General features: G+C 40.7%; 3 long non-coding RNA genes across 3 annotated transcripts in view; 1 reads left to right on the forward strand and 2 right to left on the reverse strand.

The window, feature by feature from the left end:
- Positions 1-12,213: 12,213 nt before the first annotated feature.
- On the reverse strand, positions 12,214-42,474 carry LOC309699967. The gene is made up of 3 exons (XR_014274543.1): positions 41,903-42,474; positions 23,050-23,126; positions 12,214-12,300 (listed from the first exon to the last, which is right to left on the reverse strand). It is a non-coding gene; the product is annotated as an uncharacterized lncRNA (long non-coding RNA).
- A 9,616-nt stretch (positions 42,475-52,090) lies between these two features.
- On the forward strand, positions 52,091-52,560 carry LOC309701368. Its single transcript, XR_014274958.1, has 2 exons — positions 52,091-52,160; positions 52,409-52,560. It is a non-coding gene; the product is annotated as an uncharacterized lncRNA (long non-coding RNA).
- A 2,835-nt stretch (positions 52,561-55,395) lies between these two features.
- The window catches only part of LOC309699966, a 22,202-nt gene continuing 5,508 nt past the window's right edge, over positions 55,396-72,089 (reverse strand). Inside the window, exons 3-4 of the long non-coding RNA XR_014274541.1 lie at positions 55,673-55,742; positions 55,396-55,567 (exon numbers count right to left, since the gene is read on the reverse strand). This is a non-coding gene — a long non-coding RNA (uncharacterized lncRNA). The remainder of the gene's footprint in view (positions 55,568-55,672; positions 55,743-72,089) is intronic.

The following is a 72,089-nucleotide window of genomic DNA, read 5'->3' on the forward strand; positions in this document are numbered from 1 at the left end:
GAAACGACGAAATGCAATATCCCAGAATCCAATTTGTCCAAAACTCAAACGAGGCAGTGGCGGAGGAACACAGAGTGGCGGAGTTTGAAATATTACTCTTTCTGGGTCACAAAATAACCTTTTAACATATTTTCATGCGAGAATGGTGCTGTGTAAACTTCAAATACCTGCTCGATTTATCAAGACATCACATATTTGCATAAGTGCTCTAACGTTTTTGGAGATGCCTGTTACCCACCAGCTGACTGGGTTTTCACTCGGGTTAAACATAATATACAAGGCTGAACTGACAAAAAAAACACCACTACCCCACCAGGTATTATAGGAAAAACCATGAAGCCTTTGAACTAAAACAAACGCTGTTGTGACAGTAATGTACACTGTCTTGTTTGTACAGTGGGGCAAAAAAGTATTTAGTCAGCCACCGATTGTGCAAGTTCCCCCACCTAAAATGATGACAGAGGTCAGTAATTTGCACCAGAGGTACACTTCAACTGTGAGAGACAGAATGTGAAGAGAAAATCCATGAATCCACATGGTAGGATTTGTAAAGAATTTATTCGTAAATCAGGGTGGAAAATAAGTATTTGGTCAATAACAAAAATACAACTCAATACTTTGTAACATAACCTTTGTTGGCAATAACAGAGGTCAAACGTTTACTATAGGTCTTTACCAGGTTTGCACACACAGTAGCTGGTATTTCGGCCCATTCCTCCATGCAGATCTTCTCGAGAGCAGTGATGTTTTGGGGCTGTCGCCGAGCAACACGGACTTTCAACTCCCGCCACAGATTTTCTATGGGGTTGAGGTCTGGAGACTGGCTAGGCCACTCCAGGACTTTCAAATGCTTCTTACGGAGCCACTCCTTTGTTGCCCGGGCGGTGTGTTTTGGATCATTGTCATGTTGGAAGACCCAGCCTCGTTTCATCTTCAAAGTTCTCACTGATGGAAGGAGGTTTTGGCTCAAAATCTCACGATACATGGCCCCATTCATTCTGTCCTTAACACGGATCAGTCGTCCTGTCCCCTTGGCAGAAAAACAGCCCCATAGCATGATGTTTCCACCCCCATGCTTCACAGTAGGTATGGTGTTCTTGGGATGCAACTCAGTATTCTTCTTCCTCCAAACACGACGAGTTGACTTTATACCAAAAAGTTCTACTTTGGTTTCATCTGACCACATGACATTCTCCCAATCCTCTGCTGTATCATCCATGTGCTCTCTGGCAAACTTCAGACGGGCCTGGACATGCACTGGCTTCAGCAGCGGAACACGTCTGGCACTGCGGGATTTGATTCCCTGCCGTTGTAGTGTGTTACTGATGGTGACCTTTGTTACTTTGGTCCCAGCTCTCTGCAGGTCATTCACCAGGTCCCCCCGTGTGGTTCTGGGATCTTTGCTCACCGTTCTCATGATCATTTTGACCCTACGGGATGAGATCTTGCGTGGAGCCCCAGATCGAGGGAGATTATCAGTGGTCTTGTATGTCTTCCATTTTCTGATGATTGCTCCCACAGTTGATTTTTTCACACCAAGCTGCTTGCCTATTGTAGATTCACTCTTCCCAGTCTGGTGCAGGTCTACAATACTTTTCCTGGTGTCCTTCGAAAGCTCTTTGGTCTTGGCCATGGCGGAGTTTGGAGTCTGACTGTTTGAGGCTGTGGACAGGTGTCTTTTATACAGATGATGAGTTCAAACAGGTGCCATTCATACAGGTAACGAGTGGGGGACAGAAAAGCTTCTTACAGAAGACGTTACAGGTCTGTGAGAGCCAGAGATTTTCCTTGTTTGAGGTGACCAAATACTTATTTTCCACCCTGATTTACGAATAAATTCTTTACAAATCCTACCATGTGAATTCATGGATTTTTTTTTCACATTCTGTCTCTCACAGTTGAAGTGTACCTCTGGTGCAAATTACTGACCTCTGTCATCATTTTAAGTGGGGGAACTTGCACAATCGGTGGCTGACTAAATACTTTTTTGCCCCACTGTATATATGTATGATTTGTTTCCAAACCGATATCATGAGCAGCATTTTTTTACAGCTGTGGCTCCAGCAAACATCAGCTGATACTAGAAATTAATTTTAAATAAATTATTACAACAGCTGATCAAGCTTAAACCTGCTGCTGTTGTTTAGCGCAACATCCGCTGGTTTCCTGTTTCTGGCGCAAAGTGGAAGATAAACAAACAAGAGAGACAATCAGCTGATCATTGATCAGTTTCATGATTGAAGTAGCAACAGGAGAGGGAGGGAGAGAGAATGAGGGGAGAAGAGGCAGCTGTGCAACGTAAAGACAGAATAACTCCAGGTTTGTGTCTTTTTTTCATTCTAGCTGAAGTCCGGGACTAATCGCGTTCCTTTTCCTCTCAATATGGATGTATTGTAATTGGTCCAGCCCAGAGTTGATCATGACCAATTGGCTAATACACCACCTTTCATTGTTTATAACGTTACAAAAACAAACAAACATAAAAATGAAAAATCATCATCAGCCCACCGGGCAAATGTCTGGTATCCAGCTATGCGGTCAGCTGGTGGGTAACAGGCATCTCCGAAAACGTTAGAACACTTATGCAAATAAATCGTCTTGATAAATCGAGCAGATATTAGAAGTTTACACAGCAACATTCTCGCATGAAAATATCTTAAAAGTTTATTTTGTGACCCAGAAAGAGAAATATTTCAAACTCCGCCACTCTGTGTTCCTCCGCCACTGCCTCGTTTGAGTTTTGGACGAAATGGATTCTGGGATATTGCATTTCGTCATTTCGAGCTGATTGGAGACCAGAAGAGCCAATCAGATTTTTTTGCATCCAGTCTGGTTTTGTGGCACAAATATAACGGTGTGCAGAAAGAGTTGAGCGCGCACGGGCAGAAATGTGTGTGTGGATAATAGCAAACACCGAAATATATTTTCTGCACACAGAAATGAATTTTGTTCACTCAAATTTAGCTTTTCTTCGCTCAAAATAAATTTCTCTTCAAAATACAACACTTGCACCTGCAAACGTTTTTTTACGTGCGCTCAAATTGTTTTTACATGCGCTCAGAATAGTGGCACAAAAATAACGCCATACATAGGTCCTTTAGTCTGAGCGTGGCATTGGGCCAAGTTACTAAACGAAGTCCATGTAGTACTTTCTAGTGAGAACAAAGCCCTCCGTGAAGATCTACATATTCATACAAAAAGTTTTAGAGGCCTCAGACAGTAGTCCTCAGCAGCTTTAGATTTATGTCTTTTAACAGACTAACATTTGTTTAAGAGGCAAACATGTCCATTAAAGTACAGCCGTGACAGGTTTTACATTGGAGGGGAGGGTTTTACAGGTTCTCTGACTGTGGGAGTTTAGAACAGCCATAGATTTGGCGACTGAAACGAGTCCAGAAAAGAGATCCAGTTGAGCAGAAGCCTGTTTTTCTGTTTTTTCTCCTCCAAGCAGAAGTGATTTATCAGTTTCTCCCTGTTCAGGTCTCTCTCCTTCTGCTTCTTCTTCTCCTCCTCTCGTTTCCCACCACATAAAGGAGCAAGGGGGAGGTGGTGGGTGAGGGGAAAGTCGAATGAGGTAGTTATGATGAACCGTCACTCAGATACTGACAGCAGCTTTCTCAAACGCTCGTGCTCGGACGAGTCCAATTGATTACACAACTCCGTCAATGTCACGGCGTCACAGGGCCCCCGTTTAAATGCACTCCCGGCGCTGTCGGATAAATCACATCAAACATCACTAACAGATACCCCCCACACCACCTTCCCTCCTTTGTTGGTAATTGCGATATTCCTGTCCTCCTGTAGATGTTCAATCCCTCGATCCCTCAACCAATTGGCTCTGACAAGGGGGGAAGCAGTTCCTGTCAAAACTGTTAAAGGGGAGGATGATATTTAAGAGGTGCACTGGATAACAGATATCCATCACCTCTCCACAGGCCTACATCATTTCTGGAGGATTGCTTGATCAAGATGTCTTTGCCTGCTGCCTTTGTCCCTGCTACTTCTCTGGCTGAAAGTAAAGTTATTACGCCACCATGATGACTCCATGCTTCTTCGGTGAGAGGGAATGTGACAGGTAGAGAGCAGGAACGTGCGAGGCAGATATGCCTGAGGAACATGAATAAGTCAGGGTGGGGAGGGGGATATTAAATATTCATTCTCCCGATATCGCTCTTTGTCACATCCTCTTTAACAACAATGAGGACGGGCAGAGCAGGAGGAGGAGGAGGGTCCTTAAACTGGCGCTGGCTAGACGTGTCATGCAGCATCAAGTCACAACAGGATATTTAACCTGAGGCGAGGAGGATCTGCAGCTTACCGTTTGTTTTAACCTGTGTGCGATGGTAGAGGGGTGGAGCGGGAGCGAACGCATGAGTCTGGAGCTTTCCAGTCCAACGAAACACGACAGCGGCTGATTTCACTGATTAGCACACCTTCATCCAGAGGAAGAGCTAATCAGGGAAATCAGACGCTTTAAGCCTTTTGGGGCAGATGGAAATCTGAACTCAGTGGCTTGAGAAATGCTGGCATACATTTACAGGAAAGCACGAAGGTAGAGTTTAGAGACTGCATACCTTTTCTTAGATATTTCTTTCATTTTGAGCCAAAACCTTGTAATTGTTCTTGCAAATTGGATGGATGCCTCCATTTGAGTAGCTTCCTGATGAATTTTTCCTTTCATTTTTAATTTGTTATTACTTCCTGCCTTTGCTTTTTTCCCTCCTCTGTAATTATCTACCCTGCCTTTATTGGTTTCACATGACATAACCATCAACTGGTGGTCTCAGCCTTGGTTAAAATGCAAAATGAATGTTGTACCAAACTTGACTTTCCAGCAAAAGAAAGTTTGACTTTAAGAACTTTTTTCATATCCTTTTAGTGATGACAACAAAATTAAATGAGATATTCTCAATCAAGTTCTTGATCTGAAATCCCGGTCCTTCCGCATTGGGGTCCATTTTCCTTCCGACTGATCGCACAATAAACTGATCGCACCACTGGTTCAAAGTGATGATATCAGGGGCAGAGACGTGATGGTTGTAAGAGTCCAGGCATGAAACAGAAGCGAAATAGGCTCTGGTAATGGGGAAGACATTGTGTTGGCTCACAACTATTGAGTAACAAAATAAGCTGTTGATCAAGTTGTCACTGGATTACAAACAATTATTCAAATAAAATCTTTAATTCCTTCACTGCATTAATCTGACTGATAGTGCTTGCTTTCTCTGAGTTTTATCCCATGTCCATTTATGCTTCAGAGTTTGCTATCAGACTTGTTTCGACCTTGAAGTTAGCACCAGGGTTTCGACCATGTTTGCTGTGGCACCTAGCATAAATGTAGCCACTGTGACATAATGACTTGGGTTTGTAAAGGTCTGTTACACATTTTCTCCTAGCAGCTGGTGGTTTCAAAGGGGGCAACTGACTTCACAGCAATTGTCAGTAACCTTCAGCAACCACTCATCAACCATGAGGGAAAGCACATTTTTTCCTAGCAACCGGTGGTTGTCAGGCCTGTGTGACTGAGGCCTGTTTTAAAAATTTGTGTGTTCATAGATGTGCAACATTTTTCTGAGTGCTGTTTTCTTTCTTTCTTTCTTTTTTTCTTGATTTTGTATCATACAGTTTCTAGATCTGAGCACCTTACATACATCCCCAAATGAACCTGACATCACAGCTGGACAATTAACAAAGTTTTAAATAAAAGAAAGTCACATGTTTGTTCTTTGTATGTCTTTCTTGGTGCTACATTTATTTATGCTGTGATTCATTTGGAACCAACAACCCCTCCTATATTCCTGCTCAAGTTGCATGAGATATGAAAGTAGTAAAAGTTTAGTGTCAGGACTGGATCAAAGGGCGGCGACTAACTGAACAACTTTTTGGACATCACTGTGGGGTAGCATTACCACAGCAGATGTCCCAACACAGTGATTCCATGGAAACCTCACGCTCAGATCATTTCTGCTCTATATTTTGCCATTTGTTGTTGATGCTGGCAGAAGATACTGACCTGTCATGCTGTGCTTAATTTATCGCTAAGAGTCGCAGGAAGTTTGAAAACAAGTGTCGTACCTTCATGGCAGAAATGCTGAAATGAAAATAAGACAACACTTAAAAAAAAAAAAAAAAAAAAAAAAAAAAACCCAGACTGCTGCTTTACACTTTCTCACTTCAGGTCCGATAACTCAGGGGATGCTTTGGCCTGGACTGTTGCCCAGAAAGTTGCCTTTTGCATTGCTGGTCTATCCGCCCAAAAGAAAAGCAGGTGGCTTGTTTTCTGAGCAGAGTAGTCGGGTAAAAGTACTGAGCAGACATCAGAAAACTGGTCCAAAACTAGTGGCCACATTTTTGTTAAGATTTTCCATTGCTCTTTAGTGATTCTTAAAGGGTCTGAAAACATTAAGAAATGTTGGGTTTTTTTATGTAGACGAATGCAAAAAACCCCTGAATGCTATCATCAGAGTGAGTAATCTCAGCCACAGCAGATAACTGATATGAAGACGACTGCAGTCATGCCAAATGGGCACATAGTAGGTGCTGAATCATGGCTCTGCTTTGCAAATCCAAATGCACCTCTCTCAGTCTCAAGAAACAGCTCAGGGCTACGCTAACAAGCTGCGTTTGGCCATAAAATATGTGCAAATAAAGGAGAAGTACGCGGGATAAATCCAGAGGGCAGAAAAACTTATCCCGGTACAGTCGTCATCCACCCCAGGAGAGCCAAACGCCAGCATCAGAGCCAAACTTCATCATTTTACAATGTAAATCAAAAAGTAAACAGGAGAAAGAAGAGCAGGCGAGAGAAGCATAATGTGCACAGTAAATCCTAAAATCAAAACTCAGCATCCTTTGCTTTCTAAATGCACTGCTGTCATAAAAGCATTTCCATCGACAAATGAGTCTGCGGGAAAGGTCAATAGTTAATTGAATAATCTATCACCTTGGGATGGACAGAGTATACCATGCTATGCAATCAATGACAGGCGCATTAAAAGGTCAGCCACAGACTTCCATGATAAGTCACCTGGTTAATGTTTTCTTTGGTTATACACAGCTCAAGGGTCGGCGGAAAGCAGCTGAGAGGCCACTTTGGCTCTGAGCCAAGCTCAATCACCAAACACTGGTTAAGTACCAGGTACAAAAGAAAAGGGAATGTTTGATCTGGATGAGATGTGAATGTTGGACATGGTTTCAAGAGAGCAGTAAACACAAAAATCCCAAATATTTCCTGGTTAGTCGAAAGAATCTGATTCTTTTTGTCTGGTTTATATCATTTGAAATGCAGTCTTTAAGTTTTGGACTGTTGGTTCGACAAAGAGAGCCTCTTGAAAATATAATTTTCTGTGTTGGGAACTTATGATGAACTTTTATTACCCGTTAACTCCAAGGCTGAAAAGTGATGGCAATGCAAACGGGCCAGAAACTGCAGTTCCTGTAATGTCCACTTGAGGCTGACTCCATCTTCATAGACTCCCATGTTAAAATGCCCAACTTTAAAGGATAAATAAACATGTTTATAGCCTGCTACAAACATGGAGTAAATCCTACCCCCAGAAATATCTGGCCAGTAAGGAGACTGAGCATTCTCACATGGTTTCCATGTCCATCCTTTACATACAGTCTGTGGTTACAGGCCATCATTGACTGGTAGGACAGCCCATACTAGATCCTACATGTAGTAGGAAGACTAATTTGTATCCAGAGCTTATAAAAGAAGATAATTAAATTGCTGAAGACTGTCTGTTTATAACCTTGAAAATTTCCCATGTTGAAAAAGTAAAAATGCCCGACATACACAGGTGTGAAGGGCATCTTTCAGATCCAGTGCAGAAAAAAACGTAAGTATCCATCTGAAATTAAAAAGAGCAAACGTGCTCACGGATCAGTCACACACCTTGCCTTCATCATCATTAATTTTTCAAAGCAAGGAAAAGAATTAAAATCTTTTTTAGCTAAACAATAGAAAGCCTCATTTCTAGTGCTGCTGCGCATTACAGATGCAACAGGAACTCTCATTTAGAGCAATAGTGGTGCATTTGCAGCAATATTACAGTGTAAATGTGACCAACCTATTAATTATAAATGAACAGCATTTCCTTATAATGCCAATTTATTACTATTCATGTGTGTACTTTTGCAGGAAGGTATGCTTGCTGCTGTGCGAAACAAAGAATGGACTGCAATGTTAACAGATGCTTCCATGAAAGGAAAAAAAACAATAATTATGCAAATCTCAGACGGAATAATTATGGACGTATTCATTATTTATAGGTTTGCTTTTGCTTTGTGCTATCATAAACTAACTCTGAGCTGAATGCACGATTGTAGCTTTCTCCTTTAATTGTGTGTACATAGAATTATGTCATTTATTTCAACCACTGCTGGCGCAATTTCATTATGACCATGGGGTAGAAGGCTGGTGATTGCCAATTTGGTTCTGGGAGAAACTTCATATTTTCTGTACTTTCATATGCATACGTTTGTTTATTTTTTTCCTCCCCGCACATCTAAATGTTTACTTTGCTGGGAATATTACGTTATGAAATCCATATAAATGAGTAAAATTACTGTTTGAACCGATGTAATGATGGCCCCATGCCGAGGAGAATCTTATTGATGTAATCAGCGAATGGCACAAAGCAGCTATTTTTTCCAGTAATTGGACTTGGTGGTACAGTCGCTCATTTGTCCAGTAATTAGTCTTTGTTTAAAGTAATTGTAACTGAAAAAAAATGACAAAAAACCCTGCGTTTTTAAGACCCACAAACACATCCAACAGGTTCATGCAGATTGTGCGGGCCTCGGGGAGACTAGATGTTGAAAGGAAGGAAACGGATCAAAAGATGTTTTGAATTGATGCATTTTTATTTTTAGAACCATATGTAAAGTATGTGTTTAAGTATTAGGACTAAAGCACTGAAATCAGACAATTTGGCTGTGATTTGTCACACTGGCGATAGCAGTTAGTCTCTCATATTTCTGTAAAATATCTCAGCACTGTTCTTATTGCACGATGATTCATGTAATGTGGTGGAAGAAGAAGAGGCACACATGCTAAGTTTATATGGTTATTCAATGGAAGATAATACTGCACAAACACTGGGTCAGCTGTCCCAGGTCCTGGGTCACAGGGAGAGTTCAAAAGGACTTTGAACTTTTAAAAAATCCTATTTGTCAAAACTTTACCTCATATGTGAGATACTCTATTTTTATGCTCCCAATCTTTCATAATGTAATATAGTTGTTCTCGGCATAATGCATGTAGCAACGCTATCCTCTTATCCATCCATGCTCATGAGATCCAGTCACCTCAGTGTAGTGTCCAATCAGAGCATCTAAATAGACCTTATGTTAATGGTCACTACAACAACTTTTATTTCATTTACTTTTTTATTTATTATGTTTTTCATAGGGCTACTTAGACATAATGGGATATGTACCACAATCCCATCTTTTTATGGGTTCTTTTTTCTTTATATGATTTAGCTCAGGCTGTCCACCAACTTCTAGATTCATTTTCAATTCAAGCTTCACGCCGTTTCCAGTTCAGTATCCATTACTCATAAAATACCAAAAGAAAGTTTGATTCTAGGCCCCAAAGACTTTATCCTATTATCTAATAAAGCGCCATATCTTGTCAAAAGTTAGTCATGAGCACTTAAAAAAAATAGTTGGCTTCATTTTAGAGCAAAAACTCTTCACACTATCCCACGAAGTGCAAACAGTATCCCCCAAACACGCCAGCACCCTGCTGAATTCTCTGATAAGACACGGACACTTGTCATGGAAGATCAGTTTTGTCATTTTCCCGTCTCTCTTGTGTTTTGAAGATGGACCTCCTCACATTGATCCTCTGTGGCGTTTGTTTGTCATCCCGTGAACCATCACTGTCAAACCCAGAGCTGCTGTATTCCCGACGCGCCGCTCATCCCAAAGAGGGTTTAGACATACAATTAGCCACGGTTATAGCACCATCGCCGATGGCGGCGGTTAGTGAGCGCAGATTAGCATCTCTGTAATAATACTTCATCTCTAAATATGAAAGGGGATAAAGGAAACTTTTTCTCAAAATAAAATATTATTTTCAATCCCCTCATGTGTTGTGACTTTACTTAATAATTCATCTGCTACATCATGTCACGCTTGTCACAGAAATGCACTTACAATCCCAGCACTCCAATCATGACAGACGGTTAAATAACCTTACACTTTGCACCCTTGCCACACAGTGGACATATCTGATACTCTACATATGCTTTTCATCCATTCCTCACCAGCCTCAGAGGCATAAAAAAGGCATTTAACATAAAGGGGAGGTGGGTGGGAGGTGGGTTTGGATGAAGAAATACTAATGTCGACTATTCCATTTATATTGTCCACGCTAAGTGTGAGCTCAGTCACATTGAGCAGTGCCGCTCTTGAAGGCTGCTGAAAACATCCATAACTCAATAGAAACTTGGCTGTGTCTCAGGCTGCTTCCTCTCTCCCGCCATCCTTCACGGGTATACTTTATGTGCCATCACCTCCCTACGATAGAGACTGAAGGGAAAGTGATGTCTGTTTCCTGTCCAGGAGATTTCCCCCCTCAGCAGCCGAGAGTTTTCTGCAGCAGTGGATCTGTGTACTGATAAAAGCTCTGCTGCTGCTGCTGTTGATGATGGGCTCGGTTTGCTCTCTCTGGACGTTGTTTTTGTAACTTTGCCAGGCTGCATTATTGGCAGAACATTGAATCTAAACCGTTCGAGCTTGTGCTGATTTGCTTGACAGATGTAATGATGGATAGCGTGGTAGACCTTAATAGCTTTTATCAATTACGCTTGTCACAGAAAGCAGCCACAACCGGCTCTTCGGGCAATAATGGCTCCTTTCAAAAGAACTAACTATACTCGACTCAGTTTCCTGTCTCTGAGATTTGATGCTGACTTATGGCTGAAATGTTTTCTGCAAGTCATTTGTAATACTGAAATTTCTAGACCTGCTCATCGTCTTTTCTTATATTCATACCTGTCAAACTTTGTATTTTGCAACAGACACACGTCAAAACTGTTCATGCGGTATCCCAAAAAAGTCAGTTCTCTCCAAAACATACATCATAGTTAGAGTCAGCAACGGCGAAGAACAATGCACGAAAGTTATCACGCACATTATTACTGAGGTTGGTGGTGAGTGGGTCGCAAAGCAGCTTGCAGAAGCACAACAACTATAAGTAGACTAAAGATGCTTGAGTCCAGAAAATTTTGGGAGTCCATCAGTTGTTTTCCATTATAGATGCAGTATAGACAGGGGATGGTTGGCATATGTTCATTAGTACCACTTTGTCAGCGCTGCTGCTGTGGCTTATTTATGTACATGGTGTTCTATGGCAACTATGCCGTTAAGAACTTGGTTATGACAAAAGTACGAGTGAAAAGTGACTCCCAACTCATTTGTCTTCAAGCAGGGTTACTCTTGTGGAGGAATGACTTGAAACTGAACCACAATCTTTTCTGAAACCTAATAAAGTACTTTTTAGATCACAAATTGTTGGCAGTGTCTAAACCTGAAAGTGTCTTTTCAACCAAGTTATTTCAGTGCATAAATTTAAGCTTGGACTGGACGTGAAATTCAAAAGTGAGGCAAAAATAAAGAACTGCGAGCAAAACAAAGGTCCACATTGGAGAAGAAGCAGGATCTTCTTGCTGTTAACGCATGAAATGAGGGCACTAATCCACCAACCTCCTTAGAAGGCTGTGATCTGTAATCTTGCTCTGATGGTCTGACTATGAGCTGTGGTCTCTAAAACGGCCAACATCTGCGCTGCTTTTTGACTCTCCAGTGAAAGGAAATGCTAACATTTAGCTGCGGGAATAACACTTTACAGGCTAGAAGTTGTTTTATGGTATTTTACTCTTATGAATTAACAGTAATTAAATTATTAACTAACCCCCATTTTGATCTAATGTTGACAGTCATAACACAAACTTAAAAGCTGGTCCACGTCAGGCAAAGAAAACTAAAAACTTCAAATGGAGAAACATACAGTTTTGGGCAAGTGATAAACCAGAGACGCCTTCTTACACAACATCAAACTGCTAGTCTCTACCACCGTTGTCCATAACTCTCTGCGCCTATGACACACGAGACAAATCAAGTCAGTCTTGGTACAGTTTAGGTGTTTGGAAAAGACACGGCGGTCGTATCAGCTGGCCCTGATCACGACATTACTCAGGTCAACGCTGCATCTCCACCTCTGCTGCTAGATTTGCTCCGATCTCGGCCTCCCAATCCATCACATTCCCCATCCCATCGAACGTCCTCCTGTTACACAAAAAAGCAGAAAGAGCGCAAGGAAAAACAATCACTAAGAGAGATACAAAGGCTGATTTCATCCATCTTGCACCCTGAAGTAAATCTTTCTCAGGGAGCGGAGATCTATGCTCCTTTCCTCTCTCCATTTCAGAATTGCCTCGGAGCTCATCCATAACGGCTTTGCGGGCCCCCGGGTGCTCGGAGGGCCGGTCAGAGCAAACAGGGAATTGAATGAGGTGAAGGTAGACAGAAAGGAGACAGAAATGTCTCCTTGGAGGTCACACTGGCAAAATTGAAAGTCTCAGGTATAGTGGGGCCTGTCGGTTTAATAAAATGGATAGAATTTCCATTTACCCTCGGCACCCCCTCCTTAATGCATTGTTCTTGTAAGGGAGGGGCGCGAATGAGTCAGAGCCGAGGAATACACTTTATAGACACAAATAATCGTAAATTGGGAATGTCACCTTTAAGCCGAGGCATTTTTATTATTGTTAGTGGTGCTGCTGAGTGGGTTTGATGCTTTATTCTCTCAGGGATCCCTGTGTACCCGCACGGCCGCCCTCGCCGACATTTCTTCCCCACCTCCCCGCCATCTTTATCGGGCTCCTGGCGAAGGAGGAAGAGAAGAGCAACAAAGAGGGGACGTTAAGCTAACTTGTTTCTCCGCTGTCCAATACTTCTAGGTGACTGATGGCAGATGGCACGCTTTAAAATAAACCTATCCATTAATGCCACTCACTGTTCTTTACCCCGAGCGTTTTCTGCTGTCTGCAGGCCAGCCGGGTGCATCCTATCAGGGCCTGGCCTTTGCCATACAGGTGTAAGCTCTTTATTTACTGCTATTATTTGGATGTTACAAAGGCCCCTATCTGGTTTATGGTGGCGACTTTATAGATCCTCCCTTCCGCTGGAATATTAACTGTCTCTCCATGATTCAATATGAAAGCACAAAGGGCTCCTGGGAGCTGTAGAGCAGAGCGCCGGATACAGGTACTTGTCTAATTGAAGTCCCCTGAGCTTTGAGAGTATAGAACATATAAATTGGACAGATAGAGAATGCAGAAAGTATTGACAAATGTCTTAGTGTGCCTTTTATTTTTTTTTTTCCTTTTTTGTTTTTTTGCCCGCCCTCTGAAAGCTAGGCAGCAATACTAAGCAGCATCATTTCCCATTTGAGAGGACGCGGCACGGCCGAGTCAAGTCCGGGGAAATGGACAAAACAAAACATTCATATATTTAAATTAGATTTGCAACACTTGACTGACTCGTGCGCGTGAGTGTGCGCACGAGTCAGACAGAGACCTGTTTATTCCCCCTCTGTTTTGCATTATATGTGAGTGTCTGAGCAAATTAATGAAGGAGGCCCTCTGTATTTTTTCGGCTCCATGTTAATTGCAAGAAATAATATTAAGGATGTGTGATTCTTATGCCTGAGCATATTGTATTATAATAAGTTCAGTAACATTAGCAGGGAACACAGCTTATTAAGGAGAGGCAAGGTAGAGACTGGATAGAGACAGATTTAACTGTAATGTACCTAATCCTGAATATAGTATAAATTAGCATGCGAAACCCTATACAAGATTTGAATATTAATTGAAATATGCAGATGATGTATAGGGTTGTAATTATTGCTGATTTAGAAGTATAATTGGATGAAAACTTTTTTTTGTCTTGGTGGACTGTTCTAGCAATGTGCTGAGAGATTAATATGCATATTCATGGTTGAATCTGCTGAACTCTTATTACTGACAATTGGTTTAGAGAATCTGTTTGTGAGGCCGGGTTGAAAGGCTGAGCGAAGACAATAGAGAACTGGGGAGGATCGAGAGAAGCACGTGTTTCAGTGAGCGCCGAGGCAAAATGAAAAAATTTAAAACAATGGCTTTTTGAGCAAACAGGAGAAACGGGGCAATTGTGCATGCTTCACGTGTTTGGTGGCCATTTTCTTTTTTAATCGTTTGTGCCCGCATAGCCTTTGTACTGTTTCGATTTACTTGCTCTTGCATCCGTTTGATAAGGTAGAAAAACCGGAGAGAGTAGAGAATCCCACAGATGCCAAAAGTAATACAAGCGCAATTCCAAAAAAGCTGGGATCAAGTCAAAGTCAAGTCAAAGTCAAAAAGACTTTATTTATCCCCAAGGGGCAATTAAGATAGATGATACCTTGCCGACCATACATACAATACACAAACATCACATTGGGGAGACAGGTCAGGCTAGGTAGCACTGGCCGGTCGACCACATGAGCAGCGACCCGAACCGAAACAACGATGTTGCGTAAAATGACAATACAAACAGAATGCAATGATCTGCAAATCTCATAAATTCATATTTTATTAACAGTGGAATATGGAAAACATATCCAAAGTTTAAACTGAGACAATGTACCATTGTATTGAAAACAAAAATTCAAAGACAGCAACACAACTCAAACTGAGGAGATCAGCTGCTGGACTTTTTGTATAGTAATGCTGTCCCATCCAGTCCTCAGTTAATATGCCAAATGTCCCAGTGGTAGACAGGCCAGTTCAGCATCCAGAATGTGGACTCTAGCTCGTAGCAGTTCACAGTAATGTGAAGCTGTGGTAATAGCTGCTATCTGCAGCCTAGCATTGTGTTATATTAGGGTTTTGAGGTGTGATACCTTTGTGCATGTCCTTCCCTGAAAAAGACATTGTCTGGATGAAACTTGTTGCAAATCGTATAAACTTGCTTCCCAATAACCTCGCTTTGCTTCCCCTTTACATTTTACACTGTGTCTTAAAATTTTTTGGACCTGGAGCCGTAGATCTCTCCCAAGTTAAGTCATAATTCTGATTATAGCAGAGTTTTCTTGTGATGAGATTAAAGGTGAATTTTAGACTTTTATTCAACAGAAGTCAAAAATGGGTCTTTAAACTAGATCATACCTTCCAAATTACCTCTCTTTTGCGCATGAGGTCTTCTATCTCAAGATTTCCAGTTGGTCATGTGACACAGACACTATTGATGTATCATCACTTTCGAAGTTGAACATTATATTTTGCTGTTTTGAATCAAGATGAGACGAGTGGGGACACTGCATAATCTCTTACAGTGGAATTATACCTCTCTTTTAAATCTATGCTGTAGGCACGCCAAACCCCTCTGAAACCCTACGCCGTAACTTACTTAGGAGGCTCAGAAGGTAGAGCGGGTCACCTATTAATCAGCAGGTCAGTGGTTTGATCCCGAGCTTCTGCAATCTGCATGATACAGAAACCCAAGTTTCCCCCTATGCATTCACCATAGAATGAGGGTGTGTGTGAATTTCAGACAAGGCGCTTCGGCTTGTAATGGAAAATCCCTCTATGAATGTGTGTGTGCCAGTCGGTTTGCTCGATGTGCACCTTCTTGTGAGCCACAAAGACTGATTAGCCTCCTATGCCCAGTTGCTTACTTAAGTTTTCAAAACAACTGGAAGAAAATGGATCAACTGAAAGATAGAAACTCCACTGAAAACTACAGTTTTGGCCATGAGATTTCAGATTGACTCAAGTACATCATGCACAGTTATAATGTTGTCAACATCATTGGTCACTTGTGTAGGCTACGTTGTGTGCTCTACATTGATTCAGTGCAGGAGTCTACATCAAGCTTAAGATAACTATGACTTACTAAATAAGTCCCCATAAACTCATCACGAAAGCGTTTACATAGATGAGGGCTGAGGGCCATTTTTCCATAGACTTCTGCAGGCCTGAAAGACTTTTTGCGACCATAGGTGTCATCCCCTAGTGGCCATTAAAATGAATGCAGCTCTGAGACATTGGAGGGCATGTTTATGCTTCATATCATCTATGGTCTGCCACAGAGAGTGGAAATTCCACATATAGAGTGGTATGTGTGAATCTGGTGACCCCGAGATGAACTTGACAGATAGACAGTTTTCTCAGGGTACTCCGTCTTCCTTCCACAGTACAAAGACTTGGATCGAAAAGGTGAATTTGAATTGGCAGTAGGCATGAATGTAAAAGTATAAATCTGTTGACTCCAGTTTCGACACGAATCTGCATACGTTTTTAAGGAAATAGATAGATGCATCAGTCCTTTTAATATCAAGCTACCTTGGTTGCATCCAGTGTCACATTCAAGGTAGAGGAACACACTGTCTTCTACTAAATGGCTGATAAATTTGTCAAGATGGATGCAAACATCTTTCACATGGCAGCTCTGAACTGCACGCAATATTAACATTCATGTTGTTCAAAGGTTTAAGTACACGTTGGATCACATGTAGAGATGCTTCACCTCTCACCTGCTTGCACCCTGCGTAACTGTTTGAAATATGCTTTTCGTCTTCTTCTCTTGTCTTCTTCCCAGCAAACTTCATGAGTCATGACAGGCAGGTTGGTCTTAATGCGACCCACCGGAAACCGCTCCCGCGACCTCGGCTGTCTAGAGCTGCTCAGCAGCCCTCCCTGCCCGCCTCCCCTTGTCACACAAAAGAGAAACGCTGAAGGACCTCCGCTAACTCTTGTCAGAGCTGTCACGCACTCTCCCGCCGCCTCAGTCTTGACAAGCGGTTGGCTGAAATACCCGCCGAGACCTGCCGCCCCGCTCCCCCTCCCCTCCTCTGGCATCATTACCTCCTTATTTTATATGCTGATTTATTTCATATCACCGTCTTTTCCTGACTCCCTGTTCTCTTTCAAACTTTTCCCAGAGCTCGAGATGGGAGCCTTGTTACTCCGAAATGCCTAAAAATACAATTAAAAGGCTTTGACCCAAATAGCAGTGCTGACCACAACGTAACCCCGGCCGTCCCTGGTGGTGTCCATACGTGATCCCACCATCTCAACCTTCCCCCACCCCCAAATATCCACTCCTGTTTCTGCATGCAGATGATAAGAAAAAGGAAGAAGAAGTCCCTCATCAAGTCAGAGCTCTGAGACCTGCTCTCAGCCACTAAGGGGCCCTTGCAAGTCTGCTTTTGATATACTGGCAAAGGAAGATTCGTAAGAAGTTTGCATGAAGTTTGAATGGCATGCTTAATGATATAACCTGTAGGTCACATGGCTTTCACAGTACATATGCAAACATAAAAGACAAAGACCCTGTTTGTACTGTCTTTTTCTACTGACTTTGACTCCTTTCCTTTTGGAGCATACCTAGGACATAACAGAATAGTACACCATGAAAATGAGTGCACAAATTGTTTGTGTGAGATCCTTGGGTTCACGTTATGGGAATCTTAATGACAGCATCTCCTTTTAGCGCTCTAGGAAAGGAGATATTCGATAACCTCGCATGCAAAATCCATCATTTGCACATACAAACTTATTTGCACTCATTGCACAGCTTCTCTTTCTCCCTTTTTCTCTTATCTCCAATTGCCTCAGAACTGAGCCAGTCACCTTGATACACTCACCGCCAGAAACGCTCACACAATCCACCCACAGGAAATGTTAAACGCCTCAAAATGTCCCTGGTAACATTAAAGAGAGCATTTCAAGGACACAGGAAGTATCCTAAATGCGCACAGAGTGATCACTGTATGCTGAGTTTATTTGTAATGACAATGTGAAAAGAAAAGTTGCATCTCGCAGCTTCAAGTGTGATTCTGTAAAACAACAACTCACGCCTTATTGACAGTTTGGGTTTGAGGCCGCTCTCAGTGACACGGCAGCGTCGCTTTCCGTGTGTTTACTGTTGGTTTTTGCATGTATGTTGATATAAGAGACGTGGGAGCTCTGTATTTGTTTAGTCGGTCTGGCGGCCATGCCGATTTCATGATAAATATTAGAGCTCAAATATGTGAGTAGGGCATTTATTGAAAGTGATCACTCCAAACATTGTTTGTTTGTCTGCAAAATTGCAGCGGCCTCTTTTCGTCAGCCGGGTTATGAGAAATTTCTCTCCAAAGCAGCCCAAATGTAACCAATTCGATCCGTGTTTGTTTTTTGCCTTTTCGAGACTGTTTGTCAATGTTTAGAAGAGCTTGTGTGGAAGTGTGTGCGGGGACGGGGAGGGGGGGCGGGGGGTGGGTTACACATGTGCGTAACGATGATAGCTACACTACACGGGGAAAAACAAACACCTCAAGAGACCCATATATATCCACTTGCAGGGAAGTTTTATAAACCAGAGCGCAGTACATTTATACGCCCACTCCTTTTCTTTTTCTCCCCCCCCCCCCCCCCCCCCCTTCTCTGCACGGGATTACAAGGTGGTCAGGCTCTGCCAAGAATCCTCTAGGTGCAGCGCAAAGGGAGTGAGAGCAATGTGTGTGAGAAAAAAGCCAAACTACGTGACTTTGGAGTCCAATGGGTGGGGGTGGGAAACAGGAGGGGGGCCTGAGAGGCCGGAAATGGAGAGGAAAGACCAAGGAGCAGTGGGAGACTGACCTTTTACAAGACAGCTGTTCTCTCTCAGGTGCTTGTTCTCAGCATATCTGCAGCCCTTTTTTTTAAACCCCCCTTTTTTACATTAGTCATTATTTGGTCCCACGGGATGGAGAATAGGAAGGAGTGTTTAATGTGGCAGGAAGCAAAAACTACACTCTTACAAATGCTTGTGACCCCCTTCAGGAGAGCACACAGCTGAGACACAAGCTCGGTGAATGTGTAACACAATAATATCAACACTTTTCTCTCTTAATATAGCTCTAAATATGCATGGATCTGTATCCTTTTGTCTTTTATCTGTTTTGGAAGCATTTTATCCAAAGAAAGACACGCAGAAAAAAGTCCCTCTGCTGGACTCGGACCAGCAGTTCTATCCAGCACAGTAGCAGTCTAACAGTCTAAGATCGGGCAGCCTGCACTTATTCCCAGGGCGTCCAATACTGCTGTTGTGCCGATTGTTGGGGTTGTTATTGAATTACTTAATTTTTTACACTACTGATTACATTTGCGTTACCCTGTACAATGCCCTGAAACACATTGTCACATAGTTACCAGTTAAATATATTAACTATAGCTTACAGACCCACACACTAACACAAATTGCTATCCTGATGAGGACACAGGTAGGCTCTTTTGTTTTGCTGTGTTGTCAGCTTTGCATTCACACATTAAAACTATGTTGAAAAAAATCACAGGGCCCAAAGAAGCGATTGCCACAGTGATTCTACTGCAGGAAGATGTACAGGAAGAAACGGAGGCTCCAACACCGACTCTTCATCACTGCCTTTCTTACCTTTAAAAGTTTTGGCTCTGGCTGCTGGGTTTGTTGCTGCATGTCAGCATGCTGTCTGTGCAGATGTCCACAAAGAACCAAAGTCGTGTTAGCAGTAATGTGGTATCTGTCCTGGATGCGGCCTCCACGTTACCATAACGCTGTTGTCCTTTTGTGCAATAAAGATAAAAGTTATGACTATGTCTCTGCTACTGAAAAGCGAAGTGGCAACAACTATCGTTTGAGAGAATACTTCAGCAGCTATCTAGAAGTGACTGTGTGATAACGTTGTGATGTAACAGATAATGAAGCACCTTTGGAGTGCAGACCACATACTTTCTGATCTTTTCTTTTCCACTTGTATCAGTTTGCTTGGCTAACTTTATGATGTCCTGATACTGACTAATTGGCAGAAACTCCACTCAGAAGGTAAAAATCAGTCTAACTGTAATATTAGTGCATAAACTGCCTCTAAAATGGCAACATATTCCAAGCATGCTTGTTTTATGAGTGTACTAAAGGAGTCAGAGGGGATTTGTTCAGTGCAAGGAAAAGGCATTAGGTGATACGGCGCACCTCATCTCCGGCAAGCTCTCCAGGTTACAACAGCACAGGGAGGGGAAGGGGATTTTTTTTTCTTCCCCCCCTGCGAAAGTCTTCAATCTTGTGAAGCCTGAGGGGCTGAGTAGGTGTTTAATTATTAAAGGTGTTTGAACAAAAGGCTATTCTAAGCCTGCTGGAGCCACCAACTGGACATTCTCCTCAGTGTTTGATGGATGACTACCTTCAGAAATAGTCTGTTTCCTTCACCATGTTAGTGTTAAATTACCCCAAAAGACTCCCAGAGACCCGCGCTGTCTTTCCTCCTTGTTAAAGAAGGATATCCTCACATTTGTGGTGTTTCACAGACGCAGCAACATGCTGTGTTTACTACTAAAGGTGAACACAAAGATTTATCAGCTCAGGCGGTAATGCTTGACCATACAGTCATTTGGAAAATTCAGTTTATGTTGCAACTTTAATGCTGCCTGAGTCAAATTTTAGAGGTGACTACAAGTGCCACAATTGGAATGCTGTAAAGGCTTATTTCTGTATTCTTACCACATGCAGCCAGTGTTAAGATTAAAGACAATCGGTTTTTAAATTTTACGCTGAATCCAATCAGTATTACACACAAACTTTATTAAAGATCTTCTGTTTCAACTTGTGTAGAACTGTAGAAAACTGAGTAAGATGCAGTTTAGTTTCTCTTTATATCTTTTGGTTATTTTAAAACTAGTCCTTTAAATCCAGCCACAATTTACCTTTGCCTTAAAACAGCAAATTACCTTTTTTCCCCCATACTGAAGTTCAGTGTTTTGTTGACTCAACTTTGTCAACTTTGTTGCTGTACAGCTATACCACTTTGCTCCTGGCATAATCATTGCAGCCAGGAGGTGAATGCAATTGTGACTTGTAACAGAGAATTTCTGTAAACATGGGCAAATATGCAGTCCCAGAACTTCCTGTTTTGTAGGGAACGCGACTCAACGTAGTTCAGAATGAATAGGGAACTGTGGAGTCGCACAACCAGTCCTGAAAGGCAAATTTTGCCCCAGCAAGAGGACCTAAGGTATTATTAGCCAGAAGAAAGACAAAGGTACACAAATATATCAAATTATTACCTGTTTGTTATAAAAGATTTAATCCAATTTTTATTTTTAACCTAAATATCTGGCATGATCACATCATGCATGTTTTTGGTAGACAAATATGTTCTTCAATCCAACAAGGCAGAGATTGAGCACACTCTGGTTTTATTAGCTGTCTTCACAAAAAAGTACCAGCCATGATTTATCAAAACAAATTCCAAACAAGCTGTAAAAAAAGAGGAGCCTATTAAAGAGTAATGGAAGCAAAGCAACAAACATAAAAAGATCACATAAAAAGACTGGCATCAGGAAAAATTAATAAAACATAACACATAGGAGCAAGTCTATGAAAGTGAGTTTCAGAAGAGACTTTAAAAGATGATCGTGAGTTAGCTAAACGCTCACTGTTCAGGTTGGACTAAAGCAAAGGAACTCTTCCACATTGGGCTTTTAGATGGCAATAGTGAATGATCAGGCTTTTGTCTTTCCAAAAAAAGTTGCATTAAACAGAAAGCATTATTGCAAACTGATTTAGCCTCAGATTCACTGGCCAGCAGGTTTATTTTGGGCTGGTAAAACTGCATGACATCAGTGTCAAGAGTTGCAAGAACCAGAAAACCGGACTTGAACCTATAATCCTTTCTGTAATCTGTGACATCAAGAATATGGTCAGGGATGATTAACATCTGGGCAAAGGCAACAACTGCCCCAGACCACTGTGGGGTACAAAAGCCCCACAATTACAGTCAACTGTCTTTTGGAAAATACATCAAACAAAATTGCCACATGAAGGTACAAAAGTACAAAGAATCTAACTAAAATCAATTTTGGCAATGTCTTAGGTTTCTTTTGGATTAGTTATAATTTTAATGCAAAGTTATTCTGCCAAACCTGCAGTGAATCGTCTGTAATATCAGGAAAATAACTTGTTTTTCACAAAATGTGCTCTTAGATGAAATGCAGGTCATGTAACCCTGAAAGAGATCCTCCTTCAAAAAACAGACACTTCATAATTCTGGTGTTTTCTGGGCAGTTCCTGATGAAATAAATGAGTTGTTTGAATTACCACTTAATAACAGGGTTGGAGCAGATTTCTGGAGACGAGGTTCCCCTGTGGTCGCTGGACTATAGGTTTAGACTGATGTTTCCACAAATTAAAAATCCACCCAACCCTTGTGAAATCAGCCTGTGGTGTGCCAATACCTGCTCAGTCAGGACTCCTGGGTCAGTAAAATTCCAGGTTGGAAAAATGTTAACAGAGCCTTCGACACTTTCTGGTTTTAGAAAATGAAGGGAGTCCAGGAGAAGCATTTGAGGGTTACGGTTTATTTTCCTACCTCTGAGAAACTCAAGGAAAGTAAGTTATTTCACCCGCTGTCTGTGTCAATCAGAGACAGATAACTGAACAATATGCCAAAGAAACCATAGCTCATTTGGTCAGTGTGTAAAGATAAAACGTTTACTTAAATAGTGTCTTTCTTAATTTGTGATCCTGAGACATGTCTTTAAAGTGTATATGCAATACTTAGAAGCTTTTGTACTGCTAAAGTGTTATGAATGAAATGTAATGAAATGCAAAATGCTACCATCCTTAACTGTCAGCTGTCTCTAATAGAAATAAGAAATTTGTTTAATTTGCCTCAAAGCCTCCATTCTGCTCACCTACAAAGCCAACACAACAAAACATGAGCTAAAGTTAACTTAGCTTTAGCACACATTAACAAGCAAGCTATCCATAGCTGGCTAGTTTGGTTGGCTTTTTTCATATCACTATTAATCTGCAGCACGTTTTAAAGCTCAGTTTTTGAAACCTTACGATGTAACTACAGCCCATCGGCTCACCGTTTGCCAAACACCAAATATTTGAACGAGTCACAAAAGAATCACTCTGAGACTAACAAAGATTTAAATGAGTGCATGAAGATGAGGAGCAGAAATTTTTCACAGCGAGCAATCCAAACCATGCAGTAGTATATTAATGACTAACCTTGTGCTGGGGAAGGATTATCTCAGTTGCTCTCCTCACTGAAGTTTGGTCCGTTTTCAGGAGGAATGTGAAGTTAGCTGGAAAAACAAAAGTTATTTTTCACAAAGTAGTTTTTCATGGCTGTTTTGCGTGCTTTCCAGTAGCGCTCTTAAGAAATGCCAGTGGACATTCTAAACAGAGCATGATTAAATGGTAGCATTTTACAGGATCCATACCACTCTAAACATGGCTCAAACGGGATGGCTGCCACTACATTGATGTGACTGACTACAAATCGATTCTCCACTCATGAAATTGGGGCACATGATGCTATGTCTGCATAATAAAAGAAGGGTTTGTACTGTAGGAATTCAAAAACTTTAATATATAACAACTCTATTACCAGTTTGCTTTTTGTACAGGTCTGTGTAATGGCAGCGTGATTTGACTGAAATCTCTGATCTTATCTGATTATTCTCTCTGAATTATTCTTAGTCACTACAATAGTTCATCCAACTAATTTGGTTTCTTTTGAAGGTAACATTGTAATGTTTATCCAGTTGAATTGAGGTTTGGAAATGTGTTTGGAAAGGGTTAAGGATGTTTGGAAGCAGCATATTCCATTAATATTAATTACAAGGCACTATATGCATGACATTATGATTGGAAGCTGAGCCCCCCTAAAAGTTTGTACCTACAATCGCCCCTGGAAAGCAAGTAGTACCAGCAACAACTAATAACCAGGCCTCATAGTGACTGGAGGCTACTGCTAGCATAAGCTGTAGAGAAGTGAGGAAGAGATGAATAAAGGGGAAATTCACGTGGTAAATAGACGGAGGAATATAATTGGGAAGAGAGGGGTTGGGTTAAAATACATGGCTACTTTGACCATGAAGCACTGTTAATAGCTAAATTGTAGCTTTTAGTTATTGTCACACGCTGCACCTAAGAACTAAGCCAACGACAACCGTATCAACCTGATTAAAATTTGTTTCAATATAAATAATCAAACAAAATGGAATATATACACATAGTATATGTATACAGGATATACGTGGTTATATATTTATAGACCAAAATGACAATGCCGAGTTTTTTGTCCCAGTCCAAGCCTGATTCTCTGCCAGACAATTTGTGAAAAAGTCTTTAGTGAATAGGAGGGTTCCTCTGGCTACAAATGTATCAGCTTTAGCACATTATCTAATTTTAGCCAACATTAACCAGGAAAAAAGGACGACATCTGCAAGGGATTTAACTCATTGACAGACTTTCTTTTTAGTTTTGTAGTAAAAAAAACAACAACAATAAATCTCCAAAGCTAATGATAGCTAAGACTAGCATGCTTGCTAAGGCGGATAATTGCTAAAGCAAGATTTGATTGGAAAAAGTGTGTTAGTTTACCTAAAAAATATTAATAAATTATATCTTAATTGTGAATATTACATGATTGTCCAGTAAAAATACCACATAGAAACAAAAAAATTAAATAAAAAGGAAAGCAAGAAAGTTAAACTCACTCACTATGTTGGGTAGCTAACTACTCAGCTACATTGTTAGATATGCTAACATAAAAAAGAAAAAAAAAGTTATTTTATCTAATAGAAGCCTTTTATGGCAACATGGGTGATTTCAGGCCTAAACAGAGGTAACAATCTGTATTTGATTTAGCTAAAAGAATCCTAACCCAGGTGTTTTTCATCTGGCTAATGTTGCCTTATGCTACTAGAGATGACATCTGGAACTAAATTCCATTTGATGGATTTAGATTTCATTTTAAGCTGTTAAATATCTCCAAAATATATTAATAGTACATTTTACTTATTAAAAAGTGGAATGATGTAATTTTTTATTCGTAGCTATAACATGTAGGACAGTTCTAAATATACTGCCTGGCCATCTTTGGTGTAATGGGAAGGCCTCTGAGCTGCTTTGATAAATTTAACCATTAAGAAAGAAAAAAAAAAACTCGCACTTATCACAATTTGAGTGCAATATGGGCCATTACTTCTCAGTTACGATAACATCGTTCTCACCAAAGAGCCTGTTGTGATCAAGGAGCATGGCAACACTGCTACACTGCCTTCAAATAGTGCAGAAAACATGAGCACCGAGACAAATATGGGTTGGAAACAGGCCAAAGGTTTAGCCTGGTCATCTAAACCACTTAATATGGAAGAAAAGCTGAAAGTAAGCACACCTTAAATGTTGGTAATATTCCCCTGATGTTCAGGAATTTGATCTGTAAACAGATATTTTTTCAGTTTGCTATATTCCCAGATCTTAACACTGAGTTTCCATTACTGAATCCAGTGACTGCCAAAACATTTGCAATCAAGTAAAATCAAACTCTGAACAGAATATTTGAGCCTTTAATTCATATTTTGACAGTTTAAGCAGCAGTGTTTGTACAACATGTGTTTAAAATATGTTGTGTTTAAGGCAGTTTGACAGAGTTTATTGTTTTAAAAATCATAAGATATGAGAGCGGTTGTGCAGCTGGAGCTTTTATTCCTGTACTTGTGACAAGTCTACTGCCTGTGACAGTGGTGTGCCAAGCGGGCCACCGTTCCCTGCTAATAGACTCTGAAAGCTTCAGTGGAGAACTTCAGCTCTGACACCGGCACACCACAACAGCGTGGCCTCGAGGGAGAACCTAGCTTCAAACTACCTCTCTGCCTGGACCTGTACTTTCTCCACGAGACAGTATGTGTTTGGAGGCTGGGGTCGTACTCGCCTTGACCAAAGGCTGACTGCTCGCCCCGGGCCCCGGGCGTCAGTGTCAGGGAGAGGTGAATCGAACTATCTCCACTTGCAAATCTATCCCCCGGGACCCTGGAGCCCTCGCACCATCCCCACCTCCTCTCCCACCTCTTGCAAAACATCCTTTTAGAGGGGGTCCAGCGGCCATTATGTCCCTCCTCACCTCTTTCGCCACACCAGCGGGGCGCTATCTGAGGGGAGGAGAGGTGCGACCACGCCACTAATCTCTCGCTCTGAGTTGCCCTGGCCATGTCACTCTCCTCCACGGCTCTCCAAGGACGGCTACCTCCACAGTCAAGGTGACACAGAGTTTAGTTTTTCCTGCAGCCAGCATGGACACAGACCTGGACTACCAGGGGTTTATGAATTACAGGCCTTGCTTAAGTGGTAATTTAGGCAGGAATTAAGGGATAACGTGTATTTCAAGAGAGGAAATCCTTTGAGTTTCCTTTTATAATAGAGCACCTACCTCACAGTGGGTAATTGGAGCCAGATGTTGCTCCATGCAGCATTAAAAAGCACCGGCCTTTCTTTTTATTTTTTTTCCACCCCTTTCCTCTTCCCTGAAACATCTTGAAATTCTGTCATCATACCGGCTTTTGTGCGCCTTTGCGCTCGCGTACACTCCTGCGTCTGTGCCACATAATCACATTAGTTAGATTTAATCTAAGAAGAGGCAAATTATGCGCTTTTCCCATCAAATTTAGCTGCATGACGAGCGGCGTGAATCAGTGAGTGAGTGCAACCTATCCCAGAGTGCTTTGCATGGATGGCACAGGACTGGGAGAAGGAGACGGAGAGGGGAGCTGCAGGATGAAAGGGAAACACTAATAATGTCTCACATGTGTACTGGCAAATTGTCTGCTAACACCGGCAAGCAACACTAGATGGGAACGTGGCGGCAGCCTCCTAATAAGCAGCATGCACTATTTATGATCATAAACCAAGGGCAGGGAGGGTGAGCGCTGTCAAAATAAAAAAACATGTCAATCTTAGCTCCCCACTGTTGCCTGAGCTCGTTGCCTGTCTGTTAACGAATTTTTTTTTTCTCTCCGTGTTTGCCTATGATGTACAAAGGCGGGAAAAATCACATCAAACCCGCAGATTTCTTAAACTTCTACATGTCTGAAAAGGGCAGGCGAGGAGGGGGTGCTGGAAATCAAAGGGAATATCAAAGTTGGGAGAAGTACGGGAATACGTCTGTGAGAAAGTAAATATTTTGTCCTAATGGTTTGTGTGTTTGAGAAAAGCGCATGTGATGAAAACCAGAGATATACATGTCGGTGCAGTCGGCAGAAAGCTAGGTGGGGAAGTACACTTAGGTGAAGAAAAAAAAATGAGGCCAAGCTTCATTTTAATACTTCATAGGGCATTGAAAATTCTCTCTGAATTTCCCTAACTTCTCCCCACTCTCTGCAATTATGCATGTTTATTCATTTTGATTAACAACGATGAAAAGTCGTGTCCGCCACGAGCCTCGCATAAGAACGTTTGTGCCACTGAGCAAAGTGACAAGCCATCAGAAGTGCATGAAAGCCCCACTCCTCCTCCTCTTCTTCTTTTTCTTCTTCTTCATACCTACTAAAAACAGCAGGTAACTAAAGCTGTGTGAATATTTTACAGGTCTCGCAGGACGACATTCAAAGATATCTACAGTCCTCGAGAAAAGTTGATTTGAGCTTGTGTGACACGAGAAACACGTTGATTAGTTGCCTTGGGCCCTGAATCCTCTTCACTTCTAACAACTACTCCACTTCTTTCTTCTCTCAAGCCTCCTCTCTGAATCTACCGGCCACTGGAGGGATACATGGGGGAAAAAAAGGGGAAGGAGCAATGAAATCTGACTGCTGTCAGGTTAAAATCTTCCCAATAATCTAAAGGATATCTTTTATTTAACCAGGTAAAAGCCTTGCTGAGATTATAAATGTCATTTATTTCAGACTGACCTGGCCAAGAACGTAGCAACCGTCTTTTCCCAAGGGCCAAACTGTCAAAGATAAAGTAAGTGAATCGCCAAGCACTGGAACAACATAGGGCTGGATTATGTTTAACTCCATAAACTCAGTAGACATTATAGATAACACCAGCCTTAAATTAATAGTAATACAAATAATTAACAAAATATTTTGCTGTGGATTAACCAAGCAATTAAACCAACATGTCCAATTAGTTAGAAATTTAAATTAATATAATGAAAAAGTGACACATTGGATTTTCTTCAGTCCTTTTTGGAATATGTATTTCAATTAAAATGGCAGTAACTTCACTACCTCAACTATTTTCTCAGACCTATAAAACTAATTTAAGCAGAAAGTTCTGGCATTTTCAGGTCTTTCGACAGATTACACCAACAGAGAAGGAAAGCCTATGTGGAAGCTGTTTTGCTTAATTCTGTTTTCACTTGGAAGGCAAACATTTGTAAAGTATTTTCAAAGAGCAGGCCAGCGTGAGTTTGGTTTTAACACAGATGAGAAATGACATTTGTATATAGAAATGCCGCCCAATGCAAAAGGCTACAAACATAGCAGAATACAAAGAACTGATAAAAGATATGACATTATTTAGTCAGACACAGCATGAAAAGGAGGAACAGGGTTGAGTTGGGTTGCAAAGGGGCTTGTTGATGCAAAAGTGACATGTCTGAAGCTACTCTGTAGCCAGTTTGAATTAAATACTCAGACTACAGGAAATAAAAAGACTAAATCAAAGTGACACTTCCTGTTTATCTGAATTTATGTGCCTAGAACAAAATTGTTAACACTGGAGCAAAACACTTTTTTTTCATTATAAATGAGAAAATTTGTCCAAACAATGCTCGAGATCAATAAGCATCTAAGTACATTACAAAATTAGAAAGAATGAGGCAATTCTCAATTTTCTTTTTTTCTTCTTTTCACTCTAAGCTCATTCCCAAAATGTCTTGAGACTGGGCTGCAACATAATGTGTACAAGCTGAACAAAGGTCTAAATTTAAGTCACCATAATAAGAACCTCCTCCACCCTTAGGGGCAGAAATATGTAACATGAAAAAAAAAGAAAACTAGAATGCTGCAATAATTGCAGTGATGTGGTTTCTCCAAAACAGCAACGGCTTGCGGAGAGACAAAATAAAGGTGAGAAAAAGCTCATAACTTCCAGAAAGAAAGAAAGCAAACTTTTTCCAGTGATGTAACAGGGCTGTGGTGTTCACTGTGGGAGACGAGGCTGAAGGATGGAAGGAGGGATGTTGGAGGAGAGCGCAGCAGCTTTGGAGTATATTAATAAAAAGAAAGAAACACCAATTTCCTTCCAACAGCTGAGCACCTACAGGTCATTATTTCCTCTGCTGGCCTGTAATGTAAAAGTCCTGAGCCCTGGTCGAGAAAACTTCCCTCTGTCGAATCAACAGTAAATAATGACTTGGTCAGAAACAGACTTATTCCCCTACCTTGACCTCTAGCATTAAGGCAACGGCAGTCTGTAAACAGAGACTTTTGATCACGACAGGCTTCTCCCATAAAGTCAATTATACGAATGCGTTTGGTCAGATGTGTCGCAGTAGCCATAAGAATTAAGCTGGCTATCATTACTGGTGTTATTTTATCTCCTTTTTTCTCCACATGTTCAATAGAGTCATTCAGACAAACATGAAAGTGTCATATTGTAAGAATTCACACTTTTTTGTTACTGCAAGGTCTCTGGTGATGTGTTAAAGATCATAATCATACAGTCAAGGACAAAACACAGCCAGCTGAGAATAAAACCAAAATCAAGAAGTCACACCACCGATTTTACAGCTAACTTTGAAAAGTAGGGGTTTTTTTTTTCATTTCTAATTTTTTTCCTTTATTTTTTACATTCTCCGTATGTGTACATCTTTTATATTTTCTGCTGGATTTTTCTTTTTGCCTTTGACTTTAGTAGTTACAAGTGTCAATTATATAGAGCAATATTGCCTCAGGCATTTGAAATGAATTCATATACATCAGGTCTTGCAATCATTTGACTCCTAACCATGTGACCTCTATCCACAAAACATTGACTTGTCTGCCACTTCAGGTGTGTCACAATCATTGTAACAATGCTGTGTTGTTTTAAGAAGGCAGCGGTTATACAGACATGGAAGACACCATTTGTCAAGTATTAGTGAGACTTGAGGTGAGAGCCAACTTTTACTCACTATGGAGAGAAAATATTAGTCAAATTTATGTCTTGCAAGTAAAATTGTTTGCTAAAAGTATGACTAAAATTGTAATTGTTAGCTACATACAACTTTCTATAATAAATTGTTAGCAAACAATATTAGTATACAAGCACAACTGATAAATAGAAGCTAGCTAAAATTATTAAAACAAGCTAACCCTGTTTGTTAAAGTACAGATCAATTGTTGAACTGGTTAACTAAAAGTAACACTTGAGACTAACACTTGAAATGGTTAGCTAAAAGGATTAGCAGTTAAAATGATTAGCTTAAACTCAATAGGATAATACCTGAAATTTTTAGCTAAAAATATTAATAATAAAAAGTGTTTTTAGCTAAAAATGTAAATAAACAAGTACATTCTTTGGCTACAGATGGTAAATTAACAGTGGCCAAAAAACAATGACTGTTTAATGTAAATGAAGTCATAGCTAAAAGTAACGAATGAGTGATTGCCAATACCTATTGCCTTACTGTTTCAAACAACGACTGATAACTACGGAGTTAATTGCTCAAAATAAATGGTAAACAGAGATCTAGATAAAAGAAATAAACATTTGAAAATGAGCAGTACTGGTGATAAAGCGGATCTTGAGTCACTCTGTCAGGACTTTAGGTGGACGTCAGATTAGAAATGTTGGGAACCAGTGCTAAAGAAACAGCCTTAAACTGCTTCAGTGCATTCTGCTTTAGAGGTTTTTAAAAGAGCCTTACCAACCAACCATCACCAGGAAAAACACATATATATTTACTTGGTGATTATAGTAATTGTAATGTGACATAAATGTATTTATTACAGCAGTTGACCCAACCTAGATAAAAAAAAAATGTGTCTCTGGAGGGGAAAAGAGAGAAAAAACAGGGAAGAAAAATGATAGGAGAGGAATGATAACAACATCTAAACACTCTGACTCTCGAGGCCAGGGCTAATGAACGTGCGAGGACAGGAATAGAGAGTGAAAGAGCCAGGGCCGTCTTCCAAAATATCCACTCCCACATAGGTCAGTGGACTTTTGGCTGCATCCTGAGTGGCGCAGGGGAGGGAGGGAGCAGTTTAAATGCCTGGGATCTGAGGAAAGAATTCAACAGGGCATGGGAATGGCAGTGTCACGGCAGTCGCCAGAGAACGCTCTTAAAACGCCGCCACGACAGACAGGCCTGCTTAAAAACACTGTCACTCCTGCACAGGCTCAGATTCCTCGATTTTATGACTTTGTTTTCTGAGGACAAGAACCCTGTTTTCTCAAGATGTTCTCCAAACAAATGAAGTGTGAATAAAGAGGATTGTTTACTGGTGACAGTTTAGACTTTGATTTTGGAAATTCTTTCTTTAGGGGAGATAAGGACATGGACCATCTGCGTTACCTTTTCTGGACGATTGCTAGTGGCTTTATTTTATCAAGCAATGTAATATAAGATCACTTATTCATTTATTTTTCTGGACAGAGACATACTAACAAGAAGCACCAAAACGACTAATCACTCCCAATAGCCGTGTGCCAGTTATCTAATATTGATTTATCTGCAGATTTTGTTAGTATAGATTTTTGGGCTCTTCCATTTATTGTTTTGTTTGTGTGGCTTTACTTCTAATTTTATTTATATTAAAATGTACTTCTGACTGTAGAATTAGCCACTACAAACCTGTGAAAATACTAATAATAATATATGATCTCCAACAAAAATCATAACAATACCTTGAGTGTTACTCATGTATTACTACTAATGCTAGTACTACTACACCATCAACCTACTATTAGTATCCAGTAGTAGCTTCATGTGCACTAATTCTGAATACTAAAAATTATTTTCTTGTCCTTTTTTTTTGTTAATTCAGGTGATTACGTTTGATTAACTATTTCAACGGACACAGAGAACATGTCGAAGTAAAAGTTGTGCCCTATTACTGAAACTGATACATTTCAAAAGGTAAAACTTTTATTTTGAAGGTAAATGTTTTCTGTTTCACTACAGCCTAGCAAGCAATTGCAGAGTTTTTACAATAAGTTGACGTCTACTTTGCAAATTTTGGCAATTGGGGATCCTACTAGTGAGCGTAAGGAGGTTTTTGATGCAGCACCCCTTTTGTGACCAGTTTCACACAGTGATAGCCAGCAACCTCCAACAACCACTTGCCAACTGATTGCAGAATACACGTTTCCCTAGCAACCAGTGACTAAGACCACAGCTCCAGGCTCAGTGTATTTATATTATGTGTAGTAGGTATAATGTTTAATCATACTAAGCTGACATTTGTCGTTATGTATTTATTCATTTATTACAATTATATTTGTTGACAAGTTAAGCAAAAAGCATTTCACTTTTAAGTTCATCACAGTTCGTGTAAGTTTTTTTCTAGAAACATACCTAATGTTATATAAACTCTTTCAAATGTAACCAAATCACAGATAACTCAAATGTAGTTGCTAACCTAAAAGCAGCTATTAACGGATCCCTAATGTCCAAAATCACAGGTGTAGGTCTCTCACACTACTGTAGTCTTGAGAATTCCAATATCCAAACAAACAAATATATTTCATTTGTGTTGATGCAGAAAAGCTGGAACAAAAGAATATCTGTATTACCTCCTGGTCAGTGTGCATGTTTATATTTAGATAATGTATATATGCATGAGTTTGTGTGCATAAATCCATGCAGGAATGCGAGTAAATCTCCATTTTACCATGATTAAATTCCATTTGCAACTTTGAAGGTAGAGTCTGAATATGGGAAGTGTGGGTGGGGGCAGTTGGGGTGGGGGGGTGGTGGTGGTGATAATTTATTTATGTTTTGAGACTAAATCTGGGTCACTGGAACCTCGTTGTCGTCGTTCTTCTCCTCCCTGAATCCCTCTGTTCCCTGAGCAGGAGGGGAGGTGCTGTTAACTAACCACAGATAACAAAAACAACGCTGCACTCTTGTAATTTATTTCAATTACTGCTAGGTCCAAAGAGGACGGTGCTCCTTTCTCTGTCAGAAAGAAGTTGGGGGGAGATGCACCCGACTCCCACTGAGAGGAGTGCTGGTCAGATTAGAAAGTAAACAACACAAAGAGTCAGGCGACCAAACATCTGAACAAACTTGCTGATAAATGTCTCATCACACTTGGCTTTTACACAGCGGGCTCAAATAGTAATCTGGGACTCTTTTGTTACTTTCTGATTTAACCAACCTCCATCCTTAGCCACTTCTTTCTCTTTTATTCTTGCTTTTTTTTGTAGGTGAAGCTCATTTCATCAACAGGAAAATGACAATGCTCAGTTATTCTGTGAAAAAGATGAACAATTAGTGTTTTTTAAGTTCTGTTAATTTCATTTTATGTGCACTCACTCCAGGTGTCACAATTTAAACTGCAAATCTGACATGTATAGGGTAAGAGAAAAAAGCGCTGGTAACCTGGATGGTTAATGGTTAATTCACTGGAGAACTCTTCACAAAATGCATTCTGGGTAAAGTTTTGAGGGCTATATCATCAGATCATCCTTTTTGCATAAATTCTGATTCATGAGGTTCATCTTCTGGACAAGTTTGGCCAGGGGGGGCATTGAATGATCAATCTTAACGTCAGTGGCCTTTTGCTCCCTCGTGAGCAGAGTTATTATAGTGTTGATGTTTCTAACAAGTTTTTCATTTTTATTTCGTTTTTACTTTTTGTTTTCAATTCAGTTCAGTTTCAGTTTGCTTCCAGTGCTTGAAAATGTTTTGTTTTAACTGAGTTTTTATTAGTTTTAGCCTTTTTAATTAATTTTGTATGGAAGGCAAGAATGAGGAAAATCCGCATATGTAATACAATAAAAACATGGAACTTTTTGAAGGCAGCTGACTCACAGTCATGCATCCAAAGAGTGGAGAACAGACAGAAGTTAGAGCAGTTTTATTTTTCTCCTTGAATGTAGATACACTTTCTATTGAGATAATTTAATGAATTTGCAGCTCAGTGTGCCGCTCTCTCTCTCTGCTGATATAAGCTCAGCCTGCAGTCTCTAATCTATATGACAGAAATCATTCAAATCATTAAGTTTTTAATAACACTTTGGATCTCTGTGTTTAAAGGAATGGATAACCTGCAGCTAAAATAATAACCATAGATCAGGTATTGTTTTATTTTACATGTGCGGGTGTACGCACATAAATAGAAACAGCAGTGTAAAAAACACTTCAGTAATTATAAGGCGCCATCCAAGTGATTCTGGTCTGTCCACAATGGGAATCATGGTGCTTCGCCTGCCTAGAAGCAGCAGGTAAGCTACTTGTTGAAACTGTGGTGAAATGCACAAAAATATCTATGAGCTGTGGTCACATGACCTCAGTGTTTTGAACCAACACTTCGGAGAAGTGTTTGGAGACATCTGCTCTTTAGAGGGTTGACACAGTGCCAAAACATCAGTATCCAGCGTATTTCATCGCTACCTCTACACCTCTTCTTTTGAAAAGTACAAGTAAGAATCCAGTTCAGTCTGTACATTAAGGCTTCCTCTCTTCAGATCACACAGACTAACTCCTCTCTTTTTTCTGGAAGAGGTGGCCTCCAGTGTTCTCTCACCAAGACCCCCAATGTATCGCCATTTACAAGGCCACATATGAAATTACCTATCAATAAACCAGTCCTTGTACCGGATCATTTTCACAGGACTGTGTTTTTTGTTTGTGAGGCCCCTTCACACTGACCGATGAATCATTCAGTTTTTTAAAAGGAACTGAACTCAAAGGATGAACCAGTGTTGTGTCTACATAAAACAGGCAACTTATTAAAGAACATTTTTAAATTGTATCTTTAATGACTTTGTTACTTGCAGCCTGTCAGAAAAAGACATATCATTTGTTCCCGTTTCTTCAGCTGAATCTATGAAAAATAGTAAAATTGTAACAGTGGGAATCACATTGTTGGCACAAAACTACCATTTCATCAAAGAGCTATTAGCTGAAACCTGACATATCTTAGCATGATGTGCGGTGTTTTCTTAAACATTTAAGGAAACTAAACAAGTGGAGGACTAAAAGGAAGGCCTACAAACACGTCATGTCCTTAAAACCATCATCAATTTGTACGGAGGAGGTCAGAGCCACAGTGGAGGCTCTGTCATGGCTTGAGCTGCATTTTTAGCCAGTGGTGTTGAAGATCTTTTTAAAACGGACATGAACAGAGAAAAGCACCATCAGATTTTGACCCACCATGTAATACCATCTGGAAAACATCTGATTGGCAACGGCTTCATTTTCCATGAAGATAATGATCCCAAACACACTGCCAATGTAGTAAAATGGTACCTGGATAGAAAAAAAAAGCACACAGTGGAACACTATCAGCCATGGATTGGCCTCCTCAGAGCCCAAATGACTTTGGAGCTCATATCCTATATTTCCATGCAACAATTCATGCACGTTTCCATGAATTGCTGCACCTATTTCCCATTTTCCAAGCAACTTATAAAGGATTGAGGGGTGGCTCAAGAATTTGACGATGTACTGGATGTTTAATGTGTAAACTCTATGTTCAGAAAGTGTTCTATAAATCAAGTTAATATTAAAGTTATTGTAATACAGCCTATTTCTCTTAGTCACGGCTCATCCTCATGTGCCTCCCCTTCTTTGCAGACTTGAAGAGATAACGGTGAGGGCTTCAAACCCATCGTGTCATTTGAATCTCTGGGTGGATGAGCCTGTGGAAAACTTTTGAATTGACCGGATGCAATCATCAGAAATACAGAAAAGTAAGATTCATTTGGATTGATCTTATTCGGTCTTTTGTGTATTTGCTCCTTTGGAGTTGCAGTGCGAGTTTAGCTGTAGGTGTTTAGGTAAATCATTCTTAATTGGTTAAGTCTCACCTTCCTGTTATCAAAGCTGGGATGTTGGTATTCGCAGGTATTTTCGCAGCTGCATTTAATAACCGCATGCCTGCGTGTGTTTCTCTTTCAGGAAAAGGAGGATGTCTTAAAGCCCCTCAGACAGAAACTACAAGCTGAGAGCTTGTGCAGGATGTTGTAGTACACAGATCACACGCTGTGACGGCAAAGATACCGTGACTCTGGTTAATTTCAAAGGAAAATTTCCAGATGAAGGCTTTTTTTTTAACCTGCTGGAGCTGTCACTCAAATTAGGTGCTGTCGGGAAAGAGAGAGAGCGAGACAAAAAAATGAAAAAAGAAAAACCTCAATATCCAGCGAGTTCACAAATAATTTTGCAGTCATTAGTTTGCAATTATAGCACAACTATCTGCCAGCTTTGCAATTATCACTGTGAATATGCAAATTCAGACTGATTTCATGGCCCGATTTAAGGAAAACAATACAGCAAAGAATCATCATGTGTGTCAAGTTGGGAAGCGAAAGGCGAAAAAGGAGGGGAGAAAAGAGCAAAAGTGACGCTTTTAAAATGAAAAGAGGCCTCGGTATACGCCGCGTACGAAGAAAGAAGTTAATCAACAAAGTGTTAATTGAACACAAGTTCCATAATTGTTGTATTACAAGCACAAACAGCACTTTCCTTAAATATTGTTAATGCGTTTTTTTTGTTGCACCTATTAGAGATTCTTGTCTCCAAGTTAATTTCATTATGCTAATCAGGCCCTCATCCGTACAGAACCTCCGCTTTGATCCGTGTTAGTTGTCTTGATCTTCAAAGACAACGTCACCACTTACTTTAAATGAATTTTACATTTTTTTTAAAGGAATCTTATGGAAATGAGCAAAGGGTGGGGGTGGGGGGGGGTTCGGAGGAGTAATTAATTTTTTATGTGTCTCGGTGTTTTCGACATGGGGAGAGTCAACGGCACGGGCTGCATTTCATTCCACTGTTTTAACAGGAGGAAATGTGAAGGCGGGAGTGGAGGGGAGAGAGGAAATGGTTTCAGATGTGAAGATTAAAGAAGCTGTGAATTCAAGACTTAATTTAGACTGATAAACTTTACTGTTTAATATGCTCTTTTGTGCTCCCAGTACAAAAAAAGAGAAACTTTTCTCCCCCCTACTTTTCATTTCCTCTCTCTCTCTCTCACACCCCCACTGCTCCCATCCTAACTTTCTCTCACGGTGAGCGTTTCCTGTCCAGCGCTGGTCTTTTTTTTTTTTTTTTTTGACATTGCCTTGAGGAAGCGGCCTTCTTCAGGAGGAGGGGCAGGGGAGACGGCACAAACCACCCGCGAACATGCCTGCATTATTAAAACCGGACAGCACAGTGAATCAAAGGCCTGGAATTTGTATTAAAGACCTGGCCTTAGGCAGTACGACTGATCAAAAATATTTTTTCCAAAAAGGGAGCAATAGGAGGGCTCCTGTCGATTTGTTTGTTTATTACTCCTGTAATACTCCTGCGCTGAGAACTACTCTTGTAAAAAAGTAAGTCTTGAAGGCTTTGCTGCAAAGTGGACAGCATGTATCACAGATACAGGAGAAGAAGAAGAAGTTCACTTTTCAGACACAGAAACGCTGAATTTTCTTAACAAATAAACAACTTTCATTTCTTTTTTTAAATCATTTTTAAGGTAAAGATCCTACAGCATAATGAGTAGAAACCCGACAGGCTCCTACGAGAAAGCAGTTGGCAAAAGTGGGGAAAAGAAAATCTCTTTTAACAGGAAGAAACCTCCAGTAGCTGTTTCAGAGAATATAGAATATAGCCATTTGCTGCAAAAGGCTTAGGGCTGAAATGGTCATGTAAGGAGGATTGTTTTTTTCTTGTTTTGGATCTGTATGATGTCACAGAGAGTGACCATCCCTAATATGGTCCTCTCCAACACAGAGGTTGTGCACACTCGCTGTTCAAACCTGTTTACCAGGGGCAGCCAATCAGAAGAAAGCTAATTTAATGCGGGAGGTGCTAAAGCAGTATACGGAGCTTGGAACACTGTGGTCCAATGTAAGATAAATGAGGATTTTGAACTTACTCATGCAGAAATTTTAAGTATTTTTCATGGCAAAAAGTAGTTGTAGTGCTGCAAGATCTAACAGTCTGTGTTTTTAAAGAAATAAACAAGTAGAGTGAAAACAAAAACAGAAACAGTGACTTGAAGTTAAATTTAGAAATACACTGAGACTCTTTCTCTTGCTGGCTCTAAATATTTTAATCACCACCTATGATATTATAAGTTATTATTATATTATATAACCAAATTATACATACAAAATAAAACAGTCTTTGTCTTCTTGGGAAAAAAAGATTTTACATTGATTCATTTAACACAAGTTTTCATTTAAGAAAGCACATGAAGATAAAACTAGACGGTGAATCATATGATTGCATAAATAAACGAAACTGTTGGTTACATGCAGTGAAAATCAAATTGCATTAAAATTCTGTTTTACACATGTCCAGGTTGATGCGCAGTGTTGGTCAAGTTACTTGAAAAAAGTAATCAGTAACTAATTACTGATTACTTCCCTAAAAAAGTAATCCCGTTACTTTACTGATTACTTATTTTCAAAAGTAAATAATTACTTAGTTACTTAGTTACTTAGTTACTTTTTAAAAACACGATTTACAACCTGAATAGGTGATAAAGCGATAGATCTTTCAGCCCAATTCTACTTTTTCTACATAATCCATCATACAAAATGTAATCAAATGGAAAAGTCCCTTTTTAAAACTTGTTTTATTAGTTTTAATCTTTTAACTTTATGCATCAAGCAAAAATTTTATTATATGCAACATTCTCTGACTGGAAGAAATTTGTTTAAAACTTAAACCTATTTTCTGCACATTCCAGCACATAAAATAAAATATTTTTTTTGTGTTTACACTCACTCTTTCAAATAGATGCAAGTAAAACACAGCAGAAAATAAATGAAGTCAAAGACTAGCGGTCCTGTTGCTCTATTTTCACCTGTATAGCAGGAGTAGGGTAGGCAGAGGTTTACCCTGGTGCAGGTGTGCCACAGCGGTCAGTGGAAGAATCCGCGAGTTTCTCTGTGAATTTCCCATTACGTCGTAGCGCACTCGGTGCTTGCTTGGAAGTTTAGGGGGGTTTTTTTGCTGTAAAAAGAAGTTTTCTTCCCACGCACAATGTTTTTGTCACTTTTTATGGAATCAAACTTAAAATAAGGTCAGTACTTCCACGCTTTAAACGCTGCACGCTCATACTCTCTCCTGCACTCGATATATTATCCATTGTTGATCTGCACACAGCTCTTGTCATGAACATCGCACTTGCTTACGTCACTGTCATGAGACATTCTTGCAAAAAAATCACGGTTTTAGTAATGCAGTAACGCAGCGTTCCTATGGGAAAGTAACGGTAATCTAATTACCGTTTTTGCAATAGTAATCCCTTACTTTACTTGTTACTTGAATGGTAAATGGTAAATGGCCTGCATTTGTATAGCGCTTTTTCTAGTCCCTAAGGACCCCAAAGCGCTTCACACTACATTCAGTCATTCACCCATTCACACACTTGAAAAAAGTAATCGAATTACAGTAACGCGTTACAAGTAACGCGTTACTGCCCATCTCTGTTGATGAGTATGGATGCACCTTATGAACATAAAAAAGTAATTAAAAAGAAAATTAGGACATTTGGAAAACAATATCTAAAAAAAAGGCAAGTTAAATCTTGTCATTGTCCACGGGGAAGGCTATATTGTATATCACAGAAGCAAGCTATATCAATGTGCAAATATTGTAAATGGATGGAATATTAGGAAACAACTAAGGGACTATTCATTAATCTACATTTATGGGAATACTTTTTTAGACAAACAAAGACATTTTTAGTAGTTTTGCCTCTGTACACCTCCATAGTGGATTTTAAATTAAAATATTGAACAGCAGACTTTCAGAAGTACTGCATTACCTGTTTAGGAATTGCAGTTATTTTTATACACAGTATAACATTTTCAACAGGAGCAGGACATGGTTACAAAAATCTGTCACTGGTCCAAAATGTTACAGACCTGAATGTACAGGGCGTACGATTATGCATTTATATTGATATTATCTCACACACACACACACACACACACACACACACACACACACACACACACACACCAACTGATTAACTTACATGAGAAATTTTGATGGTTTACATACATATATAATCAGAACATATAATCATGTATATTACATAGAATATAATATTGTAATCATATAAGTATGATTATTACTTTTTGTGAAAAAAATATCTTGATTTATTCAGTTAAGCATGCTCTGATAGAGCTTCAGCCCTTGCCTTTTTGGTTAACAGTTTGTGTTCTTCTCATTTCATTCATGTCCTACTTTTTGCTTTCATGTGCATTTTTGTGGTGTAACCCTGCTGTAGGTTTTGGAAGGTTGTTAATTACCTAAATGTCCACATAAAATGTTTAATGTAAGGAATGTTAATCTGACTTTAATGCAATTGTAGGAGTGTTTAGATACGGCTGCCCTACATGTTGCTTCAGGATTACTGAAGCAGTAATGATTATTGTTTAGTTGGAGGTCTTTTGGGGCTTTTACAGAGCTTAAATGTGTTAAACAAAGTCGTGTATTTGCTTTTTTAAAAGCAGAGTTTTGTAAAGTAGAAATGACATGGCTCTTTTATTCTCCACATAAAAAAAGGAAACGAAATCACATGTTACTTGAAGAAAATAAGAACCAAAAACCAAATAAAAATGTTATGTAGCTGCTTTTCTCCAGATGCAGCAGCAGAAGGCCAAACATTTAAAGCCTTTAGGTCCACAAAGACTGAACAGACTGACTTTCCTCCGTCCTTGCTGGATAATATCACATAGGTGAACACGGCAGATTGTGCTTACCTACTAAATCCGGCATTAGAAACATTACCCCCCCCCCCCCAAAAAAAGGGAAAAAAGCCTCTTACACACCAAACATCAAATCCGTCCTGTCCTGTCTGAGTGCTCGGGCACGCCGCCAGATCTACTCAGGTAATGCAAGCTGGAAGCTGACTGCACAAATCTACCGCCGGCTGTGCTTGGGACACCACAGCTATAATTTTCCATCATCTATCATTTGAGAAACATACTGTGGCATGTGAAGTAATTAATTAGGAAGACAAATACAGGCAGAGAGGGAGGTTTTTATGTCGATGGGAGTCGAGTTTTGATGGATTGGACGGCAGGTTTGTGGAGTTGGAACATTGGGCTTATATGTGTTGATACCGGAGTAGGGATAAGCTCTGCCTCTAATTCCACTGGTCACTGCGGTCAAACTCTCACTCCCTGCATCTCTTTTTCTCAGTCTCTCTACAGCCTGCACAGCTAATGTGCTTTTTGCCATGTTGCAAGCAATTCTCATGTTAAGGTTTTCACCTCTATGTATCCACCAGTCACTTCTTTAGGGTTACAGTAAGGGTTGAAACTAACCCTTTAAATTTTTATCTGTGTGGCATATGAAAATGGAAATCTTATAACTGTAGCACAAATATTTATTTGTAGTTCACTATCCACCCATCAATCCATCTTTTGCATCTTATCAAGATCCAGATTGAGGGGTCAGCAGTCTAAGCAGAGATGGCTAAATCTTCCTCTCCACATCCACCATCTCCAGCTCTTCTGAGGGGACTCTGAGGTGTTACCAACCAAAATGAGACATAATCTCTATCCTGTGTCTGTCCTACCAGTGTGTCTACTACTAGTTGGATATGCTTAAAACACCTCACTTAGGAGGCATCCAGGTGGCATTCTAGTCGGAGAACCATCTGAGAACCAGTTTCAAAAACGCTGTGAATCCAGCAGCAGTAATCCGGTTGTTCAGTGATGACGTGACGAATCCTACTTCCGGGTCTAAAGTAGTCTGCGTTTAATATGGCTTTTGTGTTGTTAACATGTTTAATGTTATGTATTTTCTTCTATTTGATCTCAAAAAGCTCCTAAAACAGTCAGTGATCCCTGTTGACCCCCCTCGGCTTTTATTACCACTAATCATTTATTTAAGCTCAGTTTTTAAAACCTTAGGATGTAACTACAGCCCAGCCCATGCAGCAGTATATGAATGACTAACCTCGTATTGTGGATGGATTATCTCAGTTGTTCTCCTGGCTGAAGTTTGGTCTTTTTACAGCATCCTGCCATGCGATTACATTTGTTTCTGACCACCGAGAACACTCACGTTAACTTTTATCGAGTGGAAAAACAGTTAGCTTGTTTATATTATGCTAACATAGCTGTGTCGCTAGCGGTCACGTAGCACATCATTATATACCAGCTAGCCCAACTTCAGTAACCCTACAAACGTCACTGCTGTTTAGTTTTCTGTCTTCATTTATGCTGTAAGTGATAACAGAGCTGTACGTTTTAATTTGTTTCCAAAACCCCGCAGTCAGGACATGCTATATTGTATTTAGATAGAAGCTAGCGAGCTAACTTCCTGCTAACTTCTAACTCCGTTAAATGTCATAAATTCCGTTTTCATGGATGCCTGGATGTTAAACTCAATTGTTACACCTGGTAGAGCAGAACGCTGATCATTTTATTACAGATGAAAGACTTTAGACAGTTTTTCAACTCTCAGTAATGCCACAGTGATCATTTGATATATGGACCTGCAGCGGAGTTTAGACCCAGACACGACTAGTGACGTCAGACTGAACAATCGGATAGACATTGTCCAGGAACCCTCCAGTCCACTCTGTGGGTGGGTTAGGGTTACTCCTTCAGGCTGAGCCCAGTCAGGCCCCAGCTTAAAGGTGAGGCCTCAGGAACCCTTATCCCATTGAGGTCCATTGGTCTCTTCTACATGTGAGTCTTTGAGTCATGCTTAGGGTTGCCAACTCCCTGAAAAATAAATAAGGGACACCTCGTGGCCAGGGCCGGGCAACCCAGTTGTCTTCACCCTTCCCAGTGTGGTAGCTCTTTTTTTTTGTGTGTGAAATTATTTTTTAACCATTTGACTTGAATTTGATTTAAGCAGATGCATATTCTTTGTGATATGACCATATGGGAAACAAATGATCATTTAGCGATTTATTTTTAGGTCAAAATGACAACATTAACACAGTAAAACAGGTCTCTTTCTTAAACAGAAGCCTGTAATGCTTAGCTTTTGAGAATATAAGTAAATCTTTCTTTAAAAGAGCTCTGTCCTGCTTAACTTAAAATTATATAAATTAATAGAAAGCAATAGAACGAAAAATATTCTTGTAACAGTGCACATATAGTGCATTTAGTACAATTGGCTTCAGTTGAGGTTATTTCAGCTTTTCTAATGCTAATCAGCTGCTCCTGTTTGTAAACCCGCTTGTTCCCATGATTACGCATCATAACTCATCATCATTATTCATCTATGTATTACTTTTATGTATTAGTCATCTATTTGTTGTAATCATCTATCCTTGCAGTTGTTTATTACACAAAATAAATTATATTATTACACTTCTGGCCACATAGCGCTGATATTCACCGCACATGCCCATATTAACCTTAACCAGAGGGTTTAAAAAAACGAACCAGTGTTTACATACCATATCTGCTTCTGCCATGGCCTGGTGGACAAGAAATTGGTTAAGGGTTCCCCGAGCTTTCACGCCCCTCATGTTCTTCTTGTGCCCACCATTAGAAGCATGCCTATGGAAAAAGTGCGCCGGCACACAGTGCAGTGCGCTTTAAAGGTGTTAACGTGCACTTTTCCAGCCAGGTGTTTCCCTTTTCCCATTCCTCCCTGTACTTTTGCAGCCTTTTTTTTCTTTCTCTGAGGGGAACAAACATTGCTGCTCTAATGCTGGGCTTACACTGTGCGATTTTTGGCCCATTTTGAGCCGATTTTTGAGTCGTGCGGCCGATTTGGTGATCGGCCCGATTTTGGCCTTCATCGTGCATCGTGTAGTATACGTGGGGTAACGAGAAGCGATTAACACCTCACGACCAGCTCCCGATCATCAATCGCTCGTGAGGGTGTCACCACAGCCGCTCACACTGCTCATGCGCAAACACGTAAACGTCGGTGAAAAAGACGGCACAGCACGGCTGTGCAGCGTGTGATCTGGACACAAGCAATGGAGGCACAACTTGTAGAACTTTGGAAAGCTCATCCGAGCCTTTTCGATGTGGCATCACAAAATTATCACGACCACAACAACCGTGAAAATAGTTGGATTTACATTGCTGCTTAATCACAGCTGCCTGATCAATGTCTTTCATTAGCAATTTAGCAAAGTTGATGGTGGTGTGTCTGTGTGAGTGAAAGACAGAGAGAGCGAGCGACAGATTTTCTGTTATAACCTTCATGTTATGGAGGCACAGTGTGAGCACTCAGGTCGCATCAGAGCATCGGGCGGTATAGTGTGAGACCTGCATCGTGACCTATCAACTTCTAACCCCTGCGAGTCAATCGTGCAGTTTGAGCAAGAGCTGAATAACGTGACTGAAAAAATTGCACAGTGTCTGCCCAGCTTTAGGTGTACTGTCATCCGAGACTTGCACCGCAGTGTCGGCGTTTGTTCCCCTGTTGGCCATGCTTCTTGTTGTGGTCATCTGTTATCTTCCGGTATTTTCTCCGCAAGCGACCTTTCCTTGACCAATGAGATAATCTGAATTGTCATACTCGAATTGTCATAACTGTGCTGTCAGCTCATTGGTCACAAAGCAGGAGAAGGGCTGGGAATTATGTTTTCAAACAAAGCGTTAATTCCATTAACATTTATAGACTACTTTTGATTCTCACTGTATTACGGGACAAAGTGCGTCCCTTATTAGCTCAATACGGGACGTGTGCTTTTGTTTCTAAATACGGGACGATTCCGTTTTTTAAGGGACGGTTGGCAACCCTAGTCATGCTCCATCTTGCACTTCATCCAGGACCAATTTGTCTTTGTCCAAAATAGAAACCAAAAATGATCATTATCATAATTGAAAGGTAACATCTTCCAATTTATGAAACTATGCTTGTCTAGCTTGTGTTAAAATGCAAGCTAACCCTAAGGAGTGGGTCAGTGATCTGGAGGATGTTAAAAGAATAAAATGTTCTTACTCTGCTTCAAACCTTTCCAACTTTAAAGACACAACCTTTGCTTCAAATATGAAGAACAGGAGAAAACAAGAAAATGAAAGGTATTATCTTAGGTACATTTGAAATAGGCAGCGGCACTCCATAATTAGTATTTAGTATGTCTGTCAGCACATATGCAATTAGTACAAAACGGTGAAGTTATTATCATGCAAAATCCTTGAAACAAATTAAATTGTGTTGCAAGGAAATGTAATTATCTCCTGCACTTGGCACACTTTTCATTTGTTCTCAGGAAAACATGCCTGCGAGCTTCCATTTGAAACTACGCCTTGTGATGTTGTCTATTTTTTGCAGTGTGCTGCACCTTGCAGACTGCCAACAGGTGCCTGCTGGACTTGGTGGGTGTTGATCCAACGCCAGCTGGCTGTGTTGATGGATGACCAACCACCGGCCTCTTTCTTTCTTCCCTTTTTTTTCTCTTTCAAGCCTGCAACACGAGCTGCTGATCCAGGAGGAGAGAGGCGAGGAGAGACTAAGAAGCGGATAGTGATCTGAGAACCAAAAACTGATTGGGTTTCAAAGAGCTTGGCACCAGCCTGCTGCAGGAGGCAACCTGCCAAGAGAAGGTTCCTGTGTACTTTTACAACGGTAAATGGGAAGTTTAATCAGAGCTTTATTGAAATGGTGATTTCCTCTGCGGACACGCGTGTGTGCGCTCGAACACACGCTGATCCACATATTATATAACGCCACACACGTGCTTTATTTGTGTAGGTGCACTGTCTCAATGGGGGGATTTTGCACAGCTAGGAATCAGGGAAGATACACATGAAGAAAGGCACATATGCACACTTAGTGTAAGCGTATATATCCTTTATAGAAGGCTCAGGTAGGTAGAAGTCTCATTCAGATTGAAAACTCTTTTTGAAGAGAGACTTAGAAACTTAAGTAGAAGTTTAATGCATTTGAAAAATTCAAGAAATTTGAATTGTTTACTTACAGATACTCAAATCGACATCACAGCATGGAATTTGCTTTCTTAGATAAACTGTTAAAATGATAGAGTGATGAAATGTTGCAGCAAAGATAAAGGCATGAGCCAGGTTGTCAAAAAGAAGGTAGCATGATATATGATATATGAAATACTATCATATCATGCCATCCAAGGATCCCAAATTTTAACCCTGCATAGATCTTGATTTTGTAGAAGTTGTTTCCTCAAGGTTTAGCACTCAAGGGATGCTAAAATAGCACTTTAAAACATATTTTACTCACGCAGAAAGTCCTTCTTTTTCAGGGTTAGGCTTTTCATCAATTATAAGGCCAAATCATTTAAATATGCAGACATGATTTCTTATAGATAGATGGCATTGGTGAATTGGACTCTTCGAAGTTAGTAACTTAAATGCATCCTCACCCCAATGTTGTTGATTGTGCTTGTGCGCTGGCATGCTAATAGTCTTGGAGTTGCTAAATATTAAACAGTAGTTATTTTGACACAGGAGAGAACACTGTCTGTCTATCACAAACAGATCGCATGTAATTGCCAACTTGAACCCAATCAATCCCAAACTGATACCAGACTGACTCTGTCTTATTGCCGTTTTATTACCGTCTTGCTACACCAGAATCTCTTTGAAGGTGGCATCTGATTGGGAGTGGTTGCAGACCCCTGTCTTCAAAGTCCATTAAACAAGGTTGGAACAATTTTGTTTCATGGTTCATGGATGTAGTGAAGGAGGACATACAGAGGGTTGTGTGACAGAGAAGGATGTTAGGGATAGGGTGGGATAGATGCAGATGACCCACTGTGGTGACTAAAGGGAGTAGGTGAAAGAAGATGAAGCAGGAAATTGCATAGTTTTTATCCAACTGGAAGGAAATTCAGGTTCTGTTTATTGGTTCAAGTATAGAGTCGGACTTCTGTTCGGTAAATGGTAATGAAGTCTTTCAAGCCTCAATAAATTTTCAGTCAAGTGTACTGTGATGTGTATGAAGTTCAGTTACCCTTTTCACGATGTCTGGCAAGTTTAGGCTTAAGAGATAAAGGTTTTGCTCATTAACCAAAAACTAGAGGGATGACAGTAGAGGTCAAAGTTGCAAGTGTGTCTGTATCACTGCACAAAATTGAGTTTTAAGTAAAGCACTAGTCTGTGTCTCTGTGTGCCAGTATGTCCACCTCTGAGCTGCTGCCTGCATTTATAAGGGCAGCGCATTGCTTTATCTTCCTCCAGCCGTGAGGATTAACAAGCCTCGGCTTCGCGCTGCACCTGACTGAACCTGCCTCTCGCCTCTCAGCTGGAGGATAATGCCTCTCTGGCCGGCGCTCTCTCCGACCTCGCCCTCAATTTGCTCGGATTTGAACTCTTGAATTATGGCTTACTAACGGTGTCTAACAGCTGGTACAAGGAGGGCTCCTCCTGCATATTTAATCGCATGAATTAAAGATGACCAGGAGGCTGCCTGCCCAGACCTTTCTTCTCAGTGCACTGACACAATGAGCAAGCTAGAGTCAAGTGCAGAGGTGATCTGTGTTACAAGAGGGTCGAGGCCTTCTGCTGCCCCTCACATCAATTTATGTAATCTACTCTTGTCTATATTGGGTGGGAATGACAATGTGCACGACTATTTGCAGGACTGTGAGCCTCTGGAGTCAAAATTTTTACAGTGAGGCCACAGGAAAAGGATTACTTGAGCACTTTTTAATAACCTCGAACACCAAAGACACAAATAAATCCATTAAACTCAAGAATACACTTTAAATTGGCAGTATATTTTCACAAAGAAAACTAATAGTCTGATGTTGATTTTGTTCATCTGTGTCTAACTACAATAAATGTTAAGTTTCTGGTCTTTTAGACTAAGACACGGTTTATTTTGAGCTTGATTACAACCATGAAACCTTAAGGTTGTTTTGTTATGGCTAGATGGAGTTCTTCCAATGCTCATGCCAAAACAGAGTCTATCAATTTGGAATTAACTTTGAGGATGAGGGCACAAGGAGCCAAATCTGGGAGAGTGGATGATGAGTAACGATCATGATGATGCTCAATCCCATGACTGTAAAATAACAAAAACAGGGGGAAAAAAATACGTTCACGTTCCTGAAAGGATATCAGTCCATCAGGCTTGGAGAAGGCGGAGCCTGCACTACAAGTTGGACAGATTTACACCTATAACTGTAAATTTTAGCATTTTGTGATCATTTTAAAATCAAAATTTATGTTTACTTTCAATTTTGATGTCTGCAGTGAAACTAAAGATGCAGATGTGTCAAAACCGGACTTTTGGCGAGTGATCTAGCAGTGCAGACTGCTGGGGGGGAGGATTGGTTGAATTTAAATTGCGTGTGCTTTCTGATTTGCGGTAAGAGAAGTTCTTGATTTTGGTTTTTAGGTAGTCTTTGGAAGGAACTAGAGGGCAAGATCAAAGTAGCACGGAGGGAGGTTAGCCAACTAACGGAGTTGCAGGAAGGTGCATAAGAAATACAGCAAGCTGTCCATACCTGAGCAAAGACTCACAGCCTTGGCCAGCCGCTTGAGGAGGTACACCAGAGAGATAGCAGGCAGGAGAATAAACCAGCTGTTCTCCACAGAACCAGCAAAGGTGTACTCTCAGTGGCAAGGGAACAATAAGAGAACAGCACCACCAAGGCTGGAGACGGAGCAATACTGGAAGGGCATATGGGAGAAGGACGCAACCCACAATGGCAATGCTCAGTGGCTAGTGGATCTGAGGGCAGACCACAGCGACCTCCCTGAACAGGGTCCAGTAACCATCACAGTGGCAGATATCCAAGAAAGGGTCTCCAGTATGAAGAGTTGGACAGCACCAGGGCCCGACATGGTTCACGCCTACTGGCTAAAGAAGCTGACTGCACTCCACGAGCGCCTGGCAGCACAAATGAACCAGCTGTTAGTTAACGAGAGACACCCGGAATGGCTAACCGAAGGTCGGACGGTCCTGATCCCCAAGGACCCCAAGAAGGGACCAGTCCCCTCCAACTACCGACCAATAACCTGCCTCAGTACTACATGGAAGCTCCTGTCAGGCATCATATCGGCTAAGATGAACAGGCACATGGGTCAATACATGAGCGGGACACAGAAAGGAATTGGCAAGAATACCAGAGGCGCAAAACACCAGCTACTGGTAGACAGAACAGTCAGCCGAGACTGCAAGACCAGACTGACCAACCTGTGCACTGCCTGGATTGATTACAAGAAGGCCTATGACTCAATGCCCCACAGCTGGATACTGGAATGCCTAGAATTGTACAAGATCAATGGGACCCTAAGAGCCTTCATCAGGAACTCAATGGGGATGTGGCGTACAACACTAGAGGCCAACTCCAAGCCCATAGCACAAGTCACCATCAAGTGCGGGATCTACCAAGGAGATGCTCTGTCCCCACTGCTGTTCTGCATAGGCCTGAACCCCCTCAGTGAGATCATTAACAAGGCTGGCTACGGATACCGACTACGGAACGGAGCAGTTGTCAGCCACCTCCTGTACATGGATGACATCAAGCTGTATGCCAAGAGTGAACGAGACATCGATTCACTGATCCACACTACCAGGCTATACAGCAATGACATTGGAATGTCAAATCAAATCAAATCAAATCACTTTTATTGTCACATCACATGTGCAGGTACATTGGTACATGTGAGTGAAATTCTTGTGTGTGAGCTTCACAAGCAACAGAGTTGTGCAAAATACAATAATGTAAACAAGCAAAATACAAGAATGGCTACATCTGAAACTAATAAATATATGTACAATATATAATAGTATATGCATTTCTGGATGTGTATACTAAATATTTTTCTACGTGTGTGTGTGTGTGTGTGTGTGTGTGTGTGTGTGTACACATATTTTACAAATTAAATAGAGTAAACAATAAATAAAATATATAAAATAAAATATACAGAGTGAGACATGTGCAAAACAGTGGCGTTACTGTACAGTAGGGAGTGCATAATGTTAAAGTTCCAGTAGTGAAGCTGAGGTGTCTATGAAGTGTTCAGCAGTCTGATGGCCTGATGGAAGAAGCTGTCTCTCAGTCTGCTGGTACGGGACCGGATGCTGCAGAACCTCCTTCCTGATGGAAGTAGTCTGAACAGTTTATGGCTGGGGTGACTGGAGTCCTTGATGATCCTCCCCGCTTTCCTCGGGCACCGCTTCCTGTAGATGTCTTGGGAAGCGGTGCCTGAGGATTGTCGTTCGGACTGGAGAAGTGTAGTCGTAGTAACAAAGAGAGGGAAGGTAGTCAGAACTGAGGGGATTGAACTACCAGAAGGCAACATTGCAGACATAGAGGACAGTTACAAGTACCTGGGGATCCCGCAGGCGAATGGGAACCATGAAGAGGCCGCTAGAAAAGCTGCAACCACCAAGTACCTGCAGAGGGTCAGGCAAGTCCTGAGGAGTCAGCTGAATGGTAAGAACAAGATCCGGGCCATCAACACGTACGCCCTGCCCGTGATCAGGTACCCTGCTGGGGTAATAGGCTGGCCAAAGGAGGAGATAGAAGCCACTGACATAAAGACAAGAAAGCTCCTTACCATGCATGGAGGGTTTCACCCCAAGTCCAGCACCCTGAGGCTGTACGCTAAGCGGAAGGAAGGGGGCCGGGGACTGGTGAGTGTCAGCACCACAGTCCAGAATGAGACAACGAACATCCAAGAATACATTGGGAAGATGGCCCCAACTGACCGAGTGCTCAGTGAATACCTCAGGCAGCAGAAACCCAAGAAAGAGGAGGGAGACGAGGAACCATCATGGAAGGACAGGCCCCTGCACGGTATGTACCACCGGCAGATAGAGGAGGTGGCTGATATCCAGAAATCCTACCAGTGGCTGGACAAAGCTGGACTGAAAGACAGCACAGAGGCACTAATCATGGCAGCACAAGAACAAGCTCTGAGCACAAGATCCATAGAGGCTGGGGTCTATCACACCAGGCAAGACCCCAGGTGCAGGCTGTGTAAAGATGCCCCAGAGACAATCCAGCACATAACAGCAAGGGTGCAAGATGCTAGCAGGCAAGGCATACATGGAACGCCATAACCAAGTGGCCGGGATAGTGTACAGGAACATCTGTGCCGAGTATAACCTGGAAGTCCCGAGGTCAAAATGGGAGATGCCCCCAAGGGTGGTGGAGAATGACCGAGCTAAGATCCTGTGGGACTTCCAGATACAGTCGGACAAAATGGTGGTGGCTAACCAACCGGACATAGTGGTGGTAGACAAACAGAAGAAGACAGCCGTAGTGATCGATGTAGCGGTTCCGAATGACAGCAATATCAGGAAGAAGGAACACGAGAAGCTGGAGAAATACCAAGGGCTCAGAGAAGAGCTCGAGAGGATGTGGAGGGTGAAGGTAACGGTGGTCCCCGTGGTAATCGGAGCACTAGGTGCGGTGACTCCCAAGCTAGGCGAGTGGCTCCAGCAGATCCCGGGAACAACATCGGAGATCTCTGTCCAGAAGAGCGCAGTCCTGGGAACAGCTAAGATACTGCGCAGGACCCTCAAGCTCCCAGGCCTCTGGTAGAGGACCCGAGCTTGAAGGATAAACCGCCCGCAGGGGCGTGCTGGGTGTTATATATATATATATAGATAGATAGATGGATAGATGGATAGATAGATAGAGCGAGAGAGAGAGAGAGATTTTTTTCTTTTTTGATGTTTAAGCATGGACTGTTGTTGAACATTGAATTTTAAAATTGTATTTTCCTATTACAAAGCCCAGTATTAGTACTTGCTAATTTTGTTAATTTCTTCCGCAAAGAAAAGCCAGATGTTACTTCCAGGAGTTATACCTAGAATCTTTTCAGTGCTGCCAACTGTGATGTCCCTATAGCATCGCCACAGTTTACACTGAGTACCAGCAAACATATCTGCTTCAGCACTGCTGTGGTGAGTAGAGGAAGTCAAAACTGGACAAAACTTTTTCTCTTTAAAGTGTCATCTTTTCATCCTATTAGAGAGTCATGACTTTCAGATACATTTTTTTTAGGTCTGACAATTCTTCTTATTGCTCTCCACTTGCCCAGTGTCCTCACATTTCTTAAGGTCACACTGCACACCATGCTGAAATATGCCAGTTTTTAGCTAATAGCACTTTGGGAATCACCTTGTTGGTACAAAAATTCTATATGAAGCGGGTATGGAGGAGATCAAAACTCCAGACATCCAGAGGCCCCCAGAACACGCTTCACACCCTGGAGGACGGGGCTGTGGCCCCCCCACACTCCCTAGCAGATCATTACATGGAGAAACCTTTGGAATGCAAGCATGCTGATCCACACAGGTATGCACACATGGGTATTCACAGACACGGACTAAAGCTTTCTTGGCTGCTACCTCAAAGCACACTGTGCGCTGTCTATCTTGCGTGCTGCACAATATCGTTTATTATTTAGTAAATATTGATATCTATGGCTAGCTAGTTTATTGTGATGGTGCTTTGTTTTCTCTATTATTATGTTGCTCTTTGTTGTTTGCTGTCTCCTCTGTTTGTTTTTTTTGTTTGTTTGTTTTTTTTTTTTCTCCATACAGGTGACCCAGGAGTTCTTTTTTTTTTTTTTTTTCTCTCTCTTCCCCCCCCTTCTCACCGTCTCTTCTCCCCTTTGGTTTTCTTTCTTTCTCTCCCCCTCTTTCTCTCATTCATTCCCCCTGTCCTATTTATTAAAAAAAAAAAAAAAAAAAAATGACAAAGGATGAACTGAAGCTCTGCCATCACGTAATGTCGCATACTGCTGTTTCTGATGTCATTTAAAAAAAAAAAAGAAAAAAGAAAAAAAAAAAAAAAATTCTATATTTTGTCTGTCTTTGTCTGCATTTTCTTTATAGATATAGGCAAAAAAAAAAAAAAAAAAAGGGAACCAATGATGTGCTTTTGTGAGAGCCTGCTAGTAACAAAGTGCTAATTTAAAATTGGTTCCTTGCTAAGTTGTCAGTTTTGTGTGACCATGAGTGGTTCATCCCTTGAGTTAGGTGCCTTGTTTATGCTTGGTTTATTCATAGGTCAGTAGACTGGACTCAAAATGAATGAAAAAGCAGCCAGTGAAAAACCTGAAAGACCTTCACAAAGCTTGGAGAATTATTGATGTAAATATATTATAAGAAAGTCTGTCTCTTTGGAAGCAAAAAAGAAGAAATTAGAGGTGGCTCAAGACTTTTGCACAGTACTGGTATTAACTTAAAAATTAAAAGTCAAAATATCACCAAAGTTGCTAAACACCTTCATCTGAGACTGACCTAATTAAACTGTTTTCCATGAAGCCACCTCATTTAATTCCATTCATATTATCCTTATTAATTATGCAGTACAGAAGAAGGTATCGAAACAAAGGTCACCATTTCTTTGCTTGATGATGTCACTTAAATTAACATCGAAACATTAACATTGATCTTTTTCCTGAAATCGTCTGGTAATAAGAATCAAGCTTGAAGAGGATATACTCGGAAAAGCCTGATGTAGCAACTCTCTCACTAATACGACTTTCAGTTTCATTGTGATCAGACTTCTAGCAAAACAGCCTTCCCACTTAGCAACACTTGGAATTCAAACCACAAAACACACACACAAACATAAACACACGCACACATTTGCTTCACGTGTGCCAGCAGTGGCGCCATGCTGCACCCGTTGAGCATCAAAGCCTACGGGGGAGCGCGACCGCAGCCAAGTCTGTGAGTCTCAGGTGTGGTTGGTCTTAGCCAGACGGCAGATGTATAGAGGGCTCCAGAGCACTGATCCCTATTAGATCTCCACAATTACCCCACCCGAGCTCCTCCAACTGAAAACTCTGCTTCAAATTAGCATCTGGCTCCCCGGGGCGACTCGGGCCTCCTGTTAGTTCAGACTGGGGTTAATGTCAGGTAAGCAGTCTGACTGGCGATCGCCGCCGTCCTCTGTGATAATTATGTTTTGACCGTTTGACCTGAGTCATTTAGCACTGGGTGGGGGGGGACTGCGACTTCCTTTCTTAGCCACAACACTTGGCCCTCACCGCTGTGACCACACACGCACACCCTTTATATTCTCGGATCTCCATTATGATGAGAGGAGCCACTTATGTCGTCTTGTTAAGCACACCAATGACAATCGGGGAGGGAAAGGAAAGAGAATTTCTCTTTGACGAGATATTCTCACATCCCTTCCTCCTTTCAACTGCTGCTGTTTTGTTTTGAATATTGGCAATTAGAGAAGCCCAAGAATCATCTTTTCAGCCTGAGAACAAATCCACACACTGCCATTTTCTCCCATTTCCTAACTAAAGTGATCCAGTCTTATTTCTCCCACTGGGTATGACTCTGCTAATAGACCCTGGTGCATCCGGTGTCAGGTCTGGATCTGAATAATCTCTGTGTAAAGTAATGTCCTCTGTTTACAAGCCATTATCTGTTCAGAGTCCCTCTCTTGTCTCTCTCTTTGTTACTCTCCTCACTCAGTGGTAGCCTAATTGCGTTATCCAATATGCACTCCCCTCTTTGATCACTTAGCGCCACTTAAGGTGTCTGCTAGAGTTGCTGGAAATTGTCGGAATAAAGCAAAAAAAGGAAAAAGAAAAAATAGGGGGAGGGAAAGGAAAAATAAACGAGGGGAGCTGTCGGCGGTGAGAAAAGGCCTCCCTAATTGCAGGAGAGCTTTGTTTTGTGGAGGAGATAGGTACCACAGGCGGCCCTGACGTGGTTTATGTGAACGCTTGACAGTGCTATTCTCTCAAATTCAAAACATGGGAGACAGATGTCACAGAGAAGCTCCACAAAGAGGCTTGAGAGCCCTTTCTAGACCAGAAAGGGGAAGGGCAATTAGATGGTAATTAACACATTGACAAAGCTGAGAGGTAAAATGTATAGATTCTGACTTTTCTGCAAGGAAAATCTTGAATGTTTAAAGTCATGAAATCTGAGCATAAACAAATGCCAGAAATAGAGTCAGGCAGGTGAGATGTGCAGGTGCTCTTACCTTACCCTACTTTAACCTGAACACATTCTCCTCTTCCTGATTTTCTGTTATGTGCATATTGTTTATAACTACAAATAATGGAGTCAACGACTATACAAGTAATTCCTCAGGATCCAGATAGTCTTTCTACTCTTGGTTCTTTATGATGCCAGAGACAGAGGATATCCCTAATATATTCATTTCGGGCACAGAAGTGTAACCCACCTGTCTGTCGGTGAAGAAAACTAGCTTAAAGGGGAAGGGGATTATTTTGAACTGTGAATCATGCTAAGCTACTCTAGAAGGGTCCAAGGATGAAACCTTGAGTATAACAGGTCTCCTGTAAGAGTATCTGCAAACCTTTAAATTCAAAAATTCTCAACATTTCAGTCATGTTGTTAATATTTATGAATATTATGATTTGACAAACTCTTTAAACCAAACCATTTATCTTTTTCTAAAGTGAAAAGAAAAATTGTGCATGGAATCTAATAATTTCAGTGTTTTCAGATATATTGTTTTTTTTACTCCTGACTCTAAATGATGTCAGGACGAATGGATAGAATTTACTATTCTAGGAAATGGCTGAAGTAGGTGTTGTACTATACAGGTTGAACCAACAGACTGGTGGCGAGTAGCCAGGGTAGATATACTGCAGAGGTTGATTAGCAGAGGGCATCAGGTGTGGAGGTTGATTGGCACCAGGAGTGGAAAAGGAGGGCTGAGCCCAGACACACATCCTCGCAGAAGGACAGACAGGGGACCTGCAAAAACACAGGAGAGGGGGTGAAAATAAGGGGCGCTCTTTGTTATACTCACGTGTATCCTCACTTCCTCCTCTTCCTTCTCTGCAAGGAAGAAAGCCAAACCTGCGTCCTTGCTCCGAGCTCATTCAGACGCTTCTCTCGTCCCTCATCTCCTCCAGGTGCCATTAAGAAACTGGAAAAGATCAAAGGAAACACATCCAAGGAATGAGGACGGGCGCAAGTTTGTGTCGGCGAAACATAACTGCAGAACAATGGGCTTCATTTACTAATATTTCTGTGAAAATATTCTCACACTGCACAAAAAAACCAAATGGGATAGTGTCAAGAAATTATACTGTAAGTAACGACATTCAGAACGACAAGATAAAGTCATTTTAAGGACAGATAAGAACATTTAAAATAAAAAGAGGTATGTTTAAATAAAAAAAAGATCAAAACCTACAAATTCTATTTAATATTTTATTTTCTTTACATGCCTTTTTGAATTGTAATTCTGAGCATTTTGTGGCTTCTGGTGTTTTGGAAAACTGTAAATAATAACCAAACGACAATAATAAAATATGATTTTTTTTATAAGTAGCAGCAGTAGCAGTGGAAGTATTCATTGACAGCGGCCGATGAAGGCCCTTCCTCACGATCAGGGTTTTGCTGCAAATGTTGCATTTTTCTTGTATTTGGTCTTGCAATGTCCAGTGAAGTTTCTTCTACAGGATCAGGGTTTGGTTTTGTGTTTTGTTGCATACACTGAACGTTTCAGAAGTTTTTTTTTTTTTTTTAAGCTGGCTTGTGGTGTGTTCCTTCACAGTTGCACAGGTCTGAGACATACTGAGAGCACACTGGAGTCCTCTTTATAGACGTCTGAGGAGATATCATCACTCAGTTTCCTTCCATCTGGCATTTGCATCAGAGAGCAAAGGGAGTCAAATTAGCAGAGAATCTTGGTTTTCTTCAAAACAGAATTCTGCCAAATTTAAATAGAAGAATTTAATTTTGTAGGATATGTTAAATTTCAGATCTGAAGGCCAAATCTACTGGAGAACTTGAAGAGAAGATAACACAAGTAGCTCAGAAGCTTCAATAAATGCTTCAGCACCAACATTTTTTCTATTTACAATGTTTCGTCAACATTGTTGTGTTTGTTGGGGAGAAAACGTACAAACATACAGTACAGCACTTCAGAGTCACACTGTTAGCGATCAAAGATTTATGTATATTTGACAAGCTGAATGCATTCTCTACTGTACAGGAGACACGGCATGGAGGAGGTTGATTGACCATGGTCTACAGCCAATCAGGATGCAGAACACAATGCGCTGTAAAAAAATAAAAAAATAAAAACATGTAAAATCGCACAAACAAAATCCGCAAAATAGCAAGACCGCGTGAACCACGTTATAGCAAGGGACCACTGTAGTGACAAAAACACATAACCAAGACGAAGAAGAGAAATTCCCAAAGATTCTTTAAAATGAAGGTTGTATATTCTGCAACAATTTGACAGAGAAATCATTAAAATTATGACACTCATATATGGAAATCACTAGAAAGAAGAAATAAAAGTACATAGTAGGTAAATATATGTAAATAGTGTGGATTTCTTTTAAGAATCACCCCAATATATTGTCACCTTGCTTAAATTATGTAGTTTAATATACCCAGAGATAATAAGAATCTTCTGGTCATTAGCATGCCTTACAATAAGATAAATAAAACCTCAGATGAGCTACAAAACATGATGTGTTGCACTGTATCCGAATGTGGCAGGATGAATGTTATCCTTCGGTCCAACCCACTTTCAGCCTGGCCCATTAGGGGGCGCTGGTATAAATAGTGGCCATTTGAGTGTCTCTGCGTCGCTTGCCTGTGATCTCCTTTTTGGTCACCTGACTTCCCCTCGGTGTGGTGGAGATCATTTGCGGGTTATTCTTCTGAGCTATTCTGCTTACGTTCTGTGACCCGGCTTATTTGGTACGTAATCAACTTTTGTTACGCTCTCTGCCTTCTATTGTTCTTTTATAGTAATTATTTATTATGTTTCGCAGGAAGTGTGGGCCTTAGTTTTGCGCCAAGCTACGCGAACTGAAGTGCTGCTGTTTTGCCTTGCTGTGCTTTTACCGTCTGTTCCCGTTGTGAGAATTCTTTCCCTGCTGCTGTCAGCTTTTACAGTGGACGTCGGCGTGGACAACGGCCATATGCATGCCGGTTATCGGAGTCAGCTGGCGTGCATATTGATTGACTGTTAACTTATCGTCGTGTGGACGGCAAGTTGGAGCAGTACGGCGATTCCGTTTGCTCCAGATTTTAGAGTTTTATTCAGATTGTATGTTGTTTTATTGCTTTTTGATTTGTAGTTTGGATTTTCTGTTACACCACTGGTGGGAGGCCCTTTTTCTAGCTGTAGATCACCAGTGTGGTCCTGCAGTTGGGTTATCCCCCGGTGCTACACATTAGTTTGTTGTAATATATTAAACATTTTCTTTGTTTCTTTTATTCAGATGCGGAGTGCCAACGTGGAGGAGACTAGTGTGCCTTGGTGGTGGGATCCCTTGAGTGTACACACCTGCCTTGTCTAGTTTATTAGTGTGAGTGTGTGATAGTGTGTTGCACTTGTGTTTTGGTGTGTCTTCTTTCTTTAGTTGTGTGTGGCATCCCTGCCCCTCCACTGGTAAGCCTCAGCTCTGAATACCTTTTTAAGCATATTTGTATTTGAATATTTATGATTATGTTTTTATTCGGTGTTTTAAATAATTACCAATAAATTGTCAATTTTTTTATTATTGAACCTCGTCTCTGGATTGAGTATAGCGAACCTAAGTGCCTTTTTGGTGATTTAGTGTCATTTCCAGTATTCTCTGGGTGAAATTCCCAGGGTGGCGTTGTCGTTCTTTAAAACTGAAGAGTATTTACTTTATATCCCAACCTCGTCTCGCCACACTTAGTTACTTAGCAAGAAATACTCCAAAATGCAAATGCAGTGCATGAAAACTAAGTACACCCTCACTGCTTCTATCATTAAAAAGTTAAATAGCACTTAATTAACTGATCATCAGTAAGTGAGATCACCTTTAACAGGTAGAGGATAAAATATGTGGAGGACTAGGGCTGTGTGACCTGTCAGCCCCACATCAGAAACTCACTACAATTTAAAAATAAATAAATAAATTAGATTCTCCCTCCATCAGCCTGTCAAGAAATTTGTTTAGAATTTAACATAAAGTCATTTTTAACTAAATATCAGAGTACTTAATATATGATAAGATGAGATAACGGATAATGTTCACTTTCAGTTTGTTCCTAAAGTCGCTATGACACCTATTTGAAAACTTTTGCTACGTTTTCCAAGTCGGACTGCAGTAGTTTGGAGACAGATTGCTGTCTTGCAGGTGATCTATGCAACTGACTTGTGGTCAAAAGTGATTTCCCAGATGTTGAGGGTGAGAGATGCTCAACTTTTGGGCAACTATTTGGTCCCCGCAATAACTTGCAGATCTCCAAGAGCAATAAAAGTCAATGCAGTCACCGTGCAACCAACAGATAGTTGCTGACTAGGATTTTATCCATGTGTTGGACAACAGTTCAGCAGGTCAGCAGAACCAGATATACGACTGGACCTGTTTACTTTGTTTGTGGTCATTGTTAGTATTTTAATGCAATTATCTGACACATAATATGACTAATCAATACTGAGTCACAGTCGATTCAAAAAGGCTATATTTTTGGTGAGATTTGATCACTTCTGGCTCCAAACAAAACCTCAACAGGACAACGTTGAAGCTGTAAGAGTGGATGCCACAATGGCTTTGTCCCACCGTTCATACAGTCACTAGTAGGAAGGTAACCCTGAAAAATAAACCTAAAAATTGAAAATTCAACTAGTAACAAATTCAATCAGGTTTTTATGTATAACTCCAAGTTTAAACCTTACGTATTGCATTATGTGGCGGGTGTAAGTCTCCCAACACAAGTTTGCCAGATGCTTGTTTGCTGAAAGTTTATCGAAGCAAAATGTCTCGTCTACTGGATTTTACTGCTACCAGTTTTATAAAGTCACAGAAATCATTTAAACAAGAGGAATAAATGGAAATGGGGGGTTCATATAAGGACAAACAAAAACAGCACATTTTTACTTTAGGCAGATTTTGATGGGTTCCCCTGCAATTCCTGCACTTTTTTTTTCTTTACAAATCACTGAACATCCCCAGGTAGTATTAGTCCTGCGTAAATAAGGCTTTACTCTGTAATGTCCTGCTCTGCTGACACTCCTTTGCCGCCTCGGTCTCCGTCTACCTCATTTCCATTCCAGCTAAGTCTATAATTGCACTGCGCCTCCACTTTTCCTCTCTGTTTCTTCCCCTCTCTCTCGCTCTCTCTCTCTCTCTCTCTGTTGACACTGTGTTGCAAAATAAACGCCGGCAAACACACTGTACATACGTGCAGCACCGGCTGTAAAAGAAACCAACAACTGAAAGGTAAATACCACTTTATCTGGCCTGTCACAGCAACAAGCAGCCGAGCACTTTGTTTACCTCGGCGCTGAGTGAAAGTGGCTCAGACCCTGCTGCTGCTGTGATATGGCCTCTAATTAGTTTCCAGGCAGCCTTTACCTGCCTCTCCCTCGGTGTAAACCCGTCAACTCCCTTGTGTTTTTTAATGTCTGTTTAAAAAAAAAAAAAAAAAAAAGACAGGAAAAAATGCAGTTAGTTCCTTTGGTACTCCCTCTTTATCTTTACCGAAGCCCACCGCTTCCCCCCCTCTTCACGTCCTCCTGAATGCTCTCTCTCCATTGTTTTGTGGAGGATTCGGCTCATGTGTCAGCGCCTGGCGTTTTCGTGTAAACACAAAGCCTGTTTGTTAATGTAAATTCTGATCACACGGCCGCCATGCTCGTGAAAGCCTTTACAGTCGTTCTTCTGAACTTTTTTTTGTCTCAGATACAGGGGGGGAAATATGTGTGTGATGTGCTTGATTTGTAAGCAAACACAAGGAAAAGATGAGAAGTGGACAGCGCGTGGTTAAAATGTTATGTCCAGGGTCAAAGCTGGTCGTGGTTTGAGGGCAAAAACCGAACCGTCGATGGACAGATACTGAAATTACCACGTAGATGAGGAATCCAGATGGAAAAAGGCAATAAATCTGATTACTGCAATGAAAATATTAAACACGTTTTTTTAAAATTCAACATCTTTTTGGAAATAGCAGACAGCTACAGGTACTTGGACGTTCTCCTGAACGACAGGCTGGATTGGAGGACTGACAATGATCCTGTGTGCAAGAAGTAGATGAACTTTCAATGTGTGCATCAGAATGCTGGAGATCTTCTACCAGTGTTTCATAGCGAGAGCTGTTTACTCTGCTGTTGGGTGGGGTGAGCATCAGCAGTGTCAGAGATGCTAACAGAATCAGGAAACTCATCCACAAGACTGGAACCATCAATTCAGTTCCATTTTATTTATACAGCAGATGCTTTATTTTGTAAGGTGACGACCGTAACAATAATACAGAGAAAAAACAGAAACCCCAACAATAAGGCGACCCCCTATTAGCAAGTACTTGATACAGTACAATACAACTTTATTTATAGAGCACATTTAAAAACCAACGGTATACCAAAGAGCTTCACATAAAAGACAGAAAATAAATATTATAAATATTATAGGACCATAACAAAGTTCCAAGTATGCTAACAGGTCAGTGTCACTGTTACACAGGAATAGCTTAGAATGCATATCAAGTAAAACATGTTAAAAGCACAAAACCATAAAAGATATGTATAAAAGGTAAAATAGAGTAAGTCTAGGGATCAGATTCAGGCATTAACGAGCAGGAAATGCAAGGCTAAATAAATAAGTTTTTAACCGTGATTTAAATGATTGGATAGAATCGGACGCGCGGATAGCAGCGGGAAGGTTATTCCATAAATCTGGTGCAGCCAAGGCAAACGGTCACCTCTAGACTTCAGCCGAGATCTTGGCTGCACCAAACTGAGTAGATGATCTTAGTGCTCTAGCGGGAATGTAGGGTCTAAGGAGTTCGATAAGGTAGCTCGGGGCTGTGTTGTTGATAATTTTAAAAGTAAGCAGCAGTATTTTAAATTGGATGCGATATTTAATGGGTAGTCAGTGCAGGTCAGGTAGAACAGGGGTAATAGCGGCAAACCTCCCCGTTCCGGTCAGAAGGCGTACCGCCGCGTTTTGAACAGTTTGCAGTCTATGAAGGAGGGCAGAATGAAGACTGAAATAAAGGGATGACAGTGGGAAGGAAAAATTCCCTTTTAACACGAAGAAATCTCCAGCAGATTTAGGACAGAATAGAGGCGTTTGAGTCAGTGAGGGACAGGAGGTCACTGAAAAAACTCCTCTTCATCATGGGCTCCACTCCACACTGCAGAGGCAGCAGAGTTCATTCTGGCTCATACTTATTCAGCCATGCTGCCATAAAGGACTATTCCAGAGATCCTTCCTGTCATTCTCTATTAAAACGTACAACAGCTCTCACTTTTCTGACAGGTGAACATTTTTATCATTACTCAAGAAAAAGAAGATGTTCGAGATGGACCTTCTGACACACCTACATACTTACTGCTTAAAAAAAAAGATTCATTTTAATGAGCTTTTAATGGCACTGGGAAACAGCCCCAGAGACTGCACCTCGTGTCCTGTTTTTGTTTAGTTTTTTTTAACCTAGCTGGTTAGATTGTCCCTTACAAAAAAAGATCCCACTTGTCTTCATCAGAATGAGCTCTTTATTTGTACAATAACTTTAGTATATTTAGTGAAACACTGAAAAGTTTACCCTCCTACTGTGAACACTTTCTGAGTTACGAACCTTTAAAGTACACAGCAATGGGTCAAAATGGCATCTTTGATCCCCCCAAACACAATTCAGTTTTAAACGTGCTTCAAATATGAGCAAAAATCATTTTCTATAACTGTCTTTGAACTTTGTATCATAGGATATATCAAAGTTTTAACAAAAAAGCTGCAGCAATCTATTATCGATGAGGTTGTCGAAGAGAAGAAGGCATCAGTACCTTGGATGCTTGATCTTTTTTTTTAATATTTCACTGGAGGAAAACTTAAAGTGCATTTTACTTATATTTTTAAGGCTCATATCACTATGTGGGATAGGTGGCTGATCAAAGCAACTTGCAGCCTATGAAAGGTCTCCTTTGGACCTACATTTTGATGCCAGGATCATCTCCTAACTGTCATTCCTTCTGTGCCACAATCATTCATGTATAACAATGCAATGATCAGCTTCTCCTTTGTTTTAATGTCAAACTGTGCAAGCAGCCACCTCGCAGCATGAGCTTTGCCTTTAATGAGAAACGCCCAGCTTGGAGCTAAAGTAGATGGAAAATTGTGCCTTGCTCAAAAGCAGCTAATCAGCGATTGTTTTAACAGGACTGTCGTTTCCCAGCGGGTACTGGGAAACAAACCAGCAACCTTTAAGTCTGCCTGTAAGAAGAAAAAAATCTGCTAAACCTTTAATCTTCTTCTTCACCTCCTCTTCTACCTCTTTGCCTGCTGCTGGTGTGGTTAGCCGCCACGCTCCGCTGAGCCGCTCCTGCTTCCCCCAGGAGAAAATTTGTGCATGCATACTGTACATGAACTTTGGATAAATAAATAAACACAGAAAGAGCTGCTAGATAATTGAGCACGAGTGAGAAACAGAGAAACCAAGAGAGAGAGAGGCAGGCAGGCGAAACTCTTTCTCCGGGGATGTCGGCAAAGCGACGGCGAGACAGGTGTGATTAAAACCACAGTGATTTATGGGAAGGTGTGCTGCCCGCTGTCACGCTCACTGCGTGTATTAACGTTTTTGTTTTGCATAGAAGTCATTTGGAGACATGTAACCCCCACATCCCACCCACATATGAACACGCACACACTTTCATTTATCTCATTAATGCAACACCCGCTGTAGAGGTTAAATTCACTGTTTCCTCAACGCTAAAACTTGACTGGCCTTTGACTCTAATGCATGGACCTTAGGTGCAGATGCAAGCTACTGTGGGAACGACGTGTAGTGAATTCTGTGACCATTCAATCATTTTATTTGCTTATTTATTTTGAGTGCCATTTTTTGATACATTAATGATTAAGGGCAAATGCTGGCTTTGAATTTAAGCCATGTTTATTTCCTTTGTTATCCTGAAATTCTCCCAGTGTCTGTGGCTACTGTCAGGCAAATAAAACCACACCAGTAAGATGAGACAGTTACAGGATTTATACACATTTAAGTGCTCCACTAAACACTTTAGCTGATTTTGTTTTGCTACATATGCTACCATCAAAATAAATTTAGATTTTGCTTTGTTAACTGACTCACAGGAAACTTCATTAAGTATGGGCCATCTGCACATTATTGTAAAAAGCAGCAACTCAATGCATTTATGTGTGTAGACATGGTCAATTCGACCTGCTGAAGTTAAAACTGAGCATTATTAGAAGGAAAGGTGACTTTGAATGTGGCACGGCTGTTGGTCTGAGTGTTTAAGAAACTGCTAATCTCACACAACCATTTTTAAGGTTTACAGAGAGAATGGTTAAAAAAGAAGAAAATATCCAGTGAGCCACAGTTCTCTTGGAGAAAATGCCTTGTTGAAGTAAGAGGTCAGAGGAGAATGGTAGGAGCTGATAGGAAGGCAACAGTAACTCGTTACAACCAAGGTATGCAGAAGAGCATCTCAACAGCAGCAGAAGACCACACTGGGTGTTATTCTTGTGAGCTAAGAACAGGAAATGAAGGCTATAGTTCACACAAGATTATGAAAATGGAACAATAGAAGAGGCAGGATAACACACCATGTGACAAAGCTGTACTCAAATGGCTTCCACAGTCACCAGATATCAATCCAATAGGTGCTCTATTGGATTGAGATCTGGTGATGGATTTCGTGCAAACGGAGATTCACATCATATGATGATAATGTGCAAACAACAACTCTGCAGCAACTGTGTGATGCTGTCATGTCAATATTTACCAAAATCTGAGGGATGTTACCAGCAATGTGTTGAATCTGTGCCAAGAAGAATTAAAGCCGCGCTTTATAATAAAACAGTAAAAAATTGGCGCAACCCAGTACCAGCAAGGTGTATCTAATATAATGATCAGTGATGATTTTGTTTGCTGTGCTTAATTTGATTTTTAACTACTGTAATAAAAATAAGTTTTCAAATCAGGAATAAACAAAGTCAATCTTTTCACAACTGTTTGGATAAATAAAGTGAATCTTAAAATATCTTAAAAGGTATCCTAGGATGAAAACTTCATATCCTTATGGTAGCAACTCACTGACCTACAATCTTACAGGTTGTTGTGGTTTTTTTTACAGTTTAATACAGTTTGGTCTTATAGAGAAGACAGTTAAGTATAAAAGTAGAAAGTGTATTTAAGACTTCAGTAAACTGAAATAGTATTTCAGTGCTAGTGGGATATGTAGTGACCCCACAGCTGTGATGGAGTCTATCAGGTTCACTAGTCTGAAGTGGGGATAAATAGACATTATACGATATATTGTTATCCCATCCCTGTGTGGAGCAAATAATAGTTATGAATGAGCTTTCTCACTTTGGAGACACTCAGTTGGATCCTGTAGGTGTATCTTCAGATATTTAATAAACTATTGCTCACTATTTTTTCATGCTCGGTATGTTTATTATACGTATGTTGTATTGGCTATAATGGTTCACTGGTGTCTACTGTAAATAATTCACCATGCTGGTTATTAGGATTGATCATTTGCCTGTTTTGATGCCCCTTACTGCACTCACCTGCTAATACGCTGATACATGTGCACGTGGCAGCCATATTGCTATAGAAATTACACCAATGCTATTACTTATTATGAGCTTTTTCTATTATTTAGGGGTTTCTGTTAACTTTTTCTTTTCACTTTTACTGGTTTGCAATGCTGGCACTAGTTTAATTTACTTGGACTTGACTATAAAGGCTTGGACTTGGACATAACTTGGAAAATATCAATTAAAAGCTGAAAATGTCAACTACTGGCTTTGAAAAAAAAATGTGGTTAGATAAGAGGCTGGTAACTGCAAGGTAGAAGCCAACAAAGGCCATGGAAGAACTATATTTAAATGGCTTTATTTAAAAAGATAAGACAAAAAGTGTAATTGTTAAGCACATGACTGACAAGCACTAAACTGCTAACATAAAGTCGTCTTTACACAAATAACGCTCATGTGATTCTTCCCCAAAATGGTTGTTTGGACATTAAGAAATTATCCCTAATTTAACAGTTAAAATCCCCTACTGATCATTCCTATGAGTCTCTTGAGACCACTGGTACAGGAGCTACTTTTTAATGACTGTGGGTTTGGTGTGATTCACCAGTTTCTGTGATATTGATGTCCATCTCTGCGAAAAGCAGCCATGCAAATAATTAAAGTGGAAATACAGTGTATTTTTTTGAACAGAAATCAATATAGATGAGAATATTGGTCAATAGCCAATGGTGCTCATTCCAAAAGACAGAGTCAGCTCATTGTGCTGGGAAAACTGACTGAAGAGCCATCATTTCCAAAGGACCAAAGCATTTCATTTAAAGCAGCGCCATATGCTCTGCTCTTATCGTCACTTTTTACCACCTTTCCTGTGGGTAAGTTCTGTGTAAATAATTTTCTTAAGTTTATGGTTACAATGGATTTAAGCAGTCTAACCTTGTGTTACTAATAGATAAAAAGTAAAGACTGAAACAACTGCAGGAAGGTATAATAATGTAAATATATAGTCACATTAGAAACCCACAAATATTCTCCCCTTTCAGCCAATAGGATGAGGAGGAGCACAACTGGTAACTGCAGCTATTCAGAACTTACTAAGAAGTCTTATGATCCTTTTGCTTCCTATACGTATATATAAGTGATGCTGGGCCAGACAACTTCAGCTGAAACAGTATCAATACCCATGGCAAATTTCAGCAAATTCACCTTTTTAATTTTTACATTTTTTTTAAAATGAATTCATTTAGCACACAAATCTGGCTTCACATTTGGTGTGAGTGTGTTATAGTCAATCCAGTAAACCTGCCCTAATAAATCAAAGCTGTTTTGATAGAGTGAAAGAAACTAGCCCATTCTCATGACTGAAACTAGCCAACTGAAGGGACAATGGGCTGGGAGGTCGGTTCCCTAATCTTAATTATGCAAATTCTCATGGCCATTGATCAACAACCACCGACCAAAACCCACTGATCAAGGCCACTGATCAGTGGCCATGAGTACCATTCACAGAGAGTTGGGGAATGGCTGCCATCACAGCATTGTCCCAGCCCATTGTCCCTTCAGTGGGCTGGTTTCAGTCATTATGCAAATGTACTGTTTATAAGATTGGGGAAACCTGCAGTCAGCTGAGACTGAAGGAGTCACTTGTGTTAGATTTGTATTGTTGATTGTCATTTATGCTTAGAAATATTTACTTATATATGCTTAGAGTTTTGTAATTAGTTGTAGATTGGTAGAGGTTTTGATCCCTCAATAAAAGAACAGTGGTACGGGAGAACGGACGAGAGCAACTGGGGTCAAGCGAAGGGACGGCGCTTTGTCCGGTTCTCTCCCGTGCACGAGTAACATGAAGCTTGCCTACTTGTGTCTTGCTTTGCAGTGTAATTATATTGTCTTCAACGTTCCAGCGGATGGGTTCAAGCTACAAACCTATCAACTTGGATAAGTACGAAATGTTTCTCCCACAAAACGCTACGTCCAGATGAACAGAATCAACTTTTGGAGGTGCTAACGAGTAGTTTTTAGTGACAAAACATAACCAAGTAGAGTTTAGTATCTAAACTCAACCAAGTACTTAACCAAGTAAAACTTGACTAAACTTACCCAGGGTGTTTTATAACACTAGTTTATTACCTAGACATAACCGAGTAGTTTTAGTACCTAAACTTTAGTAGTGACGCGAGGAATCCTTCCAGTTGGTGAATGACCCACACTGCCTCCTAAGCCACAACGGACCAAACAGTAGAAGCAAAACTAAATATGTTCAAGGGGAACCTAAGGCCTGAATGAGACAAAAACTAGGGCTTCTGGCCTTTAATCCTGGTTAAATCACCCCTCCAACATCCTGATGTAAACTTTCAAAGTGCTAATGCTAAAGGACACATTGCCATGTAAAGGGGATAACGCAGTAGGTACCTGACAAAGCTGCATTATACAAAGTTTCAGGATGAGACTGCACTGGAGACACCCACTCCATATTAGCAAAGCGATTTGTAATTACTGTTGTCAGTACACTGTCTTTATGGCTTGCATATCAAAGAGAAATACCAAGTTTGGTTTCAGATCCACTGTATTCTGTTCTTTCACAGCCTGAAAGACTCTGTGGGCATACAGAGTGTAAAACTACACTGGTGGAAAAAAAGCAGGATATCACAGACCACACAAACACTATAAAACATACATTTGCAGAGTAAACTATGCATATTACTCTCGATCACATTACATGTTCCTAAGAAGTGTGCAAACATTCATATTCCATGCTGTGGAAAAGTAGATGCAGAAGTGTTATTTGAGCTCTAATTGAAAACGTGTCGAGAGCCACTAATGACAAAAACTCAAGTAAAACCAGGAGCCTGCATGTGTTATGACAATATCTCCATGCTGGTTCAATGATGATAAGGCTCAGGTGGCTCATATTAACCTGGGAAAATAGAGGCGGCATATTTCTTCCCGTTTAACCGACGGTGCACGCAAGCGATGGCGTTGGCGGCGGAGGGGTGGGTGGTGGGGGTAATTCAATTCTGGGCCGTCATACCTACCTCGGCTACGGGCTTCATTGAGATTAATTACTCACCAAGACCCCCCACACACAGCTCTGAGATAGCAGCCATTTTAGCTTGATGGCGTCCAGGACAGCAACCTCAGCAACCTGAAGAAAGAGCGGGTGGGCAGACAAAAGAGAGAACTGCACGGGCACTGATGCTATCACCGGCGTTGTTGTGTTACAATTAATTAATTTCAAGGTGATTATACATCACTGAGCATGCTGCGGCGTCCCCCGCCCCTTCCTGAAAAAAGAGGGATATAGGCGGGTTGTGGTGGTGGGGTAGATAAGCAAAACAATGCTTGAGGTGATATTCAAATGTTTCCAGGACAGACTAATAATAAAGGGTAATCTAAATATTCATTTAGGAGCATATGTGTGTTTAATACACCTTGTACTGAGGCAAAGCGAACAATGGTATTCTGCCCTTAGCTGTGTTTGCAGCTGTGACCTATAAATCCCATATCTGAGCATTTTGCCATGTAGACATAAGCTTTACAGTGCACAGGGAGGGCACATTACAAAGGCAATAAGCAGCGATTTTATAACCCTGTAGCACAAAATACTCACCAAGGAATGAAGAAACGGGATAAAAGACTCTGGAACAAACCCAGTGTTTCACAATGTAAAATTACCTTGTAGCTTATCATTTGGAAACGTGTTAACATGTATACAGACCAGACCTTTCACTTATGAACTACACTGCTTAACTGCCTTTCCCCAGGCAGGAACTCCCAAGTCAAACTGATTCTAGTAGAGGATCAAGATGAAGAGCAATTCAGGGGAAAAAAAGACCTTTTGAAGAAGACAATCAAGAGACAGGGTTACCAGGCTCTGACTCTGGAGCCAGGCCCAGCGTGGGAGAGGGTTGGATTGCCTGGCCTCACATTGGGCCCTCGACCCACAGAAGGGGCTGTGCAGGTTCAGAAGTAGGTAAATTGGGTGGTACCCTTCGAAGTAGTCAAAAATGCTTGGATGAAAACATGCAACAAAACCAGGCTTAGGAACAGGTAGAGGTATCTGCCACATAGGATTGAGGTCCTTTATTAAATGCTAAATTAACTTTAGTTATAAGTTAAAATAGTGAATTGGTACTAATTGTAAAATTGTTGGTTTGTAAACCAGTTGCAACTTCAAAATAACCATCTAGATAGTGCTCCTAGATGCCTGTTTTAAAGACCATATAACAGACAGACAAAGTGATGTGACTGTGAACCTTTGTGTCTAGTTTTGCTCTCTTCTTAGTTTTGTTTTTACTTTATTTTCACTTTTTGGTGCACTTGATGTTGCTGCAGTCCTAGCTTGGATGGAAGTGATGGACAAACACTGTTCAGCGACTCTCTGAGCTGTAGTGAAACTGAAAAGTGTGACACAAACCAGAAATGGAGACCATTTGCCTTAAAAGTAAAAGTTGCACCTCTTGAAACACGTTGGCTCTTTCTCCACTTTCTCCATTTCTCATTTGTGTTACCAACTGCTCAGCTAGGTGTTAGTAACTAAACTACAGGCAATCTGGTAGCAACCAAAGAAGTCACCAACATGTTTTTGATGCACAGCCTTCTTTGCAACTGAATTCACTTATTGAGAGTGAGCAACTACTACCAACTAGTCAAAGGATACCAAGTGGTTTTATTGTACCTCAATACAAAAACACCCCTTCTATTTAATACTCCTTTTGTACTAAGCATAACTTGTTTTACACCAGTGGCTGCTAATTTAAAGGCTTTAACTAGTAAACTTGGGTCTTTTCTGCAGCACGCGTATCTACAACTCTACTTGATCAGCAAACTCTTCCATGGGTTTGGGGGAGGTGTAGGGGGGACTGAACTGCCGACTCTCGTGAGTTTTCCTCAGAGGGTCCACAGGCAGGTCTAAACTCGGTTCAGGTTTTAGCAGTAATGTTTTTCCACTGCAGCACTTGTGAGTGATAAAACAATACACACCTTTCATCCTCAAACCACACTGCAGCCAGAAGTTCACATCAGCAAACTCCCACAGGAGCAAGAGGGCTTCAATTATCACCACACACACAAACACACACTGAAATGCACACAACATACCTCTTATGTAGATACTGACACCAGTGCGGGTGTGTTTTCAAATGTGTTTTTTTCTTCTCTCACATGACTCCCCCCCACCCCCAATTCTAATCAGAAGGAACAGTCACATTTTTCAGTAAATATCTGGACCATGTGAATATTTGGAACAAAACTGGATCCCGTGGCATGCATCTCGCCGTGTGTGACTTGAATCTGAGTGAGTCCTTTGCTAGAGACAGTTGTTAGAAATGTTGGCATCCCGAGTCTGTGTTAGCATGCAGGAAAACAGTAGACAACAAAAAGAAAGGAAGCCAAATTGCTGTTTCTACGGGCATTTAGGGAGATCCCTCGATTTGGGAAAATCCTGAAGAAACACACTGCAGCTGATGGTAGAAAAAACATAATAAAAAAATGTATCAGAAACAAAAATACATCTTTATTCTTTGATCAGAAGGACAGAAAATGGCAAAATCTCACCACTTTATACAGGTTTATGATGATCACAGACATCGTGTGGCATAGTCTGATCTGAGCAAACGGCTTCTCTCATACAAATACAGATGTGTGGTGATTTAGTATTACTGCAGCCTCAAACTGATGATGTCTTTGATGTGGGTTACACCATTAAAAAGATCTGATATGTGCCTGATTGACACATATTGTTCCACGATGGTCTTTCTGAGCATAAGCCATAATCATCTGATACGTGCCATACATCTGTAGGCTCTGAGCTGACTTCATCCATAGTTAGAAACACATGTTTACTACAATCCATATACGTGCCTACACAACTAACACAAAAAAAAATCCCTTCATGCCTAAGGTGTCTGCATCTCAGAAGCACAAACAAGTAAACAGAAGCTCATTAAGCTCATTAGTGAAACACAGGAGTCGGAGCACAACAACAACAACAATAATGTGGATGTAGTCGTCTTCCCAGCAACACAAAGAGGTCCACCTTGTCAGTCAATAGCCTTTGTGGTGCGTGGGCGTCCAGTTACAGATACCTCCCTGCTCTGGTCCCTCGCTGAAGGGGATCTGTTTCATAGCTAATCGACAATATTGACAAATATCATATGCTACGAGATCCTAAAACCCTGAACTGCGCTTAACTCTTTGTATGGTCTTTGTGAAGGGTTGATTATTCACATTCATACAGGATTTTTAGTACATTTATTATACTTAAAGTCACTTTAGTAATGAATGCCCACTATCTTCTTAATGTACACAAAGAAAAAACACCAAAAACACCAACAAAATTTCACAGTTAATAATAGACAAGTGGTTCAAATAGAAAGCGGGAAGAAATGTATAAATGATTATAAATGATCGATAAGCCGTTATCAAAGGAGCTTGCAAAGAAAAGCGTCTGGACTTCTTTAAGTTACTTGAAGATATTTCAACTCTCATCCGAGAAGCTTCTTCAGTTCTAAGGTCAAATGGTGGAGAGTCCCAGGGACTCTCCACCATTTGACCTTAGAACTGAAGAAGCTTGACTACGATGACCTGGATGACTGAGAACCTTCACAGACAGATAAGCAGTTATCAAAAAGTAAAATTTTTAAAAATACTATTAGAATAACTATTGCTATTGCAAATAGCATGGCTGTTAAAAAGTATGCACAACTAGGTGGAATTTGTTAGCCAAGAATAATGAATACTTATAGATATGGCAAGGAGATGAATTTGTTAGC

Source organism: Aulonocara stuartgranti, assembly GCF_965226115.1.
Source record: "Aulonocara stuartgranti genome assembly, chromosome: 23".
Lineage (NCBI taxonomy): Eukaryota > Metazoa > Chordata > Actinopteri > Cichliformes > Cichlidae > Aulonocara > Aulonocara stuartgranti.